This window comes from Rattus norvegicus, chromosome 1 (genome assembly GCF_036323735.1).
Source record: "Rattus norvegicus strain BN/NHsdMcwi chromosome 1, GRCr8, whole genome shotgun sequence".
NCBI classification, from domain to species: Eukaryota; Metazoa; Chordata; class Mammalia; order Rodentia; family Muridae; genus Rattus; species Rattus norvegicus.
This window is the reverse complement of record NC_086019.1, coordinates 67,059,715-67,113,567: the sequence shown is the minus strand read 5'-3', so window position 1 is coordinate 67,113,567 and position 53,853 is coordinate 67,059,715. Positions and strand designations below refer to the sequence as shown.

The 53,853-nt window shown below is 41.1% G+C and overlaps 2 pseudogenes; one reads left to right on the top strand and one right to left on the bottom strand.

Moving 5' to 3' along the window:
- Positions 1–14,724: 14,724 nt before the first annotated feature.
- Znf431l-ps7 (zinc finger protein 431 like, pseudogene 7) lies at positions 14,725–31,990 on the bottom strand (annotated as a pseudogene).
- A 1,928-nt stretch (positions 31,991–33,918) lies between these two features.
- Positions 33,919–35,676, top strand: Ppp2cb-ps1 (protein phosphatase 2 catalytic subunit beta, pseudogene 1; annotated as a pseudogene).
- The last annotated feature ends 18,177 nt before the right edge of the window (positions 35,677–53,853 follow it).

The window sequence follows — 53,853 nt, the reverse complement described above, 5'->3', positions numbered from 1 at the left end:
CATCAAAGGAAAAATCCACCAAGATGAACTCTCAATCCTAAATATCTATGCCCCAAATACAAGGGCACCTACATATGTAAAAGAAACCTTACTAAAGCTCAAAACACACATTGCACCTCACACAATAATAGTGGGAGATTTCAACACCCCACTCTCATCAATGGACAGATCATGGAAACAGAAATGAAACAGAGATGTAGACAGACTAAGAGAAGTCATGAGCGAAATGGACTTAACGGATATTTATAGAACATTCTATCCTAAAGCAAAAGGATATACCTTCTTCTCAGCTCCTCATGGTACTTTCTCCAAAATTGACCATATAATTGGTCAAAAAACGGGCCTCAACAGGTACAGAAAGATAGAAATAATCCCATGCGTGCTATCGGACCACCAGGGCCTAAAACTGGTCTTCAATAACAATCAAGGAAGAACACCCACATATACTTGCAAATTGAACAATGCTCTACTCAATGATAACCTGGTCAAGGAAGAAATAAAGAAAGAAATTAAAAACTTTTTAGAATTTAATGAAAATGAAGGTACAACATACCCAAACTTATGGGACACAATGAAAGCTGTGCTAAGAGGAAAACTCATAGCGCTGAGTGCCTGCAGAAAGAAACAGGAAAGAGCATATGTCAGCAGCTTGACAGCACACCTAAAAGCTCTAGAACAAAAAGAAGCAAATACACCCAGGAGGAGTAGAAGGCAGGAAATAATCAAACTCAGAGCTGAAATCAACCAAGTAGAAACAAAAAGGACCATAGAAAGAATCAACAGAACCAAAAGTTGGTTCTTTGAGAAAATCAACAAGATAGATAAACCCTTAGCCAGACTAACGAGAGGACACAGAGAGTGCGTCCAAATTAACAAAATCAGAAATGAAAAGGGAGACATAACTACAGATTCAGAGGAAATTCAAAAAATCATCAGATCTTACTATAAAAACCTATATTCAACAAAACTTGAAAATCTTCAGGAAATGGACAATTTCCTAGACAGATACCAGGTACCGAAGTTAAATCAGGAACAGATAAACCAGTTAAACAACCCCATAACTCCTAAGGAAATAGAAGCAGTCATTAAAGGTCTCCCAACCAAAAAGAGCCCAGGTCCAGACGGGTTTAGTGCAGAATTCTATCAAACCTTCATAGAAGACCTCATACCAATATTATCCAAACTATTCCACAAAATTGAAACAGATGGATCACTCCCGAATTCCTTCTATGAAGCCACAATTACTCTTATACCTAAACCACACAAAGACCCAACAAAGACAGAGAACTTCAGACCAATTTCCCTTATGAATATCGACGCAAAAATACTCAACAAAATTCTGGCAAACTGAATCCAAGAGCACATCAAAACAATCATCCACCATGATCAAGTAGGCTTCATCCCACGCATGCAGGGATGGTTTAATATACGGAAAACCATCAACGTGATCCATTATATGAACAAACTAAAAGAACAAAACCACATGATCATTTCATTAGACGCTGAGAAAGCATTTGACAAAATTCAACACCCCTTCATGATAAAAGTCCTGGAAAGAATAGGAATTCAAGGCCCATACCTGAACATAGTAAAAGCCATATACAGCAAACCAGTTGCTAACATTAAACTAAATGGAGAGAAACTTGAAGCAATCCCACTAAAATCAGGGACTAGACAAGGCTGCCCACTCTCTCCCTACTTATTCAATATAGTTCTTGAAGTTCTAGCCAGAGCAATCAGACAACAAAAGGAGGTGAAGGGGATACAGATCGGAAAAGAAGAAGTCAAAATATCACTGTTTGCAGATGATATGATAGTATATTTAAGTGATCCCAAAAGTTCCACCAGAGAACTTCCAAAGCTGATAAACAACTTCAGCAAAGTGGCTGGGTATAAAATTAACTCAAATAAATCAGTTACCTTCCTCTATACAAAAGAGAAACAAGCCATAAAGAATTAGGGAAACGACACCCTTCATAATAGACCCAAATAATATAAAGTACCTCGGTGTGACTTTAACCAAGCAAGTAAAAGATCTGTACAATAAGAACTTCAAGACACTGAAAAAGGAAATTGAAGAAGACCTCAGAAGATGGAAAGATCTCCCATGCTCATGGATTGGCAGGATTAATATAGTAAAAATGGCCATTTTACCAAAAGCAATCTACAGATTCAATGCAATCCCCATCAAAATACCAATCCAGTTCTTCAAAGAGTTAGACAGAACAATTTGCAAATTCATCTGGAATAACAAAAAACCCAGGATAGCTAAAGCTATCCTCAACAATAAAAGGACTTCAGGGGGAATCACTATCCCTGAACTCAAGCAGTATTACAGAGCAATAGTGATAAAAACTGCATGGTATTGGTACAGAGACAGACAGATAGACCAATGGAATAGAATTGAAGACCCAGAAATGAACCCACACACCTATGGTCACTTGATTTTTGACAAAGGAGCCAAAACCATCCAATGGAAAAAAGATAGCATTTTCAGCAAATGGTGCTGGTTCAACTGGAGGGCAACATGTAGAAGAATGCAGATCGATCCATGCTTATCACCCTGTACAAAGCTTAAGTCCAAGTGGATCAAGGACCTCCACATCAAACCAGACACACTCAAACTAATAGAAGAAAAACTAGGGAAGCATCTGGAACACATGGGCACTGGAAAAAATTTCCTAAACAAAACACCAATGGCTTATGCTCTAAGATCAAGAATAGACAAATGGGATCTCATAAAACTGCAAAGCTTCTGTAAGGCAAAGGACACTGTGGTTAGGACAAAACGGCAACCAACAGACTGGGAAAAGATCTTTACCAATCCTACAACAGATAGAGGCCTTATATCCAAAATATACAAAGAACTCAAGAAGTTAGACTGCAGGGAAACAAATAACCCTATTAAAAAATGGGGTTCAGAGCTAAACAAAGAATTCACAGCTGAGGAATGCCGAATGGCTGAGAAACACCTAAAGAAATGTTCAACATCTTTAGTCATAAGGGAAATGCAAATCAAAACAACCCTGAGATTTCACCTCACACCAGTGCGATTGGCTAAGATCAAAAACTCAGGTGACAGCAGATGCTGGCGAGGATGTGGAGAAAGAGGAACACTCCTCCATTGTTGGTGGGATTGCAGACTGGTAAAACCATTCTGGAAATCAGTCTGGAGGTTCCTCAGAAAATTGGACATTGATCTGCCTGAGGATCCAGCTATACCTCTCTTGGGCATATACCCAAAAGATGCCTCAACATATAAAAGAGACACGTGCTCCACTATGTTCATCGCAGCCTTATTTATAATAGCCAGAAAATGGAAAAAACCCAGATGCCCTTCAACAGAGGAATGGATACAGAAAATGTGGTACATCTACACAATGGAATATTACTCAGCTATCAAAAACAACGAGTTTATGAAATTCGTAGGCAAATGGTTGGAACTGGAAAATATCATCCTGAGTGAGCTAACCCAATCACAGAAAGACATACATGGTATGCACTCATTGATAAGTGGCTATTAGCCCAAATGCTTGAATTACCCTAGATCCCTAGAACAAACGAAACTCAAGACGGATGATCAAAATGTGAATGCTTCACTCCTTCTTTAAATGAGGAAAAAGAATACCCTTGGCAGGGAAGGGAGAGGCAAAGATTAAAACAGAGACTGAAGGAACACCCATTCAGAGCCTACCCCACATGTGGCCCATACATATACAGCCACCCAATTAGACAAGATGGATGAAGCAAAGAAGTGCAGACCGACAGGAGCCGGATGTAGATCTCTCCTGAGAGACACAGCCAGAATACAGCAAATATAGAGGCGAATGCCAGCAGCAAACCACTGAACTGAGAATAGGTCCCCTATTGAAGGAATCAGAGAAAGAACTGGAAGAGCTTGAAGGGGCTCGAGACCCCAAAAGTACAACAATGCCAAGCAACCAGAGCTTCCAGGGACTAAGCCACTACCTAAAGACTATACATGGACTGACCCTGGACTCTGACCCCATAGGTAGCAATGAATATCCTAGTAAGAGCAACAGTGGAAGGGGAAGCCCTGGGTCCTGCTAAGACTGAACCCCCAGTGAACTAGTCTATGGGGGGAGGGCGGCAATGGGGGGGAGGGTTGGGAGGGGAACACCCATAAGGAAGGGGAGGGGGGAGGGGGATGTTTGCCCGGAAACCGGGAAAGGGAATAACACTCGAAATGTATATAAGAAATACTCAAGTTAATAAAAAAAAATGGGGTTCAGAGCTAAACAAAGAATTCACAGCTGAGGAATGCCGAATGGCTGAGAAACACCTAAAGAAATGTTCAACATCTTTAGTCATAAGGGAAATGCAAATCAAAACAACCCTGAGATTTCACCTCACACCAGTGAGAATGGCTAAGATCAAAAACTCAGGGGACAACAGATGCTGTCGAGGATGTGGAGGAAGAGGAACACTCCTCCATTGTTGGTGGGATTGCAGACTGGTACAACCATTCTGGAAGTCAGTCTGGAGGATCCTCAGAAAATTGGACATTGAACTGCCTGAGGATCCAGCTATACCTCTCTTGGGCATATACCCAAAAGATGCCCCAACATATAAAAAAGACACGTGCTCCACTATGTTCATTGCAGCCTTATTTATAATAGCCAGAAGCTGGAAAGAACCCAGATGCCCTTCAACAGAGGAATGGATACAGAAAATGTGGTACATCTACACAATGGAATATTACTCAGCTATCAAAAACAACGACTTTATGAAATTCGTAGGCAAATGGTTGGAACTGGAAAACATCATCCTGAGTGAGCTAACCCAATCACAGAAAGACATACATGGTATGCACTCATTGATAAGTGGCTATTAGCCCAAATGCTTGAATTACCCTAGATGCCTAGAACAAATGAAACTCAAGTCTGATGATCAAAATGTGAATGCTTCACTCCTTCTTTAAAAGGGGAACAAGAATACCCTTGGCAGGGAAGAGAGAGGCAAAGATTAAAACAGAGACTGAAGGAACACCCATTCAGAGTCTGCCCCACATGTGGCCCATACATATACAGCCACCCAATTAGACAAGATGGATGAAGCAAAGAAGTGCAGACCGACAGGAGCCGGATGTAGATCGCTCCTGAGAGACACAGCCAGAATACAGCAAATACAGAGGCGAATGCCAGCAGCAAACCACTGAACTGAGAATAGGACCCCCATTGAAGGAATCAGAGAAAGAACTGGAAGAGCTTGAAGGGGCTCGAGACCCCATATGTACAACAATGCCAAGCAACCAGAGCTTCCAGGGACTAAGCCACTACCCAAAGACTATACATGGACTGACCCTGGACTCTGACCTCATAGGTAGTAATGAATATCCTAGTAAGAGCACCAGTGGAAGGGGAAGCCCTCGGTCCTGCTAAGACTGAACCCCCAGTGAACTAGACTGGTGGGGGGAGGGCGGCAATGGGGGGAGGGTTGGGAGGGGAACACCCATAGGAAGGGGAGGGGGGAGGGGGATGTTTGCCCGGATACCGGGAAAGGGAATAACACTCGAAATGTATATAAGAAATACTCAAGTTAAAAAAAAAAAGAAAAAATAAAAAAAAAAACATCTCAGGATACATATTCCTATAACGCCTCTCAAGGTTCACAAATGTAAAAGTAGGTTGTAGGAGTCAACGTGTCATTTGGTTTGCTTAATTTTTCACTCTACTTTCTGCCCCTGCCCATAACAAATACCCATTTGAGCATATAAATAACATTCATGAGAACTGCTTCTGATAAGAAATGGTTTCAGGTAATTAAATACCTGAAGATTACAGAGTAATTCCAGGCAATGGTTTGCTGCCCCCATTTCTGCACGTCCCAAAGCCCTACATTTAGATTGCAGTAAGCAACTACATTCTTTTCAGTTGCATGAACCCAATAAGGGTTGAGATAAGACTCCTGCCTTACAATAGCCTTGAGCCTATACAAACACCATATATCCCTGGGCTGGAGGACTAACCCTCAATTCACGAATTCCTTCTGTATCATCCCCCTGAACATCTGCTTGAGGAGTTATGCTTAAAGGGCGACTGCTCCCAACCTTTCGGGGTCAATGCTGTCAGCTCCAGAGACTAACCATGAGTGTAACCTGTTAGAAGCACTTCCCATGGTGGATAAAGCTTGCTTTTGGTTTATTTCTGACTTCGGTGGTCCTTTCCTCATTATTTCTGCACCGTGTGACCACCACATACCAAGGATAATTACAGTATTACCTAGAACTGGTGTTTATAATGAAGTGAACCTGTCTTCTATTTGAGCAAGTGCTTGTGAGAGTGGATTATCTCAAAGTGATTTTCTAAGCAGTAATTCTTCCCCAGTAAGACATCAGAAGACAAGTGGGTGCACATGGATACATGTGCTGCATAGGGCTCCCAGTGTCACCTAGCCCCGCCCTCTCCCACCTCCTATCTGTCCAGGTGTGACCTTGGAGGAGGAGGCAGCATCAACACCAGAAGTGAAGATATCAAAGAAGGCTGTGGATAAGTCTGACCTACGGCTAGACTAGCCTCACCTTCAATCCCATAACCATACACTTGTCATAGAGGTCTAACAAATCACTCTAATAGCTACTACTGATGCTTTGTACTTATCTCTAGTGAGAGATTTAAAGTCACTGCTCAGGCAAGAGGAATAAATATGATCAACTTAACTTGTCTCAGTGAACACATTTTCTCCAGTAGAGGTGGGTCTAGGAGGAGACGATACTCAGAGTACAAACCAGGAAAGGCCAAGCTCCTCCTGCACAGGGATGCATGGCTATGAATTTAGGTGTGAAAAGTGGAACTTTAAAAAAAAGTGGCAACTACAATTATACCTCTAGTAAAGAAAATATTTACTTACAAAGCATTAGCATATATGTTTTGAAGAAAATCAATTTGTTGGAGAAGTCCGTAATCACAACCATTTTCTGAATTTGTTCTGGGTGAACTACTCTCGCTCTGACCCTTGTTTACGTGCTTACACACAGACAGATCCCCTACCTAAGCTTACTATTAATATCCCAAAGTTTGCTTTCCTCAAGTATAAGATGGGGTTGATGGTATCAATCTCAGAAATCATGTGTGAGCATCACAGGAGTGGTTGTGTGATGCGTTTGTACAGTGTCAGCTGGCAGGCAGTGAAAGCCTGAGACTGTAATTGATGACAGTTAGTACTATCTTCTCAATTACACAAATACATAAGTATGCAAACAGTTGTTGACAGAGCGGCCTACAGTGCACAATGTAAGTCAAACCCATATACAATCTGCACTGAGCAAATCAGTGCCTGGAAGTCACTGGAGGCCAATGTGGTTAAAGACCGTAAGCTCTGGCTTTGCCGGGCGTGTTCTTTGTTCAAGTGCCAACGCCACTAACCTCACCACACTTTGGTAGATCCGTACATTTTCCACAGTTCTCAAAGACTGCCAGTAAGTATACAGCCTATGGAGAGATAGCATTAAAGAGAGAGAATACTGAAAACCAACCAATTTTGGAAAGTAGCACTCTAGAAAAATAATTAAGATTCTAATAAGGAGGACTAGAGAGGGTTCAGTGGTTAAAAGCACTTGCTATTCTCTCAGAGGATCCCAACTCAGATCCCATCACCCACATCAGGCAGGTCACAAGGTCACAATTGCCTGTAACTCCAGCTCTAGGCTATCTGATTCCCCCGTCCTCTAGAGGTTCGTGTGTGAACACACACACACACACACACACACACACACACACACACACACCCCAACACTTTTTAAAATATTTACATATTCACTCTGTGTTTATCTGCATACTATACATGTGTGGCTATCTAGTTAGTCCAGAAGAGTGCCAGCATCGGATTCTTTAAAACTGGAGTTACGGGCAATTTTGGGCTGCCATGTACATGATGTAAACTGATCGCTGACTGCTCTGAACCACTGAGCCATCTCTCCAGCCTCCGCCATTTTGAAAAGATCTTAATAAAGAATAAAAATGATACAGGTAAAATTTCAGGAGCATTTGCTATAGAATTTTAGTCATCACAAGCTTCATTATCTTTTAGTCATGTTTCTGTCTTTCGGAGAATGAATGTTCTTGAAGACAGCCGCTCATCCGTTTAAACAGAATTTAAAATAGAAACCAAGTGTACCATTCTTCATCATTAGTGTTTCTTTTAGCATGATAAAAGTGTCTTCAAGCTTTTATCTCTACATGAAATTTTCTTGGGACCTCAAGGGAGTGAAAAGCAATCTCCAGTTCTTTGGAGGCATTAAGAAGCCACTAAACTCACTATGCATTTTCACAAAAGGAAGGCATTTTTATAGGAAGGATGCAGCTTTGGTCCCCATGAAAGGTCTTTTACAGGATTAAAGGGAAAAGCTGTGGTGACTGCTGCAACTTCCACTAACCTCCTATAGACTGATCACACATGACCTAAGTAGGATTAAGGAAACATAGGACTCTGAAACTCACAACATAGAAAGAAGTCTGTACATTGGTATAAACAATATAATCTCAACACATGATTGGTGCTCCTAAGTCCCAGAACTTGGAAAAACAATTTCAATCAGCTAAAAGGAATCTTCTGAAACAATGGATTATGACAATGTTGAATAAATCACTTATGAAACTAAGCTGTAGGAAGAGAAAAGAGATTCTGTGAAGATTGCTTTAGCGAGTTGTATGTCTCAGCTATGAGACAACTGAGCTTCTGGAAGACACTGAGGAGAAAGTGAACCTTAGAGGGTGAACAAGGTTTGACTAGGTCAGTGTTTCCTGTGGGGCTTTCCTGTTGACCTGCAGTGTTAGGGTAAAGTCGACACATTCCTTTCTATGACTTGCACAAATCAGACATTTTGCTCCAAATAAAAGTAAGACTGTTGACATTTTGAAACTCTGACTCACCCCAAAGGCATTTGCAGCATTGCAGCAGAACATTACCCAACACTGCACCATTTCCACCGTTCTCCCATTTACCTGACAGCATGATCAGATCTGCTTTCATGGTTAGCTAACTCATCTACCTCATTTCTCATTCAGTAGATAAAAGAATAGAAAGATGCAGAGGGGTAGTAAGTCCTCTAATAATGTACATAAACACCTATGCAGTCACGTACATGCAAACATTTTCCTTCTGAAGTATGAGCTGTGTGTCACTGGTGGAGTTTTGTATGTTTTTCTAGACATCATACTATTGCTGGATTCCAGAAGTGGCCTAAAAATGGCAACAAAATAGTTCTCTAAGTTCCAGTTTGGATGAATTTCTAAACTATGGGTGAGTAGTGAAGGAGTGAGCACTCAGAGAGCTGAGAATTTTGAAGTCAATACCAGGCTGGACTACAAAATCAAACCATCTATTACAAGGAATAAAACGTCACCTTAACATAAAAGCCCTCTGACTGAAACTTAACAATGTGACAGTACGATTGTCCCAGTCACTTGTATGACAATGTGCTTCCTTACTGTTTTCCCTACCGCCAAACTGACTGTTCCATCAGTTTTGTTCCCAGTTTTCTCCCCAGAGACTCCAACGTCAACTTACCAATGTCTAGACTTGCTCACTGAGAAACAAAAGCTGAATGTCCAGCCAAGCTGGGTGCCCAGGTGTTGCTCTTCACCAAGGCAGCAAGCCTTCCGATCGGTGTGCAGCATCCATTCAGTATGGATTATTAAATAAATTTACTATCACTCAACCTAAAACCACATTGGGAATGTCACATAGATGCAATAATATTTGCTGGAACCCCTGCCAATGAAGCTACTGTGTGGTACTGGGAGACATATTGTTGAGATATTTGAGACAGAAATTGAGAGAGACCTCAAACAGTACATTCAGGCATGTGTCTGTCTAGAAAGAATGGATTTTGTTCAACAGGAATGGCTATAGAAATTTCCTTCCTGCAAGGAATAACGTGCATAAGTATATTTTGATAAATTTAAACATAAAACATAAAAATATATATTGGACAGATACTTGGAATCTACTAGTTTAAAGGAGGAAAAATTACAATCCTTTTTGGATTATGTATGTTTTGGCATAGTATGATTCAACCTCTACCTTAGTGCCAGTGAGCTCAAACCCTATCTCAGCCTGGTTCCCATCCTGTCATTAAGGAATTTGAAGGAGCTGTTTTGCTGCTCTTCTGTTTTTCAAAGAGCGGTTGTCTCTTTGCCTCCTTCTCATCCCTCTCCTTAGCTTCTGGCTGTAGAGCCATGATGAACCCTTCCAAATGCACAGGCTCAGATGTCTTTGCCCCTCTGGGGCAGCTCTGGGGCACTGTTCACTGCAGGCTTTTCTATTTGCATTCTCACATTGTTTTTAGCCATTTCACTCCTCTGCTCATTCCCCACCTACTATGTACTGTTGGACCTTGCAGAATACACCCTTACACCCCTCCTCTTGTTTATATCCACCCATGACAGCTGTCTGTACTCTGATACCCTCAGTTGGCTCCTCCCCTTACAGTCTTATGTCAGTCATGCTTATATACATGCCTCAGTTGTTCTATTGACTTACTGGCCTTCTGTCTTCCAAACGTCACTAATCTTTGTCTCCTGCACCTGTTCTTGCCTTTGCTAGGATGTGGTCTCTACTTGTTGCTGCACTAACTTGTTCTCACCTTCTAGGCTCAATTTCCTATTCCTCTCCTGGGTCTGCATTCATGCTTCTCCTACTCTGTCATGTCAAAACTTCTTGTCTTACACCAGCTCTGACCTCATCCAGCTCTTGCTGCCTTTTCTTTTGGCTGTTATCACAAGTAGAAATGAGCCCTCTGAGGAAGAAAGGTTTATTTTGGGCTGATTGTATCCTGAGTAGCATTAGCTCAACATACAGAAAACTCTCAGGAAGTTTTGTATAGTAAAGTAAAGCAAGCTGTTTGGTTTTTTTTGCTTTGTTTTGTTTTGTTTTGTTTTTGTTTTTTCATCTTTATTAAATTGGGCATTTCTTATTTACGTTTCAATTGTTATTCCCTTTCCCGGTTGGTTTCTAGGCCAACATCCCCCTAACCTCTCTCCCTCCCCTTCTCTATGGGTGTTCCCCCTCCCCACCCTCCCCCCATTACCACCCTCCCCCTAACAATCACGTTCACTGGGGGTCCAGTCTTGGCAGGACCAAGGGCTTCCCCTTCCACTGGTGCTCTTACTAGGATATTCATTGCTACCTATGAGGTTGGAGCCCAGGGTCAGTCCATGTACAGTCTTTGGGTAGTGGCTTAGTCACTGGAAGCTCTGGTTGCTTGGCATTGTTGTTCATATGGGGTCTCAAGCCCCTTCAAGCTCTTTCAGTCCTTTCTAAGACTCATTCAATGGGGGTCCCATTCTCAGTTCAGTGGTTTAATGATGGCATTCGCCTATGTAATTGCTGTATTCTGGCTGTGTCTCTCAGGACAGATCTACATCCGGTTCCTGTTGGCCTGCACTTCTTTGCTTCATCCATCTTATCTAGTTTGGTGGCTGTATATGTATGGGCCACATGTAGGGCAGGCTCTGAATGGGTGTTCCTTCTGCCTCTGTTCTAAACTTTGCCTCTCTATTCCCTCCCAAGGGTTTTCTTGTTCCCCTTTTAAAGAAGGAATGAAGCATTCACATTTTGGTCATCCTTCTTGAGTTTCATGTGTTCTGTGCATCTAGGGTAATTCAAGCATTTGGGCTAATAGCCATTTATCAATGAGTGCATACCATGTGTGTTTTTCTGTGATTGGGTTACCTCACTCAGGATGATATTTTCCAGTTCCATACATTAACCCTTGCTTAGTTTTCATATTTATGTCAGGCCTAGGGTAAGAGAATAAGCATGTAGGGCCAGAAGGAAGATCCTAAAAGAAATAACTAAACGATAAAACCAACATTGAGTCCCTAAAACTTGTTCATGAGGGATTATTATTACAGAAGCAAGTGTGGGGATTAGACAAGAATCACTGGCCAAGGAGAGAGCAAAGAGGCTGGGGCACAGAGTTTAAAAGCAGGTTTCTAGTATTTAGTCACAGAGGGAGATAACTTTATATCTGAGTAATTTTCAATCAACATTGACCTACTGTTGACAACTATAAATGCCTTTTCACTTCCTTGCATCTAATAACCTTGAAGTAATTACTTGAAGCTATATAACTCATGGGCACAGACCAAACAATACTTGGTGGTTTTCAGAGATTTCTAGGAGCCCTAAATTTGGGGGACAGAAATTGTCTTTATCAATAAAATTAAGTTAGCATAGCCTTCTATCACATTGAGAGAAGCCTTCAGTTGGATTACTCGTGTTAGGAAATAGTACTGTAGATATCATTTCATCACAAACTAAATGAATAACAATGGAATAAACTAATAAAATAAAATATAGTGCTGTAGGACTGCAGGATGCCTCACTGGCTTTTCTTCTCAGAACTTCCCCTTTATAATCTCACCATTTCTTAACTTGGTTCCTGATGAGCCAAACACCATTATCCACCAGAGAGTTCTAAAATGGCTGGCTCTGGAGACTTCTACTTTAAGAAAGGCTGCTCTTTTGAGTCAAGAGAACACTTTTGTTCCAGAGAATATATCAGAGCACTCGGAGGTGACTCCCTCTAACTCTAACCCTAACCCAATCCAACCCTCAACTTAACCCTATCCTGACTCCAACTTCTACTCTAACCCTAACCTAGCCCTGACTCTGACTCCTACACTAACTGTAACCTTAACCCCATCACCAACCCTAACCCCTAATCTTAACCCTAACCCTTATCCTTTCTAACCCTAACCCAATCATATCCCTAATTCTAAAATTTACTCTTACCCTTACTATCAACCCTAACATTACACTTACCTGTACTCTTAACTCTTACCTTACTTTTACCCCTATCCCTACCTAGGGATATTGTTAACCCTACTGCAACCCCTACTACCACACCAACCCCAATCCAATCTATAACCCAACACTTACACTTATCCTATTCCTACCATAACACAATTTCTCTAATCCTAATACAACAATAACACTAAAACTAATCCTTACACTTCCCCTAACCCTAACCCTAATACTCACCCTAACCCTAATCCTTACCATAACCAGAATCCTAATGCTCACCCTGACAAAGACCTTAAATTTCCTACTTAAAACACCTGGGGGTACTTTCCTAGAATATCCCTTGAAGAGATAAGGACAAATAGTTTACACATTTGGTAATGTAGTACTTTTAACGATAGAGAATTTGTAGTGCCTATATTAAAAAAAATGCCAAAGTGCAGGTAAGTAACAAAAAACAGAGTCCTGTTAGTAAAACAATGCCACATCCATTGAAGAAATTACTAAATGAAGGTTGTACATAAAAAGGAAAGTATGTTTTGGGAAAAAAAGACTTGAATATCCTCTAAAAAAAACCCATGTGGGCAAACAGAGATAGCCAACAACTAAACCAAATTTCTAAATGGTATAACCATTGCACATCCCAACAGTGATACAATTCCTCTAACAAGGCCTCATCTCCTAACACTACTACTCACTGGGCCAAGTATATTCAAACTTCCAGCCCCTCTAACCCTAACTCTGTTACCCTAAACCTAAACCCTGACCACAAACCTTAACATAACCCTAATCCCTGAACCCATTAAAACTCTAACCGGTAACCCCTCTAACCCCAAACTAACCCTGTAACCCTAACCCTGAGTATCACTGACCCTTACCTGTCAGCTAATCCTAACCCTGTGAGGTAACCCTAACCCTTAATTTTGCCCAACCCTAACTGTACGCATAATCCTCCATTCTGTGTCAGTTGATATAGTTCATATAATAAAAGCATCTACTACTATATCCTGATTTGTGAAAGAATTTAATTATGACTTCTCAGAGCTATTCTTGGTTATCAAGCTTAAAAGCTCTGTAGCATTTTGGATCAGGGTTGCGGTTTCATTCCTGAGTCTATTCTGAAGTCCTGATAGATCAGTAGCTCTAACCCTCTAACCCAACCCTCTAACTCCAATTGCTTGACCACAACTAATTCTTGCCATTTGGATTGACCTAGTGTTAGGGGTGTGTTGGATCCAAGTAGACCTCATAACACAAAGGCTTTACCACATGGAGTACATTCATAAAGATTTTCTCTAGTATGTGTTCTGTACTGCATTCGGAGAAAACTGCAAAGGGCAAAGGCTTCACAACATTGCTCACACTAATATGGTTTCTCTCCAGTATGGATAATTTCCCTATAAGGAGGATTAAAGAAATGTGCAAAGGCTTCACCATATTCAATACATTCATAGGGCTTCTCTCCGGTGTGATTTCTTTCATGCCTTTTTGTCGTGATTGGGGTTTTATTGCTGTAAAAAGATACCATGACCAAGACAACTATTATATAAGACAACATTTAATTGGTGATGCCTTGCAGATACAAAGTTTTGGTCCACTGTCAAGGCGGGGAGCATGGCAGTGCCCAGTGCTGGAAGAGCAAGAATTCGATACCTTGATCAGAAGGCAGCCAGAAAACTCCTGCCCTGGGTGAAGCTTAACCACAGGACCTCAAAGCCCACCCCAACAGTGACACAATTCCTCAAACTTCCTCATAGTGCCACTTTCCCATGGGACAAGCATATTTAAAGCACCATCTTTGAAGGTCATTGTGGCCTGCAAAGGCTTTACCATATTTGATACAATCATAGGGCTTCTGTCAAGTATGTGTTCTTTTATGTATTTGGAGACTACTGTGACCTACAAAAGCTTTACCCTATTGGTTGCATTCATAGGAGTTTTCTTCATTATGTGTTCTTTTATGTCTTTGAAGACTGTCACAAAATGCAAAGGCTTTATCACATTAATCGCATTTAGAAGGACTCTCTTCAGTATGAATTACTTCATATCTTGGAAGTTGGACATGAGCAGCAAAGGATTTACTGCATTCCTTAACATTCGTAAGGTTTTTTTCCAGCATGAATTCTTTTATACCTTCGAAGTAGACCAGGGCAAGCAAAGGCTTTACTTCAATGCTTACATTCATAAGGTTTCTCTCTACTGTGTGTTCTTTTATGTATTTGGAGATAACCATGTTGTGAATAGGCTTTATCACATAGATTACATTCATACGGTTTTTCTCCACTATGTGTTCTTTTATGTATTTGTAGATGACCATGTTGTGAATAGGTTTTACCACATTGATTACATTCAAAAGGTTTTTCTCCAGTATGTGTTCTTTTATGCTTTGGAAGGCAACTTTGGTCTGCAAAGGATTTACCACATTGGTTACATCCATAGGGTTTCTCTCCTGTATGTGTTCTTTTATGATATTGGAGATGAGTATATGACATATAAAGGCTTTACCACATTGATTACATTCATAGGATTTCTCACCAGTATGTGTTCTTTTATGATATTGCAGACCAGTATGAAATGTAAAGGCTTTACCACACTGATTACATTCATAAGGTTTCTCTCCACTATGTGTTCTTTTATGAAATTGGAGACCAGTAAGACATGAAAAAGCTTTACCACATTGATTACATTCATAGGGTTTTTCTCCCGTGTGTGTTCTTTTATGGACTTGAAGACTATTGTAATGTGCAAAGGCTTTGCCACATTGATTACATTGATAAGGTTTTTCACCAGTATGAGTCCTTTTATGCAATTGGAGATGACCGTGTTGTGAATAGTCTTTACCACATTGATTGCATTCATAAGGTTTTTCTCCAGTATGTCTTCTTTTATGTCTTTGAAGAGAATCATGATATGCGAAGGCTTTGCCGCATTCATTACATTCATAGCATTTCTCTGCAGAATGTGTCCTGTTATGTCTTTGAAGAGATTTATGATAGGCAAAGGCTTTACCACATTCATTACATTTGTAAGGTTTCTCTCCAGCATTTGTTCTGCTATGTTTTTGGAGATCATTGTGTTGCACAAAGACTTTGCCATACTGAAAAACTTCACAGGGTTTCTCTCCAGTATGACTTCTTTCATGCCTGCAAAAGGAATTGATACGTGTGAAAGCTTTATCGCATTAATTATAGCAATACATCTTTTTATCTCTATGAAATAAGTTTATAATTTGTAAAGAGGATCATATCTTTTTTTTTTTTTTTGGTTTCTTTAATTTTTTTTTTTTTTATTAACTTGAGTATTTCTTATATACATTTCGAGTGTTATTCCCTTTCCCGGTTTCCGGGCAAACATCCCCCTCCCCCCTCCCCTTCCTTATGGGTGTTCCCCTCCCAACCCTCCCCCCATTGCCGCCCTCCCCCCATAGACTAGTTCACTGGGGGTTCAGTCTTAGCAGGACCCAGGGCTTCCCCTTCCACTGGTGCTCTTACTAGGATATTCATTGCTACCTATGGGGTCAGAATCCAGGGTCAGTCCATGTATAGTCTTTAGGTAGTGGCTTAGTCCCTGGAAGCTCTGGTTGCTTGGCATTGTTGTACTTTTGGGGTCTCGAGTCCCTTCAAGCTCTTCCAGTTCTTTCTCTGATTCCTTCAATAGGGGACCTATTCTCAGTTCAGTGGTTTGCTGCTGGCATTCGCCTCTATATTTGCTGTATTCTGGCTGTGTCTCTCAGGAGCGATCTACATCCGGCTCCTGTCAGTCTGCACTTCTTTGCTTCATCCATCTTGTCTAATTGGGTGGCTGTATATGTATGGGCCACATGTGGGGCAGGCTCTGAATGGGTGTTCGTTCAGTCTCTGTTTTAATCTTTGCCTCTCCCTTCCCTGCCAAGGGTATTCTTTTTCCTCATTTAAAGAAGGAGTGAAGCATTCACATTTTGATCATCCGTCTTGAGTTTCGTTTGTTCTAGGGATCTAGGGTAATTCAAGCATTTGGGCTAATAGCCACTTATCAATGAGTGCATACCATGTATGTCTTTCTGTGATTGGGTTAGCTCACTCAGGATGATATTTTCCAGTTCCAACCATTTGCCTACGAATTTCATAAACTCGTTGTTTTTGATAGCTGAGTAATATTCCATTGTGTAGATGTACCACATTTTCTGTATCCATTCCTCTGTTGAAGGGCATCTGGGTTCTTTCCATTTTCTGGCTATTATAAATAAGGCTGCGATGAACATAGTGGAGCACGTGTCTCTTTTATATGTTGAGGCATCTTTTGGGTATATGCCCAAGAGAGGTATAGCTGGATCCTCAGGCAGTTCAATGTCCAATTTTTTGAGGAACCTCCAGACTGATTTCCAGAATGGTTTTACCAGTCTGCAATCCCACCAACAATGGAGGAGTGTTCCTCTTTCTCCACATCCTCGCCAGCATCTGCTGTCACCTGAGTTTTTGATCTTAGCCAATCGCACTGGTGTGAGGTGAAATCTCAGGGTTGTTTTGATTTGCATTTCCCTTATGACTAAAGATGTTGAACATTTCTTTAGGTGTTTCTCAGCCATTCGGCATTCCTCAGCTGTGAATTCTTTGTTTAGCTCTGAACCCCATTTTTTAATAGGGTTATTTGTTTCCCTGCGGTCTAACTTCTTGAGTTCTTTGTATATTTTGGATATAAGGCCTCTATCTGTTGTAGGATTGGTAAAGATCTTTTCCCAATCTGTTGGTTGCCGTTTTGTCCTAACCACAGTGTCCTTTGCCTTACAGAAGCTTTGCAGTTTTATGAGATCCCATTTGTCGATTCTTGATCTTAGAGCATAAGCCATTGGTGTTTTGTTCAGGAAATTTTTTCCAGTGCCCATGTGTTCCAGATGCTTCCCTAGTTTTTCTTCTATTAGTTTGAGTGTGTCTGGTTTGATGTGGAGGTCCTTGATCCACTTGGACTTAAGCTTTGTACAGGGTGATAAGGATGGATCGATCTGCATTCTTCTACATGTTGCCCTCCAGTTGAACCAGCACCATTTGCTGAAAATGCTATCTTTTTTCCATTTGATGGTTTTGGCTCCTTTGTCAAAAATCAAGTGACCATAGGTGTGTGGGTTCATTTCTGGGTCTTCAATTCTATTCCATTGGTCTATCTGTCTGTCTCTGTACCAATACCATGCAGTTTTTATCACTATTGCTCTGTAATACTGCTTGAGTTCAGGGATAGTGATTCCCCCTGAAGTCCTTTTATTGTTGAGGATAGCTTTAGCTATCCTGGGTTTTTTGTTATTCCAGATGAATTTGCAAATTGTTCTGTCTAACTCTTTGAAGAATTGGATTGGTATTTTGATGGGGATTGCATTGAATCTGTAGATTGCTTTTGGTAAAATGGCCATTTTTACTATATTAATCCTGCCAATCCATGAGCATGGGAGATCTTTCCATCTTCTGAGGTCTTCTTCAATTTCTTTCCTCAGTGTCTTGAAGTTCTTATTGTACAGATCTTTTACTTGCTTGGTTAAAGTCACACCGAGGTACTTTATATTATTTGGGTCTATTATGAAGGGTGTCGTTTCCCTAATTTCTTTCTCGGCTTGTTTCTCTTTTGTATAGAGGAAGGCAACTGATTTATTTGAGTTAATTTTATACCCAGCCACTTTGCTGAAGTTGTTTATCAGGTTTAGTAGTTCTCTGGTGGAACTTTTGGGATCACTTAAATATACTATCATGTCATCTGCAAATAGTGATATTTTGACCTCTTCTTTTCCGATCTGTATCCCCTTGATCTCCTTTTGTTGTCTGATTGCTCTGGCTAGAACTTCAAGAACTATATTGAATAAGTAGGGAGAGAGTGGGCAGCCTTGTCTAGTCCCTGATTTTAGTGGGATTGCTTCAAGTTTCTCTCCATTTAGTTTAATGTTAGCAACTGGTTTGCTGTATATGGCTTTTACTATGTTTAGGTATGGGCCTTGAATTCCTATTCTTTCCAGGACTTTTATCATGAAGGGGTGTTGAATTTTGTCAAATGCTTTCTCAGCATCTAATGAAATGATCATGTGGTTCTGTTCTTTCAGTTTGTTTATATAATGGATCACGTTAATGGTTTTCCGTATATTAAACCATCCCTGCATGCCTGGGATGAAGCCTACTTGATCATGATGGATGATTGTTTTGATGTGCTCTTGAATTCGGTTTGCCAGAATTTTATTGAGTATTTTTGCGTCGATATTCATAAGGGAAATTGGTCTGAAGTTCTCTTTCTTTGTTGTGTCTTTGTGTGGTTTAGGTATAAGAGTAATTGTGGCTTCGTAGAAGGAATTCGGTAGGGCTCCATCTGTTTCAATTTTGTGGAATAGTTTGGATAATATTGGTATGAGGTCTTCTATGAAGGTTTGATAGAATTCTGCACTAAACCCGTCTGGACCTGGGCTCTTTTTGGTTGGGAGACCTTTAATGACTGCTTCTATTTCCTTAGGAGTTATGGGGTTGTTTAACTGGTTTATCTGTTCCTGATTTAACTTCGATACCTGGTATCTGTCTAGGAAATTGTCCATTTCCTGAAGATTTTCAAATTTTGTTGAATATAGGTTTTTATAGTAAGATCTGATGATTTTTTGAATTTCCTCCGAATCTGTAGTTATGTCTCCCTTTTCATTTCTGATTTTGTTAATTTGGACACACTCTCTGTGTCCTCTCGTTAGTCTGGCTAATGCTTTATCTATCTTGTTGATTTTCTCAAAGAACCAACTTTTGGTTCTGTTGATTCTTTCTATGGTCCTTTTTGTTTCTACTTGGTTGATTTCAGCTCTGAGTTTGATTATTTCCTGCCTTCTACTCCTCCTGGGTGTATTTGCTTCTTTTTGTTCTAGAGCTTTTAGGTGTGCTGTCAAGCTGCTGACATATGCTCTTTCCTGTTTCTTTCTGCAGGCACTCAGCGCTATGAGTTTTCCTCTTAGCACAGCTTTCATTGTGTCCCGTAAGTTTGAGTATGTTGTATCTTCATTTTCATTAAATTCTAAAAAGTTTTTAATTTCTTTCTTTATTTCTTCCTTGACCAGGTTATCATTGAGTAGAGCATTGTTCAATTTCCACGTATATGTGGGCATTCTTCCCTTATTGTTATTGAAGACCAGTTTTAGGCCGTGGTGGTCCGATAGCACGCATGGGATTATTTCTATCTTTCTGTACCTGTTGAGGCCCGTTTTTTGACCAATTATATGGTCAATTTTGGAGAAAGTACCATGAGGAGCTGAGAAGAAGGTATATCCTTTTGCTTTAGGATAGAATGTTCTATAAATATCCGTTAAGTCCATTTGGCTCATGACTTCTCTTAGTCTGTCGACATCACTGTTTAATTTCTGTTTCCATGATCTGTCCATTGATGAGAGTGGGGTGTTGAAATCTCCCACTATTATTGTGTGAGGTGCAATGTGTGTTTTGAGCTTTAGTAAGGTTTCTTTTACGTATGTAGGTGCCCTTGTATTTGGGGCATAGATATTTAGGATTGAGAGTTCATCTTGGTTGATTTTTCCTTTGATGAATATGAAGTGTCCTTCCTTATCTTTTTTGATGACTTTTAGTTGGAAATTGATTTTATTTGATATTAGAATGGCTACTCCAGCTTGCTTCTTCTGACCATTTGCTTGGAAAATTGTTTTCCAGCCTTTCACTCTGAGGTAGCGTCTGTCTCTGTCTCTGAGGTGTGTTTCCTGTAGGCAGCAGAATGCAGGGTCCTCGTTGCGTATCCAGTTTGTTAATCTATGTCTTTTTATTGGGGAGTTGAGGCCATTGATATTGAGAGATATTAAGGAATAGTGATTATTGCTTCCCGTTATATTCATATTTGGATGTGAGGTTATGTTTGTGTGCTTTCATTCTCTTTGTTTTGTTGCCAAGACGATTAGTTTCTTGCTTCTTCTAGGGTATAGCTTGCCTCCTTATGTTGGGCTTTACCATTTATTATCCTTTGTAGTGCTGGATTTGTAGAAAGATATTGTGTAAATTTGGTTTTGTCATGGAATATCTTGGTTTCTCCATCAATGTTAATTGAGAGTTTTGCTGGATACAGTAACCTGGGCTGGCATTTGTGTTCTCTTAGGGTCTGTATGACATCAGTCCAGGATCTTCTGGCCTTCATAGTTTCTGGCGAGAAGTCTGGTGTGATTCTGATAGGTCTCCCTTTATATGTTACTTGACCTTTTTCCCTTACTGCTTTTAATATTCTTTCTTTATTTTGTGCGTTTGGTGTTTTGACAATTATGTGACGGGAGGTGTTTCTTTTCTGGTCCAATCTATTTGGAGTTCTGTAGGCTTCTTGTATGTCTATGGGTATCTCTTTTTTTAGGTTAGGGAAGTTTTCTTCTATGATTTTGTTGAAGATATTTACTGGTCCTTTGAGCTGGGAGTCTTCACTCTCTTCTATACCTATTATCCTTAGGTTTGATCTTCTCATTGAGTCCTGGATTTCCTGTATGTTTTGGACCAGTAGCTTTTTCCGCTTTACATTATCTTTGACAGTTGAGTCAATGATTTCTATGGAATCTTCTGCTCCTGAGATTCTCTCTTCCATCTCTTGTATTCTGTTGGTGAAGCTTGTATCTACAGCTCCTTGTCTCTTCTTTTGGTTTTCTATATCCAGGGTTGTTTCCATGTGTTCTTTCTTGATTGCTTCTATTTCCATTTTTAATTCCTTCAACTGTTTGATTGTGTTTTCCTGGAATTCTTTCAGGGATTTTTGCGATTCCTCTCTGTAGGCTTTTACTTGTTTATTAATGTTTTCCTGTGCTTCCCTAAGTGTGTTCATGTCTTTCTTGAAGTCCTCCAGCATCATGATCAAATATGATTTTGAAACTAGATCTTGCTTTTCTGGTGTGTTTGGATATTCCATGTTTGTTTTGGTGGGAGAATTGGGCTCCGATGATGGCATGTAATCTTGGTTTCTGTTGCTTGGGTTCCTGCGCTTGCCTCTCGCCATCAGATTATCTCTAGTGTTACTTTGTTCTGCTGTTTCTGACAGTGGCTAGACTGTCCTATAAGCCTGTGTGTCAGGAGTGCTGTAGACCTGTTTTCCTCTCTTTCAGTCAGTTATGGGGACAGAGTGTTCTGCTTTCGGGCGTGTGGTTTTTCCTCTCTACAGGTCTTCAGCTGTTCCTGTGGGCCTGTGTCTTGAGTTCACCAGGCAGCTTTCTTGCAGCAGAAAAGTTGGTCTTACCTGTGGTCCCGAGGCTCAAGTTCGCTCGTGGGGTGCTGCCCACGGGCTCTCTGCAGCGGCAGCAACCAGGAAGACCTGTGCCGCCCCTTCCGGGAGCTTCAGTGCACCAGGGTTCCAGATGGTCTTTGGCTTTTTCCTCTGGCGTCCGAGATGTGTGTGCAGGGAGCAGTCTCTTCTGGTTTCCCAGGCTTGTCCGCCTCTCTGAAGGTTTAGCTCTCCCTCCCACGGGATTTGGGTGCAGAGAACTGTTTATCCGGTCTGTTTCCTTCAGGGTCCGGCGGGGTCCTGCCGCTCCTGGGCCCTCCCCCACGGGAGCCCAGAGGCCTTATACAGTTTCCTCTTGGGCCAGGGATGTGGGCAGGGGTGAGCAGTGTTGGTGGTCTCTTCCACTCTGCAGCCTCAGGAGTGCCCACCTGACCAGGCGGTTGGGTTTCTCTCTCACCGGGTCTGGGAGCAGAGAGCTGCTGCGGGCCGGGATCCGCGGGTGGGGGACTTCCGGTCAAGAGGATCATATCTTAAAGTTTTATCACTTTGCGTACATTCATGGTTTCCCCTTCATTATGGCTTCTGCTTTATCTTTGATGATACCTATAATGGTAACCTAAAATGGTAAGAGTGTCTACTACATTGCTCACATTTGCACCACCTTTTTTCTCTATGAGGTTTTTCGTACATTTGAAGAGCTCAGAGCTTTACCACACTGGGTGCCTTCATAAATTTTTCTATAGTGTGAAATACACTACATTTGCATACTGAATTTGCAATGTGAGCCAGGAAAAGCAGAAAAGAATTTCCATACTCCTAGTACTCAGGGATTTTCTGCAGTGTGAGATTGTGGATATATTCCCAATGAGTTGGAAAACCAAAAAATTATAAACTTGTATCCCACTGAGCAAATCTACTCAAATCTTCTAATTGTTCTGGGAGAGAGAAAGAGGAACATTGCTTTTCAATATCCCTATGCTCTCATGGCTTGTATCAATTGTGACACATGATATACCTATTAAAAACAGAATAAGAAATGAAAGAGTTCCACACTGCAGTCACATTGATTTTTGTTCATCACAGACATGGTATATGGATTAAGGTTCTCCCCAACAACATTCTTTACTCTCATAAACTGCCCCTCTAACTTAAACTTAGCAATGTTTCTACACGTACACTAGTAACAGCAACTTTACTATGAAATAGTTGCTTATTAGATGGTTTTGGACATATACACCTATTCAATGTATCTTTTCTCATATGCGAGTGGTAAGAGTCTAAGTAGATTAGGAGTTCTACAGAGCAGTCGCAATGTGGCTATGATTCAGATGGCAATATCTTTTAAGGCATTCATTGTTTCTTTGTCATCTTTCTTAGAGGAATGCCATGGAAACACAAATCAGACACCTAACAATAAGGTACATGGATTTGTGAGAATTTAATAATCATCGATACACAATGCCGTTTTACACTACTGCTTTTCTTTAAAACTTCCAGGACACATTACCATTTCTTCAGAGGCATATTCATACCAACATGCACATGAACATTACCTTCCATGTCTTCTAGAACGTTGACAGTATTCTTCAGTATTATGGTCTTCCCAATTGTAGCCTAAAATATAGTACCAGAAAGTGTATGATCTATTATTGGAATTTAGGTAAGATTTAAGTTATTATCTTTCGTGAACCTGATTTATTTACCTCATTCTTCCTCATTCTCAATTAAAATTACAGAAGACCATTAGTAACAAAGAAACAGTTATTTCCTTATTTTAAAAAGTGAAATAATATTCAGTGCTTACCTATAACAGTTAGGTTCCTGAAGGTCTCCAGCATCACATCTTTGTAGAGATTCTTCTGTAAAGGATCCAGCAAAGCCCACTCTTCTTCAGTGAAGTTCACACGTACATCATCATACGTCACTGTATTCTAAAATATTCCACACATGTGTACAACAGAAACCATGATACCAACAACACTGTAAATGTATGCTTCACTGACATTATATTCAAATAATTCTGGTGTGTTCCCCACTTATTTCTTGACCCAGAAGTTTGAAGGTAATCAGCAAGTCAATTTACAAGGAACTGAATAATGAAGTTCACCTCTGTCATTTCTTTGCTCTTTGAATAGGATATAGCTTGGAAAGTGAAACAAAAATTGAGGGAGGGAGGGAGGGAGGGAGGAAGAGAGAGAGAGAGAGAGAGAGAGATTGAGAGAGACAAAGAGAAAGACAGAGAGAAAGACAGAGAGACAGAGACAGAGAGAAGAAAAGGAGGAGGAGGAGAGGAGAGGAGAGGAGAGGAGAGGAGAGGAAGGGAGAGGAGGGGAAGGGAGGGGAGGGGAGGAGAGAGGAAGGAGAGAAACAGTACTGAGCACATACCAGAGAAATTGTATGGACAATGACTAACTACAAATAAATAATAGGAAAGTTAGATGTATTGACTCATGCCTGCCTTTACACCCACCATTCAGGAGCCAGAGGCAGGTGCATCTCATTGAGTTGTACGCCAGCCTGGTCTAAGCAGAAGAGCCAGAGGGAAATATTCAGACCCTGTCTCCCCTGTAAAAACCAATCAAACAAGACAGAAAGAACTCAGAGGTTTTACTGAAGTTCCTACAAAGAATTATACATTCACTCCAGTTCTGTATTCATCTTGTAGAATCCTGAAGTGCCCCGGTTTACCTGTAACAATAATGGGATCTTACTGAAAGGGAGTGCATGTTTAAACAGTTACAAATGGACAGATGAAACTATTAGCAATGTAAATGTTGATCCTAAATGAATAACTTTGGGCAGGAGAGATGGCTCAGCAGTGAAGAACCCTTGCTGGTCTTGGAAAGTAAAGGGGGCTCACAACTATTCTTTTTTTTTTAAAGATTTATTTATTTATATATAAGTACATTGTAGCTGTCTTCAGACACACCAAAAGAGAGCATGAGATCTCATTAAAGATGGTCGTGAGCCACCATGTGGTTGCTGGGAATTGAACTCAGGTCCTCTGGAAGAACAGTCAGTACTCTTAACTACTGAACCATCTCTCCAGCCCACAACTATTCTTTACTCTAAGTTATGAATTCGCAGGCCATACTACTATGAGGACCAGGCATTCATGAGCTGCACATTCATGTATACAGGCAAAATAATGTTCACTTTAAAAAAATAAAAAATACAGCAGGTAGGAAGAACTGTGTGCACCTGCAATTCAGTGACTCAAAACCTGAGGCAGTCAAGCTCAGGCAGTATTAGTGTCATGAACACATGCCATCCTAAGAAGAACATTCTCTCTCCCAAGTTTCAAAATTCACAACATGGATGAAGATCAACACAACAGCATAAGCTCGGCATGAACCAAAACCTACATTATAGGACCATCAGTCAAATAATATAAAAACAAACAAACAAACAAACAGCCAGGCAGGTTGACCCACATGTAATCCCAGCATTCTAGAGTCAGAGCAAGGTAGACCTTTAAGGTCCAGGCTTCTGTGTTCTACATACCTACTTTTAGGACAGCCAGGGATACACAGAGAAACTTTGTCTTCAAAAACAAAAACAAAAGCAACAAAATTAAAAATATAGAAACACCAACCTCATAAAATAGCTTAGCACTGAAGGACAATTGCTTCTACTGCATCTTATGTGATTTACTCATAGAGTCTATAATGGTGAAGGCAAGACAACATGAGAAAAAAGCTGACTGATTAGGTTCAACCACAACACAGAAAACACACACACACACACACACACACACACACACACACACATGTCAATAGACACTCAAATATCATCCCAAATAATGAATCTAGAACGTTTCCTCCTACAAAAGCTTCTATTGAGAAGCTTCTGAGTTGGCCAGAGCCAGGCTGACTCTATGACAGTCTGCAAACTGGCAGTTGGGAGACTAGGCCGAAGTTTCTGTTTCCCAGTACTGGAAAAGTCAAAAACAACTCAATTTCAGGAAAATCAACCCTCACTGGCAGCCAATCAGGAGCTGCCAGGAACTGTTCCCAACATCAGGCCTGAGTCAAGAATAGTTCTTTATTGAGACCCCCACAATCCTTTGTACCTGTGCTGAGCTAAACAGCCAGCAATTTTCCCCCAACACCTGCAGAGGAGTGGCTATCTCCTGGATTTGAAGGCAGCAGACAAAAGTCAGCCCTTAGTCTCTGCACATCAGCATTAACCCCTCGCTCCAAAACTTGCACCCCTTTCAGTGCAATATCTAACAGCCAGCACTTCCCAGGTGCAGATGGCTCCTGCCTTTGAAAGGGGCAGAAATTAGTGTCTTTGAATCGATACAGCCCCGACTCTTGAGCTATGGGAAAAAGGCAATTAAGTGTTCCCAGACAGATGTGAGCGGTTTGTAAAATTACACTAGCTTCTGTTAATGGAATAAGTTATTTCTTCCCAGGTAAAAAGGATCCTTTTCCAGCTGCACGGTTCCACCTCACGGTCTGAACAAATGTTATCAGTTCTGAAGGATAGTAGTCCTTTACCCTCTACCCAATCATCTAATGCCAAGGCTCAAGAGCCCCAGCTTAAGGATTCTCCTACACATACCATGAACTAGACTGGAGTGCTGCATTTCTAACTTGCAGAGGAGGGGAGGCAGCGTTCTGGGTCTGGACTCATACAATCAAGACTCTCTGTGTTTGCATAGCTGTTGTGATTTCTGACTCTCTCCTGGGGTTCCCTCGAACTGGGAGTAAGAACATCTTGCTCTTTTCCACATTCCTCCAAAAGAGAGCATTTCCAGGTTCTATCCAGAAGCAAATCATGTTTTTGGTTTTTTGGGGTTTTTTTTTTTTTTGTTGTTGTTGTTGTTGTTTTGGGTTTTTTTTTTGTTGTTGTTGTTGTTGTTGTTGTTGTAACTTGCTTTGCTACTCCACTGCTGAGATTGAATCCTCTAATCAAAGGCATCTCAGGACTTCTTCTGTCCCGTCAGATCACAATCCATCATTTTAGGAACTGAGGATAGAAACTAAAGCTTCAAGAACATAAATTTCAAAAGATACAAAACAAAACAAACAGAAAGCAAAAATGGAACAAACAAAAAAACGAATAGAGAAACATTGTTTACTGGCTTGCCTTGTCCTTTGGTCACTATCTAATGCTCAGCTACCTCTCTTCCCCAGCCCATCCCCACTTGCTTGAGGAGGGATCAAGCCACCCTCAGAGGAAGTGCCTTCCCACATCAATCAGCATCCAACACAATCTCTCACTGACTCAGCATCCAGACATTTTGATGAGGGCATGACTCAAGTGAGGATCCCTCAGATGACAATAAGCTCTAAAATGTTAACAACTGAAACTAATTAGGAGAAATAGACAATAATAAATCAGAAAGTTTAGAAAACCCAAACCAAATGAGTTAACCATATCAATCACTTAAGTAGCACAAAAAAAAAATTGATTGCAACACCTGGAAAACACAGATTTGCCAATAAAGGAAGAAAGGCAAGCCTTTAGGATCAAGAAGAGGAAATTAAACCTGTTTCCCAAACTGTCAAAAACTCAAGAAACTCACAACACTATTTCGTAAAATTTTAGAAGACAAAAATAGTTGAACATTTATCATTTTCCAGAGAAACAATATAATTAGATTATAATGGAGAGACTCTGCCCTGGGTCGCAGCCGCTAGTGTTGCGTTTGGACTCAGCAAGCCTAAAGCAAAAAAGAGAAAAAGCTTAAAAATTTTTTCAAGAAAGCCTCAAAAAACCTTTAAAAAAAAAGAAAAAAAAAAGATTATAATGGAGAAAAATCATATAACATAGATGACACTAATTAAAGGAGACAGAAAGATAGACATATAAGTCTTTTAATGATGAACTACAAGCTCATTAAAAAAAAAATCCAAGAAATTACAGGCCATCAACTCATCCTGTAGACTGTTCTCCTCTTTGTCAATAATAGAAAATGGACTGGAAGTGGCAAAAACCCAGTCAATTGGACAGAGGCAGCTTAAGGAATGGAAAAGATTTTTTTTCTTAACCAAAATGAGACCTCAAGAAACTAGAATTTCCGAAGCAAAAAATTCAATTAAGAAATTAGGGTATAGATCTAAACAGAGAATTCTCAACAGAGGAATCTCAAGTAGCTGAGGAAACTTAAAGAAATCTTTACCATCTTAGCCATCAGGGCAATGCAAACCAAAACTACTTTGAGAATCCATCTTATGCATGTCAAAATGACTAAAATCAATAATAAAAGTAACAGCTCATGTGTCAAGGATATGACAATGGGGAACAATCCTCCACTACTTGGGGAGTGCAAACTGATACAGCCACTATAGAAATCAGTATTTCCTCAGAATCATGGTTCCTCACAAAATTGAGAGTGCATCTCTCTCAAGATCCAGCTAAAACAACCTTGGGTTTCTATCCAAAAGATGGTCCATGCTACCTCAAGGACACTTCCTCAACTATGTTCAGAGCACATTTATTTATACTTGCCAGAAGCTGGAAACAACCTAGATGTCTTACAACTGAAGAATGGAGAAACAAAATGTGGTACATTGACACAATGAAGTGTCACTCAGTTGTTTAACCAAAGGGGGGAAAAAAAGACATCATGAATTTACAGCAAGTGAATGAAACAAACAAACAAAAACCACCCCCCCCAAAAAAACCAAAACAAAACTGAAAAATCACCCTGAGGTAACCCAGATACAGAATGACACAGATGATAAGCATTCACTTTTAAGTGGATACTACCTATTATGTAAATAATAATCAAGCTATACTCCACAGCCCAGAAGTAGGGGAGAGGAGGGCTACAGAGGAGTACACGATCTCCTTCTAAAGGGGAAATAGAATAGTTTCTGTGAGTAGACCGGAGTTTGATGGGAAAAGAAGTGGGAGGGATCAGTTGGGCAGGGGATGAAGGGAGAGTACATTACAGGGAGAAACAGCTGAAATTAGGGGATATTTTGAAATTAGTATAAAAACCCAGTGCAATGGAAACTCCTGGAATCTATGGGGGTGACTCTAATGAGGACTCCTGGGAATGGAAGATATAGAGTCTGAGGTTACCGTCCTTTGTAGTCAGGTAAGGCTTCAATGTTGGGAATGGGATACACTGGGTTCAGCTGTTGCCTATGGAGCTCCCATGGAGATCCCTCAACAATCCATGCTGATGCTAGGACAAGGCTTGACTCTCAGAAAACTGTCAGCAGGGTCCCATCAATAAATATAAAGTCCACACAGGTCACTGAATGTAGGGGTCAAGTGGGTACAGGCTTGGAGCCTTCATCCCTATGTTCTAGTCTCTTTGAGATACTCTACAGGCTACAGAAAAAGAAACCTGGACACTGACCGCCACCAACAAAACTCCCCACCTAAAAGTGCTCCTTCCTGCAAGATGTGCTGAGGCATGATGGAAACAAACCTGTTTAAGTGGTCAACCAGCATTTGGTTAGGCATAGGAACACATGCCTAACACTCCCTGGATTTCCAGGAACCTTACAGCCTGGGTCTGTGCCAAGTCCTCTGCTGATACGTTATGGCTGTCAGCTTTGTTTTAAAGGGACTCCTAACAGTGGAAGCAGGTGAGCTGTGACTGTTTTCCTTGATCTTGAGACTCTTTTCTTCCTATTGGATTGCCTTGTCCAGACTCAGTATGAAGGCTTTCACCTTCCTTTTCTATCTTGTTTTATCCTGCTTGGCTGTCCTCTCTTGGAGGTATGTTCCTTTCTAAAGAGGAAATGGGATGTGTGTGCAGGGGGCCAAGGGAGGGGGTTTCCAGGGAGGAGGAGGTTTGATCTTTGGGAGAAGAAGATAGAAAATTTGGATGTACTTAGGAGGAGTGGACGGAGGGAAAACAGTAGTCAGAATATAGTTTATGAGAGAATAATATATTTTCAATTAAAAATTAATTCAATATTGCTTAAATGAAAATGCAAAGAAAGAAAGCAATAATGAACCCAGAAAGGAGAAATAGTGAAAACAGGGACGCCATGATTTTTACAGATACAGGTCTCATTCTGTTTGTGTAGAAGGTGACCATCATCCAGGAGAGTTAAATATCTTTTATTTGCCTGATATAACTATCATCCTGGAGCCTTACTTCTTCCATTTGCTAACCTAGGCTTAGTCCTGGAAACTTTAGCATCCAAACAATCTTATCTGGAGCTAGAATACTTTTGGCCTCAGAGACCTACTGCTGAATAATCCCACCCTTTCTTTTTCTTTTTGTACTCTGGCAAAAAGTACAGTTGGTTGGGCAACTCAGCTATTTTGGTTAAATTCCAATCCACACTACCTGATTCCAAATGGCTTCTTTCACTTCTGATTGAAATGGTCCATTTGGCCTCAAAGAAACTCTACAATTCTGTGCTAATAATCGGTCACCTTCACATTGTCTGGCTTGTTCTGTCTTCACCTGTGTCTAGCTTATTCTCTCTTCAATCCATCTCTCTATAACTGTCCCAGGAAACTGTCTCCTGCTCTCTCACTCTGCACTGTTCCCTCTCATGTAGCCTCTCTTTCCTCTCCTCTTCTGAGAGTTGGGCATATCCCATTCTGTCAAATTTGTCTTGGATTCATCACTTTGCCTGCTCCTCAATGAGCTTCTAACCCTGGTGCTTCCTTCTTTTTTTTTTTTTTTCTTTTTTTCGGAGCTGGGGACCGAACCCAGGGCCTTGCGTTTACTAGGCAAGTGCTCTACCGCTGAGCTAAATCCCCAACCCGGTGCTTCCTTCTAAAACCAACTTTACCTTCATTGTTTGGTTTTAAAGGTGTGTGCTAAGGGTTGAGCCGCACTACAACCAGAAACAGGGTTTTGTGGGTTTCCTTTTTCATTGCAATGGTTTTTGGTTTGTGTGTTGTCATTGTTTGTTTTAGGTAAATAACACCATCTCAGGGTTCACAATGTTATCAGATACCCTGCAACATAGGAGTTCATGACAAGCTCAACTTGGGCTCAGTCTATCAATCAAATCACAAGCTTTGCTCTCAGCAATGTGAGATACATATCACAAAGGACACAAAAGCAGGTCATTTTCTTCTGTTAGCTTTCACTAGTGTAGATTGTGGAATTACAGAACTTTCTTCTTATTTTATTCCAAGGTAATACTCTTGCTTATGTTTAAGAAAAACTAACGCTTGAAGAACTATTCAAATAGAAATAAATGATGTTATAAAAACTGATACATGAATTATACATTAAGCACAAACTGATGTTTTAAATGTTAGATGTTTAAACAAGTTCTCCAAAGCAAAAATGAAAGTGTTACCACCTAAGTGCAGAGAAAACAGAGATGAGTCACTTTTCTAAGACTTTTACATTTTTGTTCAAGTATAATTTATTGTCATTATTTAAATTCAAACAAAACAGCCAGTCTGTTTTCTTAACCTGATTTCTACTCTTTCATGCAGTATGACTCATTGGCAGAAGGCTCTCATGACATCCAAATAAATACTCTTCCTGCATTTTTACAGTATACTATAACAGCACATTTACCTCTCATCTCCATAACATCTGTTTCTCTTCTGCACATAATGTTCTAAAAGTACATCAGAAAAACCCTTTGAAGGTGATTGGTTCAGTTAGATTCTGTGTTTTCTGTCCTTCATTATTGAATTGCTACCCAACACAGGAGATGCCTTTTGCAACCTCCAAAAAATTAACTCCAAATGCATCATACACGTTAAGATTAAATGCTAAGGGCAGTACCTGTAAAAACTAGGGCTCTCCCAGTTTGGCATTCTGCCAAGGATGTTTCTAAACACAAGCCACTGTTCCAAATGTTCTTGTGCATCTGCAGCCTCAGAGTGAAGTTATTCAACAACTACCTGGATCCAGCGAGTGACTAGGACCAATGGGACTTTTATATGTGGCAGCATCTGGCCGCCTGTTCGCACCCAACCAGGTCAAAAACCCACCACACGAGCTCTCGCTGCTCAACTCCCTGCTCCTCCCCGTTGTTGGCAGTGACCCTGGGCTCACCATGTCGCAACTTTAGGGCTTGCCTGAGAGTGCCTCAGAGCATCCAGCAGCAGGGTTCAGAAAACATCACACAGAACCAATCAAACTTGCTCCCCTACAGGGCACAACCTACCTCTTGCCAATCGGAAAAACCCTCCTCCTCTTCTGACTGGCAGGTTCGCCTGGAGGTTCTGATTGGCCAGAGAGCCTTGAGTGACATGAGTACCTCCATTAGGATTACATTATGCTGAAGAGACACGCCCGAGAGATTCCTAGCCCCGCCTTCCACTCCAGGGACAGACCCTTACTAGACGAACGAATATTTGCATTCCAATAGCTCCTCCAAATTCCTTCCATGAGCTGGCTGGGACCTGCCACTCTAGTTTTCACTGCTCTGCCGCCCGCTTCTCGCCTTTGTGAGCAGAGACCATGTGCTCATCAGGTCCTGACTTTAGAGATTGCTTGAGCTTCCATTCACAGCACTCGGCAGGCATTTACCCCTTCCTCCTGGAATTAGGGTAGATAGCTCGCATAGCCCATTACCCAGCCTGCAGTGCAGTCAGTTATCAATCTGTCCCACAAGTTGAAGGGTGCCCAGAATATTAACAAATGAGACTTTAGGAAACGATAGTTTTATTTTGTGGCTTCATGCTGGCCAGGTTCAGGTAAACTGCAAATTCTCCTCACCTGGTAGGTCTAAGGCAATACTGGAAGAAAAGCAGGAAACATGACAAACACAGTGGAGCACTAATATTGTAAATTGGCACATCTTCCTCAGCGGGAAGGCAGAAAAAAAAAAAAAACGGAGAGAAGAGAACATTGAGGATATTTACTAGTAAAGTCTCTATGGAAATTATGAGGATTCCCCAAAGAACTGAAAATAAAATTAGCATATGAATCAGCACCCCTGCTTCTAGGTGCTTCCAAAGACTGAGTATGTTGAAGAGATGGCCACCATCCTGTATTTATCATGTCAGCAGCCTTTATAACAACCAGAATATGGAAACAACCTAAGAACTTATCAGAAGATGAAACAAGGAAGACGATGTGGCATATGTACACAGAGGAATATTATTGTATCCTATGAAAGAAATTCGGTCACTTCCAACAAGATGGATAGAAACAGAGGGCATAACGCTTGCGGGGTAAGCTGTGTGCAGAAAGACAGATGCTATGTGCTCTCATATATGGTAGCTCACAAAACAGCAAGTGGATGCTGATTGCCACAGGCTAGGAAGCTAGAGGGACGGTGAGATAATAAGGTTCTAGGCTCACTCAGGAGGAATAGTTTGTTTCTGAGATCTGTTGTACAGCTGACTGAATATAGTTTAACTTTTACATTTTACATTTCACAATTATATGCATCAATTATATTAAATGAAGATTGTAAGAAATAAAATTATCAAAACTATTCCCATATTCTTCCAATCACCAGGGGACCTTAAAGCACTCACTCAGCTCTTCTGGTCCTTGTTTTCCTCAGCAGAAAAGAATTAGACTGGCATATTCTCCAAGACCTATGTACATGCTAAGACTTCTGTGCCTGCAAACATACCTGACCATTCAATTTTCAAGTGTGTTATGAGAAAAAGGGGAAGGGATTCATACATATTTAGGGATTAACCTTTCAGAATTTTTTTCCAAAAATCCTCTATGAGAAAATATTACTGATAATCATAGTCTAGCATATAAGGAGAGCATTTATATCCTGGACAAATCAGGTTGTGACCCTAGTAGAGAAGAAAACAGTCAGTGCAGAGGTGCTCATATCTGGTTCCCAGCTCAGTCATGAATGTAGAACCTCCAAGTTTCATTGCAATGCTTATATTTTCCAGTGTCTTAAATGTTGGGGCTTTTCAGAATTAAGTTGAAAGCTTGACAAATACCAAGATCCAGGTCCTGCTCAGCCATCTGGATCTCACCTTACTTGTAGTGATGTTTATTAACCTTGGAAGCCATGATTCTATTCTGTTTCTCTTCTCCAGTCAGTGGATCCCAAAGTATTCTTCCCCTTTGTATCACCTAGAGAGCCTTTAAAGATGGTCAGCCCAGAGTACGTGCTAATGGAACACGGGACCAGAAAGGAGAGTCCAATACCAGTGCTACTGGAGATGATTCCATCAAGCCACCAAACTTTTGAAGTGACTTATTTTGTCAGAAACTCCTCAGGAGTGATGTGCACTCATATTTCCTATGTATCTTTTAAAAGGAAATCCAGACAAGTGATCCTGGATGGATATGAGATTCCATTTCTGATAAAATGCAGGTTGTATGGTAGTGGTGGTCTGGGGATTCTACATTGATCAATAAAGTTGTCAATTAAATGATAGATTAATCAAAGATATGAATAAAGAGAAAGAAAATTCATGGTAAAGAAACAATGGTAGAAGATTTTTGAAAGTGTTGCTCTTCACAACTTTGTGAGCAGGAGACTCTAGATACTGTGAACAACTGATTAGTAGAAGAAATATTGAATGTTCATAAAATGCCACTGAAAAGTTAAGTCGCCATACTCTGAGGGAATCACGAGAGCAGAGAGATCACACTAGTTTATGGTTTCTATGATGAGTGTTTAAGGAAATACAGGAATGCAAAGGTTTGGGAATACTTCACAGACCTTTTTGACTGTCTTCCTCTCACTGCCTCGGTGGATGGGCAGATCTTCTGTCTACATGGTGGCCTGTCACCATCCATAGACACACTGGATCACAGCTGAGCACTTGATCGCCTCCAGGAAGTTCCTCATGAGGGTCCAGTCCAATGTGGGATCCAGATGACTGTGTTGGCTACGGGATATCTCCTCGGGGAGCAAGTTACACCTTTGGCCAAGATATTTCTGAGGGTTGGGGATTTAGCTCAGAGGTAGAGCACTTGCCTAGCAAGCCCAAGGCCCTGGGTTCGATCCCCAGCTCCGGAGGGGGAAAAAAGTTACTTTTAGGGGCTGGAGAAATGGCTCAGTGGTTAAGAGCACTGACTGTTCTTCCAGAGGTCCTGAGTTCAATTCCCAGCAACCACATGGTGGCTCACAACCATCTGTAATGGGATCTGATGCCATCTTCTGGTGTGTCTGAAGATAGCAACAGTGTACTCATAAAATAGTAAATAAATGTAAAAAAAAAAAAAAAAAAGGTATTTCTGAGACATTTAAGCATGCCAATGGCCTCACATCAGTGTCCAGAGCTCACCAGTTGGTGATGGAGTGATATAACTGGTGCCATGACCAGAATGTTGTAACAATTTTCAGTGCTCCAAACTATCTCTATCATTGTGCTAACCAAGCTGCAATCATGGAACTTGACAGGGCGCTTAAGTATTCTTTCTTCAAGTTTGATCAGCACCTAGGAGAGGCGAGCTACATGTCACTCCTTGTATCCCAGACTACTTCCTGTAATGCAAATTTAAACTTGTACAGTATTGTCATGAATGAACCTTGTACAGTATTGACCGAATGGGAACAGGAGGAGCAACAGTAACTCTGAAGTTTCATAAATAGGGAACATTCAAAACACTTGTTTTCAAATGGACCAAAACTGTGCCATATAATAATATTGAGAGTCTTGCCATCAACAGCCATGACCAATTTAAAACGAACCAAGTCCCTGCATGCTGACATGACATTGTCGGTTAAGAATCCAGATTCTGCAGAGCGCTATTTGTAGTTACTTTTGCTCTCTTGAGAGAATGCAGATCTAGGATGTAACATTAACACCTGTGAGTCCAGTTGACTTCCACTTAGCTGTAGCTTACTCAGCATGACTGTAGATGAGGAGAGCAAACAACCATTGGAGCCTAATGAGCCTTTTAAAATAAGTACCAAGGCCTCCTCTCTTGCTGTGTTTCTTTCAGGGATACCATTAATTGAATTGTATGATTTCTCTGCACTCGGTTTCTCCCCTTCTCAATCTCAGCCCCAAGTTGTTCTTTGTTACTGTCAGAAAACCTGGAGAGTTGTTTTGAACAGAACTGTTTCCCTCCTGTAAGATGATGTTACTGCATCGAAGTATTTTTATAATAAACTTGAGAACTGAGAAAGTCGGGTTTGAATTGTATCAGTGGGCATGACTGGTGTTGTTTATTAAACGAGATAAATCTATTGATCGATTTCAGAATTTGTAGATTTCCAGGTAAGGAAAAATAAAGATCAAAGACAACTGCGTAATAAAAAAAACAAAAACAAAAACAAAAACAATAGGAGGGGGGTATCTCAAAAATGATTTCAAAAGGGAGGAGTCCCATCTGATAAGGATAGTTTCATGCCCAGTGGAGAGTGAAGGGGAGTTATTCAATCCTCACCAGTCTCATAGGTCAATTTAATTAAGGTCTCCTTTAGGGTTTTGTTTATTTTCTCTGACTGTTCTGAACTCTGGGCTGTATATGCACAATAAAGTTTCTAATCAATCCCCAGAATATTCGCTACTCTCTGACTTACCTGGGACACAAAAGCTGGTCTATAATCAAATCCTATCATGCGAGGAAGTGATACCTTGGCAGTATGTCCTCTAAGAGCTTCTTTGTTACTGTGGATGGAATCTCATATTTGGTGGGGAACACCTCAGTCCAACCTGAAAATGTATCTACAAACATCAGTAAATATTTATATTTAAATTTCTCTGGTTTTAATTCTGTGAGATCTATCTCTCAGGAGGCTCCAGGCGTTGGGTCTCTGAACCTATTATCTGGCTTCTTATTAGCTGGCAGGCTTTACAGTCTGTGACAATCTCGGCTATCTTTGAGTTGGCACCTCTAATCAAGATATTAGCATGTCATATCAAGTCCTGCATTCTCCGGATGCCCATGGGGGAACAATGGTGGAGCTCCTGAGGTCTGTGTAGTCTCATTTTTTCTGGTACATTGAGTTTGTAACCTGCTGTTCTCCACCATCTGTCATAACATTGGTACATGGGCAAATTCCTAGCCCAGATTATACCATCTTTTCAATATTTAGGGTGGTCAGGGAGCACAGGATCCCCCGGATCCAGGGAGGTCAGGAGCAAGAATGTTGGGCTGTTTAATCTGCCCTATTGTTGCCATCTGAAACTGGATCCTTTCCTCTCTGGTGTTTCAAGTATTGGATGATGGCCAGCTATTTAGACCTCCATAGAGGCCTTAGTAAGGAGAGGATTGTCTCTTAGTTTTGATTATGTTAGTTAGAACTTTATTGTTGTGAATAGTCACCACAACCAAGGCAACTCTTTTAAAGAGAACATTTAATTGGGACTGTCATAAAAGTTCAGAGGTTCAGTCCCTTATCGTCAAGGCAGAAACATGGCAGCATCCAGGCAGGAATGGTGCAGGAAGAGCTGAGAGTTCTACATCGTCATCTGAAGGCTGTTAGAATACTCCAAGGCAGCTAAGACTAAGGTATTAAAGTCCACAGCCATAGTGAGACACCTACTCCAACAAGGTCATACCTCCTAATAATGCCACTCCCTGGCCCAATTACATACCAACCATCACAGCGATAGTCTTTCCTTCTGCTGTCAGAAGGCCCATCTCCCTATAAATAGCACCATGGACTTCAGCGGTAGCAAAGGCGCACTGGCTATCTGTGCCTCTTGTTTTTTCTCAGCTCTCACACCTTGGTTAGAGCTAACAGTTCTGCTTTCTGGGCTGACATTCTTTCCAGGAGTGGCCCCATCCATATGATCTCAGTGTTTGTAACCACTGTTGACCAACAGACCTCTTTCCGTCCAGAATGAAGCTGTTGTCATTGGTGAACCACATTACCTCTGCATCCATCAAGGGGGTTTCTTGAAGATCTGGTCTGGTCCCATGGATGTGGGCCAAAATGACCCAGCATTCACGTAGAGGCCCATCGATGTTTGGGTGAGGCAGCACGGTAGCTGGGCTTAGGAGCCCTAGGGGGATTTAAGAGACTGGTAATGAGTCGTTCTGGCATCTCAGATCTCTCCTCCATGAAGAGATGGAAGGGCTTAGTCACTTCTGGAAACCCCAAAGCTGGTGTAGAAATTTGTTTATAGCCTCAGAGAGCTGCTTCTGGCCTTCTCTTAATATATATCCCCCAGATCTAGAAAGGTCACCTATGGTTGCTGAGTAGAGATTTCTTTCTTTCTTTCTTTTTTTTTTTTTTTTCCGGAGCTGGGGACCGAACCCAGGGCCTTGTGCTTGCCAAGCAAGCGCTCTACCACTGAGCTAAATCCCCACCCCCACCCCCACCCCCACCCCCACCCCCGACTTCTTAAGGGAGGCTCCACAGGCCAAATTATCTAGGGGCCCTAAGACGTCCTGGGTCTTTCCTAGGCATTCTTGTTTGGTTTCTGCCGTCACCCGGAGGTCATTTATAAATTGCTGAAGAAACTTTATCTTCAGGTTTTAGGAACACAGAATGTTAAACTCTATTATCTACAAGGAAGCTGATGGCGTTCTCCTCTATATTTAGGGTTACCCTCGGCAGTTTTTAAGGCTGTGGTTTGCATACTTTTTGTTTTGTTTTGCCCTTTTGTTTTTTGGTTTATTTACATTTTTGTTTGTTATTTGTTTTTTTTTGTTTGTTTATTTGCTATTTCTTTTTTGGTTTGGCTTTTTGTTTTTTGTTTCTTTATTGTTTTTTCTTTTGTTTTGTTTTTTTGGTGTATTTTCTGGCTCAGTGGCCCTATTTTCTAGAAGTCATTTGTTTTAGATGTCTCCTACAATCCTCTTGTTTGGCCCTGGCTGCCAACAGGATCTATGCCAGATCACGAGTCTGTTGTTTTCACTCTTAGATTCTTTTTTTTCCCCTTAGTCTCTGAACCCTTTGGAGCTTTTGTTTTGTCTAAATATCTGGTGCTGCCTGATTGATAAGGGCTAAAGCTATTGCTGTTTTTGCTTATCCTTGGCCAAATTGGTGGGCTGTTATAGCCACTTTGAGACCTCCCAGTAGAGCCTGGTGACTTAAGAGTCCCGCTTTATCTTTAGCAACATTGGAGACCCAATCTGGGTGGCTCAGGGAAAGCCAGCCTCAATAGCTGCCTGGTCGTTGGTGGGTTCCTCCATGTAGCCAGGATACAGCTTCCTGGTCACAGCCTGGATTTTCTCCCCCTCTCTGTGGTGAAGAGAACTTGCAAAAGCACCTTGAAGTCATTCCAATTGGGCAAGAGCACTGTTTCCCCGAGATTAACTACTGCAAAGAGGAATTCTGAGATCTCCAGTTATAAAGGTCAGTAGTGGCAAAAGGGCCAATAGTGATGAGGTTGATTTCCTTGATCACCAACCAGCAGGACAACAGACTCAGGCTCTGGAAAAAGACCAATAGTCCCTCCAGCAGGTCTCACACCACCTCCACACACCCCCACCCCACCAGACAGTTGTGGGGTTGCCTGTGGCAGGGCTGTCTGGCAGCTCCACCAGAGGAGTTGAATAAGGTGGGGCTGGGAATATATAATGCAAAACTTCTGCCTGTTGTCCGGGGAGAAAATGTTGAATCCAAGAAGGCTGGTTCTCTAGGAGGTATGGGGCGAAAAAGTTTAAGCCAAGAGGGCCGGTCCTCTAGAACCTGGTTTAGTCAGACAACCACATAAGGTATTTGGTCCAACCGAACAAATTTGAGTTAGAAAATGACTTTCTCAATCCCTTGGACCAATCCCACAGCAAAGGATTCCTCTGGGGAGCAGCCTGTGTTGAAAGTGGGCCATTCTGACATGCAGAGTGTTGTTAATTTATCTTTTGAAATAATGACAGAGAGATTCCCTCCCCCTAGTTTTACCATCCTTAAAATGGCTGAGGAGAAATTCTGGCAAGGTTGAAGGTGCCTGTCCCACGTTAAATGTTTGTCAGAAAGTCTCCCCGTAAGACAGATAGCAACAAACACAGAGCACAGCAAAATTCTTTCCTTCTCTATCAGGCAGAAACAGGAAACAACCAGAAGGTGGTGCTCACACACAAAAAAGACATTTCTCTCCTAGTCAGGTGGGAAACTAAAGTAACCGACTGGGTGGACACCTGTGGCTCTCTGAGCACAGGTCCACCTCGCTATGAGGCCTGAACATCGTCCAGCCCCTGTGGGGTTGCACATCCGGAGAGCTGCACCTGACAACAAAATACGTTTTTAGTCCTCTTTTAGGACAGAATTGCAGAATTATTTAGATCAGAATTATTGTGGCACACAAACAGGCACAGACAAAAATTACTGTACATACACACGGGGGCAGACTCAGACTCAGACAGGCATTACGGCTGTCCAGGTCAGGTCCTGGAGGCCTTGGAGATCCTGGCTAATGCACCAAAATGTTGTGGCAGGAAGCCTTTGTGAACCCCAAAAGACCACCAAGGATCCGTTCAGATGTAATTGCATTACGGTATCTGTATTTAAACTGGAGTTTGGGCCACAGCACTGTCTCTGATGCAGCAGAACAGGAGGGATAGCCCTAAGCTTAGCAGTCATTATGGCCTTTAATATAATTGGCTGGTGCTGGGGGCCAAACCATAAATGTAACTTCAGGTTTTTATTCCTGATTGGAGGTTGTAAGGAAATGTAACGCCAGGGGAAGGCTTATAGCCTGGAGGTTTGGATTTGTTGGGGGATTAGCCTTGAAACTGGTGCTAGATAGCTAGTCAGATAGCCTGTTAGTTAACTTGAGTTTAACCTTAGGTCAGGTTCGAGAAGATGGGAGTCTGAACCCAAAATATTTAGTCTTTCAGACATAGCCTAATCTAATCATAAATAAGAATGAGTCTCGTTGGTCTTTACTGCGATACGGCCTTTAAACCTAAAATAGAGGGAGGCTCGTTCTTCACTACTTGCTTAAGCAATAAAAAAGAAAGATCTAAACAAGATTGATTTCCCCTATGTTTTTCTACCAACTGGGAAATTTCTGCTTAAAAAATGTGCACTTTGACTCAGTATATTCAGTACAACAAGTAAAAACCACGAGAAGCTTAACACGGGTGCAAATAAATTCTACTGGAGTGCCCTAGTGCAATGGTGCCCGTGTGTGGCTCTGCCTCCAGCTTTGACCCCTCTTCATTAGTCTACCTCAGTTCATTTTTGTTGGATGTTGTGACAATGTGATGATGTCAACTGGTATTCTTTCTCTCTTTCTTTCTTTTTCTTTCCTTCTTTCCTTTTTTTTTTACACTGTTCTCTTTCCTTTGGCCATTCTGCCTTTAGGACAGGCTTTAGTCACAAAATCGTGTGCTGGTGCCAATTAGGTAAAATTTCATCAAGCCAGCCTGATATTTCTGTGTATAGGAACCAGGAAAAGTAGCCCTGCAGGCTACAGTTCAACTGGAATTCTTTAAAGAGGGACAGTGGATGCTGAGTGCAAAGAAGAGTTTAACTACTATCTGACCTAGTTTGGAATAAACTGCAGGAACAATAGGCTGCACCTTCCATAGATGTAGATTAAAAGGCTGTGGATAAGTCTGACCTACGGCTAGACTAGCCTCACCTTCAATCGCATAACCATACACTTGTCATAGAGGTCTAACAGATCACTCTAATAGCTACTACTGATGCTTTGTACTTACCTCTAGTGAGAGATCTGAAGTCACCTCTCAGGCAAGAGGAATAAATATCATCAACTTAACTTGTCTCAGTGAACACACTTTCTCCAGCAGAGGTGGGTCTAGGAGGAGACGCTACTCAGAGTACAAACCAGGAAAGGCCAAGCTCCTCCTGCACAGGGATGCATGGCTATGAATTTAGGTGTGAAAAGTGGAACTTTAAAAAAAATGACTGCAAATAAATTGTGCCTCTAGTGAAGGAAATATTTACCTACAAAGCATTAACATTTGTTTTGACGGAAATCAATTTGTTGGAGAAGTCTGTAATCACAACCATTTTCTGAATTTGTTCTGGGTGAACTACTCTCGCTCTGACCCTTGTGTAGTGCTGACACACAGACAGATCCGCTACCTAAGCTTACTATTAATATTCCCAAAGTTTACTTTACTCAAGTGTAGGATGGGGTCGATGGTATCGATCTCAGAAATCATGTGCGAGCATCACAGGAATGGTTGTGTGATGCGTTTGTACAGGGTCAGCTGGCAGGCAGGGAAGGCCTGAGACTGTAATTGATGACAGTTAGTACTATCTTCTCAATTACACAAATACATAAGTATGCAAACAGTTGTTGACAGAGCGGCCTACAGTGCACAATGTAACTCAAACCCATATACAATCTGCACTGAGCAAATCAGTGCATGGAAGTCACTGGAGGCCAATGTGGTTAAAGACCGTAAGCTCTGGTTTTGCCGTGCATGTTCTTTGTTCAAGTGCCAATGCCACTAACCTCACCACACTTTGGTAGATACGTACATTTTCCACAGTTCTCAAAGACTGCCAGTAAGTATACAGCCTATGGAGAGATAGCATTAAAGAGAGAGAATATTGAAAACCAACCAACTTTGGAAAGTAGCACTCTAGAAAAATAATTAAGATTCTAATAAGGTGGACTAGAGAGGGTTCAGTGGTTAAAAGCACTTGCTATTCTCTCAGAGGATCCCAACTCAGATCCCATCACCCACATCAGGCAGGTCACAAGGTCACAATTGCCTGTAACTCCAGCTCTAGGCTATCTGATTCCCCCTGGCCTCCATAGGTGTGTGTGTGTGTGTGTGTGTGTGTGTGTGTGTGTGTGTGCGAATTTTTTAAAATGATATTTCCATATTCACTCTGTACATTGGAAAACTATTTCAATCAGTTAAAAGGAAACTTCTGAAACAGTGGATTATGACAATGATGAATAAATCATTCATGAATCTAAGCTGTAGGAATAAAAGAGATTCTATGAAGATTACTTTAATGAGTGGTATGTCTCAGCTATGAGACAACTGAGCTTCTGGAAGACACTGAAGAGAAAGTGTACCTAAGAGGGTGATTTCCTGGTGACCTGCAATGTTAGGGTAAAGTCGACACATTCCTTTCTATGACTTGCACAAATCAGACATTTTGCTCCAAATAAAAGTAAGACTGTTGACATTTTGAAACTCTGACTCACCCCAAAGGCATTTGCAGCATTGCAGCAGAATGTTGCCCAACACTGCGCCATTTCTACCTTTCTCCCATTTACCTGGCAGCATGATCAGATCTGCTTTCATGGTTAGGTGAACCTAACTAACTCCATTTACCTCATTTCTCGTTCAGTAGATAAAACAATAAAAAGATAATAAGTGTGTTGATAATGTACATAAAAAGCATATGCACAGTCGCCAGGAGCGCCTACACACCTGAGAGCAGAGGGAAGACCAACTCTTCTGCTCCAAGTGACCCACCTGGTGGCCTTAGGACACACAAAGTCCTCTGGGACAGGACATTTCTGATTTCTGGCTTGCCCAGAGCTAAACCAGTCCCACAGATCTGTGTACCCAAATCCTGTGGTGGAGAGACCTGCACTTTCAGAAGTGCAGAGAATCCTGAGAGCTCAGGGGAGATCTTCACTTCTGCTCCCATTCAAGCCCCAAGAGGAACCAGCCTAGTGCCCTCTGGATACAGAAATATAGGAGCAATTAGTGGCAGGAACTTTTTGGTTTCTGCCAACACCCAGAACTGAACTGAACCAGTCCCACAGGTTCAAGTTCCCTTCACCCAAATCCCCTGGGGGAGAGAGCTGGATTCTCAGAATTGCAGAAAAACCTGAGAACTCAAAGGGGACAACTACTTCTGCCCACATTCCTGATCCAAGAGAAAACCGCCTAGTGCCCTCTGTAGAAGGGAACCTAGGAGCAGACAGGGGCAGGACTTTTCCAGTTTCTGCCTGAGCCCAGAGCTGAAAACCAGTCGCCTGGAGCACTGACACACCCAAGAGCAGAGGTAAAACCAACTCTTCTGCTCCAAGGGACCCACTTGGAGGCCTCAGGACACACAAACCCAGGAGCAGCTCTCTGTTCCCAGATCGGACTGAAAGAAAACAGGTCTACAGGACTGCTGACACACAGGCCTACAGGAAGATGAAGCTACTGTCAGAGACAGTAAGACAAATTAACACCAGAGACAACCTGATAGTGAGAGGCAAGCACAGGAACCTAAGCAACAGAAACCAAGACTATTTGGCATCATCAGAGCCCAGTTCTCCCACCAAAGCAAATACTGGATTTCCAAACACACTGAAAAAGCAAGACTTGGATTTAAAATCACATCTCCTGATGATTATAGAGGACTTTAAGAATGACATAAATAACTCTCTTAAAGAAATACCGGACAACACAGGTAAACAAGTAGAAGCACTTAAAGAGGAAACACAAAAATCCCTTAAAGATTTACAGGAAAATACAACCAAACAGGTGAAGGAATGGAACAGAACCATCCAGGATTTAAAAATGGAAATAAAAACAATAAAGAAAACACAAAGGGAGACAACTCTGGAGATAGAAAACCTAGGAAAGAGATCAGGAGTCATAGATGTAAACATCACCAACAGAATGCAAGAGATAGAAGAGAGAATCTTAGGGAGAGAAGATACCGTAGAGAACATCAACACAACAGTCAAAGATAATGTAAAACACAAAAACCTCCTAACCCAAAACATCCAGGAAATCCAGGACACAATGAGAATATGAACCCTAAAGATACTAGGTATAGAAAAGAGTGAAGACTCCCAAATTAAAGGGCCAGTAAATATCTTCAACAAAATTATAGAAGAAAACTTCCCTAAAGAAAAAGATACCCATAAACATATAAAAAGCCTACAGAACTCCAAATAGATTGGACCAGAAAAGAAATTCCTCCTGTCAACACACCAATGCATAAAACAAAAAAAGCATATTAAAAGCAGTAAGGGAGGAGAGAGACCCAACCGCCTGGTCAGGTGGGCACTCCTGAGGCTGCAGAGCGGAAGAGACCACCAACACTGCTCACCCTGCCCACATCCCTGGCCCAAGAGGAAAATGTATAAGGACTCTGGGCTCCCGTGGGGGAGGGCCCAGGAGCGGCAGGACCCCTGCCTGAGACACCGCCGGAACCTGAGGGAAACAGAACGGATAAACAGTTCTCTGCACCCAAATCCCGTGGGAGGGAGAGCTGAACCTTCAGAGAGACAGACAAGCCTGGGAAACCAGAAGAGACTGCTCCCTGCACACACATCTCGGACGCCAGAGGAAAAAGCCAAAGACCATCTGGAACCCTGGTGCACTGAAGCTCCCGGAAACGGCGGCACAGGTCTTCCTGGTTGCTGCCGCTGCAGAGAGCCCGTGGGCAGCACCCCACGAGCGAACTTGAGCCTCGGGACCACAGGTAAGACCAACTTTTCTGCTGCAAGAAAGCTGCCTGGTGAACTCAAGACACAGGCCCACAGGAACAGCTGAAGACCTGTAGAGAGGAAAAACTACACGCCCGAAAGCAGAACACTCTGTCCCCATAACTGACTGAAAGAGAGGAAAACAGGTCTACAGCACTCCTGACACACAGGCTTATAGGACAGTCTAGCCACTGTCAGAAATAGCAGAACAAAGTAACACTAGAGATAATCTGATGGCGAGAGGCAAGCGCAGGAACCCAAGCAACAGAAACCAAGACTACATGCCATCATCGGAGCCCAATTCTCCCATCAAAACAAACATGGAATATCCAAACACACCAGAAAAGCAAGATCTAGTTTCAAAATCATTTTTGATCATGATGCTGGAGGACTTCAAGAAAGACGTGAAGAACTCCCTTAGAGAACAAGTAGAAGCCTACAGAGAGGAATCGCAAAAATGCCTGAAAGAATCGCAAAAATCCCTGAAAGAATTCCAGGAAAACATAAATAAACAAGTAGAAGCCCATAGAGAGGAGACACAAAAATCCCTGAAAGAATTCCAGGAAAACATAAATAAACAAGTAGAAGCCCATAGAGAGGAGACACAAAAATCCCTGAAAGAATTCCAGGAAAACACAATCAAACAGTTGAAGGAATTAAAAATGGAAATAGAAGCAATCAAGAAAGAACACATGGAAACAACCCTGGATATAGAAAACCAAAAGAAGAGACAAGGAGCTGTAGATACAAGCTTCAACAACAGAATACAAGAGATGGAAGAGAGAATCTCAGGAGCAGAAGATTCCATAGAAATCATTGACTCAACTGTCAAAGAAAATGTAAAGCGGAAAAAGCTACTGGTCCAAAACATACAGGAAATCCAGGACTCAATGAGAAGATCAAACCTAAGGATAATAGGTGTAGAAGAGAGTGAAGACTCCCAGCTCAAAGGACCAGTAAATATCTTCAACAAAATCATAGAAGAAAACTTCCCTAACCTAAAAAAAGAGATACCCATAGACATACAAGAAGCCTACAGAACTCCAAATAGATTGGACCAGAAAAGAAACACCTCCCGTCACATAATAGTCAAAACACCAAACGCACAAAATAAAGAAAGAATATTAAAAGCAGTAAAGGAAAAAGGTCAAGTAACATATAAAGGCAGACCTATCAGAATCACACCAGACTTCTCGCCAGAAACTATGAAGGCCAGAAGATCCTGGACTGATGTCATACAGACCCTAAGAGAACACAAATGCCAGCCCAGGTTACTGTATCCAGCAAAACTCTCAATTAACATTGATGGAGAAACCAAGATATTCCATGACAAATCCAAATTTACACAATATCTTTCTACAAATCCAGCACTACAAAGGATAATAAATGGTAAAGCCCAACATAAGGAGGCAAGCTATACCCTAGAAGAAGCAAGAAACTAATCATCTTGGCAACAAAACAAAGAGAATGAAAGCACACAAACATAACCTCACATCCAAATATGAATATAACGGGAAGCAATAATCACTATTCCTTAATATCTCTCAATATCAATGGCCTCAACTCCCCAATAAAAAGACATAGATTAACAAACTGGATACGCAACGAGGACCCTGCATTCTGCTGCCTACAGGAAACACACCTCAGAGACAAAGACAGACACTACCTCAGAGTGAAAGGCTGGAAAACAACTTTCCAAGCAAATGGTCAGAAGAAGCAAGCTGGAGTAGCCATTCTAATATCAAATAAAATCAATTTCCAACTAAAAGTCATCAAAAAAGATAAGGAAGGACACTTCATATTCATCAAAGGAAAAATCCACCAAGATGAACTCTCAATCCTAAATATCTATGCCCCAAATACAAGGGCACCTACATACGTAAAAGAAACCTTACTAAAGCTCAAAACACACATTGCACCTCACACAATAATAGTGGGAGATTTCAACACCCCACTCTCATCAATGGACAGATCATGGAAACAGAAATTAAACAGTGATGTCGACAGACTAAGAGAAGTCATGAGCCAAATGGACTTAACGGATATTTATAGAACATTCTATCCTAAAGCAAAAGGATATACCTTCTTCTCAGCTCCTCATGGTACTTTCTCCAAAATTGACCATATAATTGGCCAAAAAACGGGCCTCAACAGGTACAGAAAGATAGAAATAATCCCATGCGTGCTATCGGACCACCACGGCCTAAAACTGGTCTTCAATAACAATAAGGGAAGAATGCCCACATATACGTGGAAATTGAACAATGCTCTACTCAATGATAACCTGGTCAAGGAAGAAATAAAGAAAGAAATTAAAAACTTTTTAGAATTTAATGAAAATGAAGGTACGACATACCCAAACTTATGGGACACAATGAAAGCTGTGCTAAGAGGAAAACTCGTAGCGCTGAGTGCCTGCAGAAAGAAACAGGAAAGAGCATATGTCAGCAGCTTGACAGCACACCTAAAAGCTCTAGAACAAAAAGAAGCAAATACACCCAGGAGGAGTAGAAGGCAGGAAATAATCAAACTCAGAGCTGAAATCAACCAAGTAGAAACAAAAAGGACCATAGAAAGAATCAGCAGAACCAAAAGTTGGTTCTTTGAGAAAATCAACAAGATAGATAAACCCTTAGCCAGACTAACGAGAGGACACAGAGAGTGCGTCCAAATTAACAAAATCAGAAATGAAAAGGGAGACATAACTACAGATTCAGAGGAAATTCAAAAAATCATCAGATCTTACTATAAAAACCTATATTCAACAAAACTTGAAAATCTTCAGGAAATGGACAATTTCCTAGACAGATACCAGGTATCGAAGTTAAATCAGGAACAGATAAACCAGTTAAACAACCCCATAACTCCTAAGGAAATAGAAGCAGTCATTAAAGGTCTCCCAACCAAAAAGAGCCCAGGTCCAGACAGGTTTAGTGCAGAATTCTATCAAACCGTCATAGAAGACCTCATACCAATATTATCCAAATATTCCACAAAATTGAAACAGATGGAGCACTACCGAATTCCTTCTACGAAGCCACAATTACTCTTATACCTAAACCAAACAAAGACACAACAAAGAAAGAGAACTTCAGACCAATTTCCCTTATGAATATCGACGCAAAAATACTCAATAAAATTTTGGCAAACCGAATTCAAGAGCACATCAAAACAATCATAGACCATGATCAAGTAGGCTTCATCCCAGGCATGCAGGAATGGTTTAATATACGGAAAACCATCAACGTGATCCATTATATAAACAAACTGAAAGAACAGAACCACATGATTATTTCATTAGATGCTGAGAAAGCATTTGACAAAATTCAACACCCCTTCATGATAAAAGTCCTGGAAAGAATAGGAATTCAAGGCCCATACCTAAACATAGTAAAAGCCATATACAGCAAACCAGTTGCTAACATTAAACTAAATGGAGAGAAACTTGAAGCAATCCCACTAAAATCAGGGACTAGACAAGGCTGCCCACTCTCTCCCTACTTATTCAATATAGTTCTTGAAGTTCTAGCCAGAGCAATCAGACAACAAAAGGAGATCAAGGGGATACAGATCAGAAAAGAAGAGGTCAAAATATCACTATTTGCAGATGACATGATAGTATATTTAAGTGATCCCAAAAGTTCCACCAGTGAACTACTAAAGCTGATAAACAACTTCAGCAAAGTGGCTGGGTATAAAATTAACTCAAATAAATCAGTTGCCTTCCTCTATACAAAAGAGAAACAAGCCGAGAGAGAAATTAGGGAAACGACACCCTTCATAATAGACCCAAATAATATAAAGTACCTCGGTGTGACTTTAACCAAGCAAGTAAAAGATCTGTACAATAAGAACTTCAAGACACTGAGGAAAGAAATTGAAGAAGACCTCAGAAGATGGAAAGATCTCCCATGCTCATGGATTGGCAGGATTAATATAGTAAAAATGGCCATTTTACCAAAAGCAATCTACAGATTCAATGCAATCCCCATCAAAATACCAATCCATTTCTTCAAAGAGTTAGACAGAACAATTTGCAAATTCATCTGGAATAACAAAAAACCCAGGATAGCTAAAGCTATCCTCAACAATAAAAGGACTTCAGGGGGAATCACTATCCCTGAACTCAAGCAGTATTACAGAGCAATAGTGATAAAAACTGCATGGTGTTGGTACAGAGACAGACAGATAGACCAATGGAATAGAATTGAAGACCCAGAAATGAACCCACACACCTATGGTCACTTGATTTTTGACAAAGGAGCCAAAACCATCCAATGGAAAAAAGATAGCATTTTCAGCAAATGGTGCTGGTTCAACTGGAGGGCAACATGTAGAAGAATGCAGATCGATCCATCCTTAGCACCCTGTACAAAGCTTAAGTCCAAGTGGATCAAGGACCTCCACATCAAACCAGACACACTCAAACTAATAGAAGAAAAACTAGGGAAGCATCTGGAACACATGGGCACTGGAAAAAATTTCCTGAAGAAAACACCAATGGCCTATGCTCTAAGATCAAGAATCGACAAATGGGATCTCATAAAACTGCAAAGCTTCTGTAAGGCAAAGGACACTGTGGTTAGGACAAAACGGCAACCAACAGATTGGGAAAAGATCTTTACCAATCCTACAACAGATAGAGGCCTTAGATCCAAAATATACAAAGAACTCAAGAAGTTAGACCGCAGGGAAACAAATAACCCTATTAAAAAATGGGGTTCAGAGCTAAACAAAGAATTCACAGCTGAGGAATGCCGAATGGCTGAGAAACACCTAAAGAAATGTTCAACATCTTTAGTCATAAGGGAAATGCAAATCAAAACAACCCTGAGATTTCACCTCACACCAGTGAGAATGGCTAAGATCAAAAACTCAGGTGACAGCAGATGCTGGCGAGGATGTGGGCTGGCGAGGATGTGGAGAAAGAGGAACACTCCTCCATTGTTGGTGGGATCGCAGACTGGTAAAACCATTCTGGAAATCAGTCTGGAGGTTCCTCAGAAAATTGGACATTGAACTGCCTGAGGATCCAGCTATACCTCTCTTGGGCATATACCCAAAAGATGCCTCAACATATAAAAGAGACACATGCTCCACTATGTTCATCTCAGCCTTATTTATAATAGCCAGAAGCTGGAAAGAACCCAGATGCCCTTCAACAGAGGAATGGATACAGAAAATGTGGTACATCTACACAATGGAATATTACTCAGCTATCAAAAACAACGAGTTTATGAAATTCGTAGGCAAATGGTTGGAACTGGAAAATATCATCCTGAGTGAGCTAACCCAATCACAGAAAGACATACATGGTATGCACTCATTGATAAGTGGCTATTAGCCCAAATGCTTGAATTACCCTAGATCCCTAGAACAAACGAAACTCAAGACGGATGATCAAAATGTGAATGCTTCACTCCTTCTTTAAATGAGGAAAAAGAATACCCTTGGCAGGGAAGGGAGAGGCAAAGATTAAAACAGAGACTGAAGGAACACCCATTCAGAGCTTGCCCCACATGTGGCCCATACATATACAGCCACCCAATTAGACAAGATGGATGAAGCAAAGAAGTGCAGACCGACAGGAGCCGGATGTAGATCGCTCCTGAGAGACACAGCCAGAATACAGCAAATACAGAGGCGAATGCCAGCAGCAAACCACTGAACTGAGAATAGGTCCCCCGTTGAAGGAATCAGAGAAATTACTGGAAGAGCTTGAAGGGGCTCGAGACCCCAAAAGTACAACAATGCCAAGCAACCAGAGCTTCCAGGGACTAAGCCACTACCTAAATACTATACATGGACTGACCCTGGACTCTGACCCCATAGGTAGCAATGAATATCCTAGTAAGAGCACCAGTGGAAGGGGAAGCCCTGGGTCCTGCTAAGACTGAACCCCCAGTGAACTAGACTATGGGGGGAGGGCGGCAATGGGGGGAGGGTTGGGAGGGGAACACCCATAAGGAAGGGGAGGGGGGAGGGGGATGTTTGCCCGGAAACCGGGAAAGGGAATAACACTTGAAATGTATATAAGAAATACTCAAGTTAATAAAAAAAAAAAAGCAGTAAGGGAAAAAAGTCAAGTAACATATAAAGGCAGACCTATCAGAATTACACCAGACTTCTCACTAGAGTCTGTGAAAGTCAGAAGATCCTGAGTAGATGTCATACGGACCCTAAGAGAACACAAATGCCATCCCAGGCTACTGTATCCAGCAAAACTCTCAATTAACATAGATGGAGAAACCAAGATATTCCATGACAAAACCAAATTTACACAATATCTTTCCACAAATCCAGCCATACAAAGAATAATAGATGGAAAATTCCAACGCAAGGAGGGAAACTACACCCTAGGAAGCAAGAAAGTAATCTCCATGCAACAAAACCAAAAGAAGAGAGACACACAAACATAATTCCACCTCTAACAACAAAGTAACAGGAAACAACAATCACTATTCTTTACTATCTCTTAATATCAACAGACTTAATTCCCCAATAAAAAGACATAAATGAACAGATGTAGGATGATGTCATTAGGTAGGGGAAGGCAGGTACAAGATAGAATGAGACCTGTCATTGGATGAGAAGGAAGGATGGACGGGAGAAAAGTTATAGAGAGGAGGAAGAGACTGGAACAAGGAGGAGAATCAGCCAAGAGAACATGGAGGCAGATGTTAAGATTCCTCTCTGCACATTTACAGGTTGTTATGGCTATTCTTAAGGGATGGATGTGTACAGGATTTTGTATACCTGGATGAGCCAACTGTATCTTGTATAGGTGGGCAATTATATATTATCAGTTGGATCAGAAGTTATTGTGTTGTGTGTTCTTTCATGTGGTGATTTAATTGAATTTAAGAGACTGTGTGGTGGCTGAAGACATTGGCATGCCATGGAATTGGGATGTGAATGTCTGGCATGGTGGGAACCTGCCTTTGGAACTAAACAGATAGAGAGATTGTTGCCAGGCTCAGAGAGTAGCCTCAGCAGTGTAATATGGGATGGAGCAAAGTGGGTGAGACACTTTGCTGACTGAGATGAAAATATAAAACATGGCAAAGGGCACTATGGTGCCAGATCTAGTGCTGGGTAAAAGAAACCATTTATTTTTAATTTTACAGCAACAAGCACACTGGATATGAAAAGAGGACCCAGCATTTTGCTGCATACAGGAAACACACTTCCCTGATGAAGACAGACACTACCTCAGTTTTCCAAGCAAGTGGTTCAAAGAAACAAGCTGGAATAGTCACTCTAATATCGAATAAAATCAACTTTAAACCAAAAGTGAACAAAAGAGATAAGGAAGGACACTTCATATTCATCAAAGGAAAAATCCACCAAGATGAACTCTCAATCCAGAATATCTATGCTCCAAATGCAAGGGCACCTAAATTCATAAAAGAAACCTTATTAAAGGTCGAAGCATACATTGCACCTCACAAAATAATAGTAGGAGATTTCAACACCTCACTCTCATCAATGGACAGATTGTGGAAACAGAAACTAAAAAGAGACATAGAGAAAAATAACAGAAATTATGAAATAAATGGATTTAACAGATATTTATAAAACATTTCATCCTAAAACAAAGGAATATACCTTCTTCTCAGCACTACATGGTACCTTCTCCAAAACTGACCTTATAATTGGTCATAAAACAGGCCTCAACAAATACAAGAAGATTGAAATAATCCCATGCATCCTATAACATCATGATAAGCTTGGTCCTCAATAACAACAATAATGACAGAAAGCCCACATACACATCGAAGCTGAACAACACTCTACTCAATGATAACCTGGTCAAAGAAGAAATAAAGAAAGAAATTAATGACTGTTTAGAATATAATGAAAATGAAGGTACAGCAAACTCAAACTTACTGGACACAATGAAAGCAGTGCTAAGAGGAAAACTCATAACTCTGAGTGCATCCAAAAAGAAACAGAAGAGAGCATACATTAGCAGCTTGTCCGCATACCTAAAAGCTTGAGAACAAAAAGAAGCAAATACACCCAAGAGGAGTAGAAGGTAGGAAATAATCAAACTCAGGGCTGAAATCAACCAAGTAGAAACAAAATGACTATATAAAGAATCAACAAAACCCTCAGCTGGTTCTATGAGAAAATCAGTAAGATAGATAAACCCTTAGCCAGACTAACCAGAGGGCATAGAGAGTGTATTCAAATTAACAAAATCAGAAAAGAAAAGGGAGACATAACAATAAGATATGAGGAAATTAAAAAAATCATCAGATCCTACTTCAAAAGCCTATATTCAACAAATCTGGAAAATCTGGATGAAATGGACAATTTTCTAGACAGATACCAGGTACCAAAGTTAAATAGGATCAGATAAAACATCTAAACAGTCCCATAACTCATAAAGAAATAGAAACAGTTATTAAAAGTGTCCTAATCAACAAAAACCCAGGACCAGATGGGTTTAGTGCAGAATTCTATCAGACCTTCACAGAAGACCTCATACCAATATTGTCCAAACCATTCTACAAAATACAAACAGACGGAGCACTACTCAATTCCTTCTATGAATCCACAATTTCCCTTATACCTAAACCACACAAAGACCCAACAAAGAAGGAAAACTTGAGACCAATTTCCTTCAGGAATATCAATGCAAAAATACTCAATAAAATTCTAGGAAACTGAATCCAAGAACACATCAAAACTATCATTTATCATGATCAAGTAGGCTTCATCCCAAGGATGCAGGGATGGTCAATATATGGAAATACATCAATGTAATCTACTTGTAAACAAAATCAAAGGAAAGAC